This window comes from Hydra vulgaris, chromosome 03 (assembly GCF_038396675.1).
Source record: "Hydra vulgaris chromosome 03, alternate assembly HydraT2T_AEP".
Lineage (NCBI taxonomy): Eukaryota > Metazoa > Cnidaria > Hydrozoa > Anthoathecata > Hydridae > Hydra > Hydra vulgaris.
This window is the reverse complement of record NC_088922.1, coordinates 44,528,577-44,600,665: the sequence shown is the minus strand read 5'-3', so window position 1 is coordinate 44,600,665 and position 72,089 is coordinate 44,528,577. Positions and strand designations below refer to the sequence as shown.

The 72,089-nt window shown below is 29.4% G+C and overlaps 2 protein-coding genes, 1 long non-coding RNA gene and 1 other non-coding gene across 5 annotated transcripts; 2 read left to right on the top strand and 2 right to left on the bottom strand.

The window, feature by feature from the left end:
• Positions 1–1,492: 1,492 nt before the first annotated feature.
• Positions 1,493–2,809, bottom strand: LOC100200448 (glucoside xylosyltransferase 2). The gene has a single exon (XM_065793352.1). The coding sequence runs from the start codon at positions 2,780–2,782 to the stop codon at positions 1,508–1,510; it is 1,275 nt and encodes a 424-aa protein (XP_065649424.1). The 5' UTR covers positions 2,783–2,809; the 3' UTR covers positions 1,493–1,507.
• Positions 2,810–21,771: 18,962 nt separating this feature from the next.
• Positions 21,772–22,686, top strand: LOC136078706 (uncharacterized). The gene has a single exon (XM_065794494.1). The coding sequence runs from the start codon at positions 21,772–21,774 to the stop codon at positions 22,684–22,686; it is 915 nt and encodes a 304-aa protein (XP_065650566.1).
• Positions 22,687–51,234: 28,548 nt separating this feature from the next.
• Positions 51,235–59,072, bottom strand: LOC136078187 (uncharacterized). Of its 2 annotated transcripts, XR_010637596.1 has the most exons (3): positions 56,057–59,072; positions 55,544–55,628; positions 51,235–51,898 (listed from the first exon to the last, which is right to left on the bottom strand). It is a non-coding gene; the product is annotated as an uncharacterized LOC136078187 (long non-coding RNA). The 2 variants fall into 2 exon arrangements; XR_010637595.1 differs by having other exon boundaries at positions 55,544–59,072.
• Positions 59,073–65,398: 6,326 nt separating this feature from the next.
• On the top strand, positions 65,399–65,471 carry trnav-aac (transfer RNA valine (anticodon AAC)). Its single transcript has one exon. It is a non-coding gene; the product is annotated as a tRNA-Val (tRNA).
• The last annotated feature ends 6,618 nt before the right edge of the window (positions 65,472–72,089 follow it).

Here is a 72,089-nt window from a genome sequence, read left to right as displayed (position 1 = left end):
TTTATTAAATACTGGCATATATTTATATATTTTTAAACTCTAATTTACCTCCAACAAGATTGCAAGTAACCAAAATTAAGTTATGAGTCACTTTAAAATAGAGGATATGTTAAAATACAAGGAAACAGTTAACTGAAGGCTTGAAATACCTTTTTGAAATAGACTTGTCTAACAAAATTTGTTGGACAATAAAACCCATTTATGGGTTTTGTTGTCTAACTAATTTTGTTAGACAACAAAACCCATAAATGGGTTTTGTTGTCTAACAAAAATTGTGGATTTTAAGTCCAGAATTTGAATCCACAAGCCACTGCAAGCTATAGGCTGTTACAGAAGAGAGATCAGAATAAAAACAGGCTGCTTGTTCTATGCAATCAAAAAGTTAAAAATTTTTTGTCAAGACAAGAGTATAAAGTTGAGTCATCGGCAAATAGAGCCACTTTAAATGTAAAATTTTCATGAAAATCATTATTGTAGATAAGAAACAATACAGGAGCAAAGATAGAACCTTGTGGTACCTTAAAATTTCTTGAAATAAAGAAGAGTGTAAGCCTTCAAGAATAATATAAATACTTCAGTTAGAAATAAATAATTTAATAATCTTAAAAATTTTATATTAATCTCAATAATAATCTCAAAAATTTTATGCATATATATACAAAATATAACATGAATTTTGAATAAAAAATATTTACTTTACTATGTATAAATGTTTGTGACCGGGGTTTGCTTACTATTAGGAAATAGGCTGCTGTCGGGGGCATTAGTATATACATCAACTATCTTATAGCCTGCTGCAGCAAATGAGTATCCATACATCAACTGAGGTTTTGGGATTGAACAGCAATCTTTTCTTTTACTATTTTTTGTTTTTTTTTTCTTTTTCTGAAAAAACTGTATGCTATAAAGATAAGCTAAACTAGTAAGCAATAGCTGATATATATATATATATATATATATATATATATATATATATATATATATATATATATATATATATATATATATAATATATATATATATATATGTATATATATATATATATATGTATATATATATATATATATGTATATATATATATATATATATATATATATATATATATATATATATATATATATATATATATATATATATATATTATATATATATATATATGGAGAGAGAGAGAAATATATACATATAAGGTTTAAAAAAAGCAAGAAGAAAAAAAATAAAATAATAACCTGCCCAAACCAAAACCCTCAGTCAATGTATACACTGAGGCAGATGGATTAATGTAAAAGCAATAAAACTATAGATATATTTAAATTTTGAAAAACTACACATCTAATATAATTTAGTAACATCAAATAAGAACAATAAATATATATATAAAAAAGTACAAATAATAAATATACAATATATATATATATATATATATATATATATATATATATATATATATATATATATATATATATATATATATATATATATATAACTTTATAAAACAAATTTATACTACTTAATTAGAACAACTAAGTTGATTGATAGTTGTATTATACAACATTTCTGCACAAACACTATAGTAACTCTTTGATTTTAATTTCTGGATAATAATTTCAACCACATCATGCTGAAAATCCCCTTGAGTAATTCTAAATTTCTTAAATGATTCAAATACTACAAAAAACTCATGCTGGATATGTTGTTTAAGAAATGTATCTCTGCTTCCATGAAGGAGAGAAACTCCATTAAAAAATGCATCTAAGCATACATTACCATATAAACAGTGATCTGGCCGATAGTTCCATGAACAAGACAACAAATATACTTGATTTGGATGTTTTTCAAAATATATGTTTAATATATCTTGATCACCATATGTTAAGTTAGACTTGCTTATTTTATAAATATCTACAATAGCTTTTTCCCAATTCAAACTTCTCATTCTAGTTAAATTCATAAGCATAACTCCAGAATTTAGACCATGAGGCTTAAAATATGTATTTCTAGAATATTTATTATACCAGCAGTTTGATTTAGTTTCACACTCTTGAGCTAGTCCAATTATTTGGTTTGAGTTCATTTGACTGATCATCTTCCACAATTTTTCTATAGGTTTAAACATTAAAACATCTGTATCAATATAAATAACTGAATCAATACCAGCTAAAATACTAGATAGAAATAACCGCTGAGTTGCACAAACTTTAAAAGTTTTTTTCCATTGTGATTTTTTAACAGAAGATGGATAGTAAATATTATACATAGAATAGATCATCCATCGATTGGACCATGCAGGCCATGTTTTTAACTGGTTTTCAAAGGGTTTAGAATTATCACTGAAAATATGGAAATAAAGATTATAATCAGTAGTTAGTGTAATTGACACCAAGGCTACCAATGCCTCCTGAACTTTATCATTTCCACAAGCAACTGTTGCTACATGAATAGATTCCTGGTACTTAGGTAGCTTTAATTGAGTAAAACATTTTGACTTATTTTTATAAATAACAAAGTTAAGATTTTGAGTTTCATCTTCTCTGCCACGTCGTTTTTTAACTTCACCATCACCAAACATATTACGAAGTTTTTGTAATGGTTCAGGCAGTTCAAAACTGTGATTTAATAATTTATAATAGATAAACAGCCAAATGGTTGTAGCAATAAACAAGATAAGTAGCATATAGAGACGCCTTCTGCGATCATACCAAAAACGTGATTTTTTTTTACCATTGTTTATATCTAGAAAATGCTCTGTGACACATTGAACATCAAGATTCATTTTTCTTTTCATTTCATTTTGTTTTAAACTTAATTAGCTAAATATTTTAAAATATATAAGTGATATATCAATGTATAACAACTATCTAATATAATAAATCTATTACACATTTTTTTTCCATTCTAATTATAAATTAGGATAAAATCCAACAATGATTGATCTAATAAGGCCATGTTGTCTATCCTAACAATTAAACAACAGTATTAAAAACTAGGCTTGTTATAACATTGAGTTACAAATTAATGGTTTTAAATATGCAGTAAAAATATATCAATTAGGTTTAAAACTTGGTTTACGCAGACTACGAATACGGCATGCCGTATTGATACAATCTGTTGTAACGACTTGTATTCGACTGTCGACTAATATATCTTCGAAAGTCAACTAATGCTTTTTTGAACTTGACGCATTTTTGAAGTTGACAAGAAGTCGATTTAGTGGAAATATGGAAATAATTTATTTATTTTAATAAAGTTTGGTAAAAATAATTAAATAATTTATATTTGCGTTCTATTTTTCATTATCATATCATTTAAATAATAATGAAGCAAAACAGTATCAGAGAAGGCCGGCCCCGACAACGGGATAATTTATTCCAAGACCCCAATGGTTTACGGACCACCTTAAATACTTGCTATATATCAAAATGTCTATACAATCATATTTACAATGTGAATGTATAACATTCACATTGTAACATTGCTTTTAATTGTTAAAACAAAGAAAAATAAAAAATCACACACAGAAATGGAAATACCCAACTTTAAAAATATTTTTCTCATCAAGATATGGTATGATGATAAAAATATCGAGAACAATTGTAATTTTCATTTACCAAACTATAAAGTGATTCACCAAATTAGGACCTTGTGCAAGGTAGCAGGGGTTGTGTAATTTTTATTAAAAACTCATTATTCCATAAAGTAAAGTCAGATTTAAGTTTAAACTCTAATGATTATGAACCTTTGTGCATTGAACTCGTTAATAAAACCACATAAAACAGTAATGCTTCATGCAAACCACCTTCATGTTCAATTAAAGTGTTTGAAGACCATGATAAAAGTGTTATTAAATACTAGGAAATTCATGGGCGCCCGTGGCGCCTGTTTTTAGCAACCTTTTACACTTGTAAGTTATATTTATTTTGAGAAGTGAAGTGAAGCCGATGGAGGTAAATAAATCTTATATATATTATGCATACCTAATGAGGGTTTTCAAGTGAAAAAGAATTAAAATTAAAATTACTGAAAATAAATGCTAAAAATAAATAATTCTAAGTTTCATTTAAGAATTGTTTCGCAACACAAAAAAATTTCATTAAAGAATTTCTTTATAAACTATATTAAGAGCCTAACGATAACGCCTTTCTTTAAAAGCAAGACACGTTACACGCATTTATTTATAAACTGAATTACTTAACTATTTATTAAACGCAGTGTCTTTTATTATATTAATATTTATTATTAATAATATATTAGCAACTATTAGTTAATTAATAAAAAATTTAAAAAAAAAAACGAAAAATGACTCTAAAGGATTTGATTAACCACTGCACCACACAATATTGCAGAGTTGTTAATAAGGCCAAAAGTAGCAAGGCCAAGGTCACACGTTACAAGGCCGAGCCAAGACCAAGGTCAAAAGTTACAAGGCCAAGACCAAGGCCAAGAGTTTTAAGGTCAAGACCAAGATTAGGAGTTTCAAGGCGAATGCCTACGCAAACATTTTCAAGACCAAAGACTTGAATTTTTGCCTTACGTTAAGGCCAGTTATTAACAAAACTGTAAGAAGCTAGTGCTGTGACAGTAAAACCATATTTTGTAAAAATAGACCAAGGTTATGTGCAAAACTCAGCAAAATCAATAAGAAAATATGCATTTTTTTAAAGGTCAAACAATCAAGGCCAAGGCCAAAATTTTCAAGGCCAAGTCCAACAGTTTTGAGGCGAACAAGGCCAAGGCCTCAATTTTTGGCCTTAAGGCAAGGCCAAGGCTAAGTCCAAGGCCAAGGACTAAGAACTCTGCAATATTGTAACTCAATAAGTTAATGAATTTTAAATAAAATGAATTTGTTTTGACGCATGATATTTTTTAAGTAATTAACGCGCATTAAAATAGAATAACTTTTGTATGATTAATATGTCAGCGTTACACTATCAGGGAATCAGTGACCTGGTTAAATATATATTAGCTAATTCAATTAAAAAAAAAAGACTGTTTATCTGCTAGGTGACTTTAAGGTCGGCGTGATGGGGGTGTAACCCCCCTCCCCCTATCAATGATTATTTTGTTCATTTAATCGGCAAACGTAAACCATTTAGTCAAGTCAGTCGGCAAATTTAGAGATTCAACTCGTCAGCCGAGAACCAAGAGGTCGTACGTTCATATTTTGTGTTTTTTCTGTTTATTATCAATAAATATTTAACAATCAATTGAGTATGTGTCCAATAAATCTAGTCTCAAGAAGGATACAACTTTTAAAAATATTTAAAAAATTAGTCAGGCATTCTGGCAGAAAGTTGGCAAAATTGTAATGGCACACCCTTTCCCACGTGACACCTACTCGCACCGGCCCTGGGTAGCTTGAACCACAATATTTTGGATTATGACACAAATAAAAACATCTAACAATTTTGTAATGTCATTTTTAAAAATAGTTGCATTCCTATGACACAGGTCAACAAAAAAAAATTTTTTTCTGGTGCCGAGCAAACAATTTGTTTTTTGTATAGCATTTCTCATTTTGATTTCAAATATGCAACTCTTTTTTTACCATCAGGTCAAGTTATAAAGATATTTAGGTTCAAATCTTAAGTATTTAGGGTAAAGTCCCTAATATTGTCGAAAAAAAAGTTATTCAAAAGTATGTCAACCTGGGTCTCAAAAGAAGCGTATTTTCATAGAGATTTTAAAAATGTTATTCATTTGTAATAAAAATAAGTATTTTGTGTATTTTTGGTGAATAACATTCTGTTGACTTTTTTTTAAGAGTCTTTAGCATTTTTTCACATAATTTTTTTTTCAATAAATTTTAAGGAAAAATATTTATGTCAAATTAATTAATTCAAATTATCACCAATGACTTCATCGATATAAAGATAAAAACGGAAAAATTTAAAACAGGTATTTCTAATTAAACTTATATTGCGCAAAATATAGTAAATCTTATAAAGATGTATTCCAAAAAACATAAAAAATAACAACAAGAATAATAAACAACGCTTCAAACAAATATTTTCATAACCTTTTATCCAGTGTTAACTTGGATGGCCTATTACTAAATTGCTGAAATTAAATGCGTGTTAGAATATCATAAATATTATAATGAGGCATTTCGTGAAGCTTCAAAATTGGTTAAATCAAAAACGCTATTAAACCCTTGGGTAACAAAAAGCATTCTTAAATCTTCTAAAAAAAATAACAAATGGTCCTCAAAGTTTATGGCATATAATTAAGGAAATCATTTGTAGAAATTCAGAAAGAAATCCTTATTTATAATTTTTTAACTTCAATAAAAGTTATGTACTAAAAAAAACAATTAGTTGCAAAATTACTTAATATTTTTGTCCTACTTTAGCATCGAATTTTCTCGCAATCGAATTCTCTTAAATCAATTTTGATACACATTTAGTTCTTAATTATACGAGTATTATGTCTAATGATAAATTAGCCAAAAAAAAATTATTAGGCACAGTTTCTTTGATTAAACTAAAAAAAAGTACTGGGGTTGACAATATAAGTGGTAACATAAACAATAAAAACTATAACAATACCGCTTTTGTATAACTTTAACTTAAAAAGTTGCTAAAATAATTCCAAATTTTCAAATCAGGTAATCCTTATGACATTTATTATTATAGGCCCACCTCTGTTTTTAAATTTTATTTTAAAATTGCAAAACGAATTATGTATTTTTTTCGATTCTATTCCTTCTTAACCAAACGACTCTATTCTTTCTTAACCAAAAAAAATATTTTCTATAATAAAAAAATTGATTTTAAATCTGGTCATTCTACTTGATCGCGCATTCTTAGATTTTCTTCATTGATCTAAGCAAAGCCTTTGATACAGTTGATTATATAAATCTTTTGTCCCAATGTGTAAAACATCAAATTAAAACTTTTTTATTTTTGCTTTCATGTTTATGTTGTGAAGATAAATAACTTGTAGTTCTCGAACTCCTGGCTTATTCTTTTCTACAATTATTGTAAAAATAACTGTTACCAAAAACCTGCTGGGTTAGATCAAGGATCAATTTTTATATTGCAAGAAAACCTTATTTTAATTAATTAATTAGAATAATTCAATTTATTTATTTCGATTTATTATAAACGCACGTTATGATAATGTTATAAACTGTGTGAAACAGCAATAAAACAGCACAAAGTTGTTTTATATTAACACAAGGTCATTAAAGTTGTTTTATATTAACACAAGGTCATTAAAGTTGTTTTATATTAACACAAGGTCATTAAAGTTGTTTTATATTAACACAAGGTCATTAAAGTTGTTTTATATTAACACAAGGTCATTAAAGTTGTTTTATATTAACACAAGGTCATTAAAGTTGTTTTATATTAACACAAGGTCATTAAAGTTGTTTTATATTAACACAAGGTCATTAAAGTTGTTTTATATTAACACAAGGTCATTAAAGAAACTTAGTCACTGAAATACTCTTATAACCATTACAGGATTTAAAGTTTCAGTATATGTCTTTTTTTTCCTTTTTTTTTAAAGAAAACCCTTTTTCTGATTATACTTCTATTTGTTTAGTTTCAACTTATTTGAGTTATATAATTTGAATTATGTATCAAAGCGTGGATGTATACCAGAGTCACTTGAAAAATCATAAGTTCTATTTTTGGAAAAGATTTTGCATTTTTATCAGGAAGTAATTTTAAAATATTTATGAAATGCAAAAATGAGGGCTTGGCGATAAGACTATTTTGTTTCTTCTTGCCCCCACCAATTTTATATTTTATAAATACGAAAGTTGTAATTATCTAAAACGGCAAATTTATAATAACAAAAAAAAAGCTTCTTAAACATACTTCGTGGTAAAACGCAAAATATTTCCTTAAAATAGAATTTATATTTTTTCAAGTGATTAGGGTATAAATCAACCACACTTTTATAAAACGATAAATAATTTTGAAGTTAAATTGCTAAACAAATACAAATATTAGCATTGAAAGAGTTTTATTATTTTTAAAAAATTGCTTTGAATTAAAATGAAAAAAAAAATACATTTATTTCAATAACATTTTTAACTATATTACAGAAAAGACAAATCCAGCGTCATTTGCAGTGAATAAAAAGCTCAGTCTCAGGGGAACTATCACAAAGTTACAGTGTAATAATTAATACTTTTTTATAAAATATGTATTGAAAAATCAAAAAAAAAAAATGCAATATAAAAAAAATGTTTTTCAATTTTCTAGCATTTCATTACTATAAAACAAAATGCTACATACAAATGGTATTACTGTTGTATTTTTATAGAATACAACATCAAAAAATTCGAAAGTTCTCTGAAAATAACATCTTTTTTTTGTGTCTCGAACATTGAATATCTAATCCAAGCACAGTTTTTTGATTACCATATCGCTATTACATAATAAAAGTATAATAACATAAAAAAAATATATACATAAAATATAATTAAAATAAAATATAAGTAAAAACATAATTTTATACTAGTTATACATAATTTTATATTATTTCAATATGTTAATAAGACAGGTCTGCGACATAAAAATTGTTTCAAATTTAATAAGCGATTTTTACGATATTTTCAACGCTGATTTCGGGAAAAATAGTGAAATAATTTCATCACGTACAGTTATTTCACAAACTGCTTGTCTAGTTTTAGCTTTTTTGATTTTTTTTTATAAATAGTTCCGTACTCTGGTAAGTTTGAATTTTGGTTTTTAAGATCTCCACAAACTGTTATTTAGCCTAAAGTACAAGTTATTTTATGGACAATGACTACCAAAGGATGTATAAACTCACCAGATTGCTTCTGCTACATTTGTGGTAACCATACCATTAAAATGCGACAAAGAAACATCTCCGATTTTGTTGTAAAGGTATATTTTGCCTATTTTGGTATAAAGTTAGGCAATCAAGATAAGTCTTGGGCTCCACACAAAGTTTGTTCAATATGTGTTGAAGAATTGAGGCAATGGTTTCAAGGTAAAAAGCAGTCCTTACGTTATAGAATACCAATGGTTTGGAGGGAGCCCAAAAATCACAGTGGTGACTATTATTTTTGTTCTTGCAACGTACAAGGTTTCAATTTGAAAAACAAAAAGGATAACTCTTACCCTAACATTCAATCAGCCATTCGCCCTATTCCTCATGGACCTGGAGTACCAAACCTTCTCCTACAGATTCTTTGGATGATATTTTAGATGATCACGAGACATTGGCTCAGCAAGGTGATAGTGAAGAAGACAATGATTGCTACGATCCTGGCACAACCAATCCCATTCCATTCTCACAATCTGAACTGAACGATTTAGTTAGAGATCTAGGTCTTCCTAATGATGCGGCAGAAGTTTTAGGATCTAGATTGAAAGATAAAAATATGTTGGCTCCGAGTACATCCTTTTCTTGGTATCAATCAAGGGAAAAGGAATTTGTATCTTTCTTCTCTCAAGAAGGTGACCTGGTAATTTGCAGTAATGTTCCTGGACTTATGGCATGTTTTAAAATAGAATATGCTCCTGATGAGTGGAGACTTTTTATCGATTCATCAAAAAGAAGCCTTAAAGCAGTACTTCTGCACAATGGCAATAAGTATGCTTCTATGCCAGTTGGAAAGTCGGTGCACTTAAAAGAATATTACGAAAACCTTGAACTGGTTTTAAACAAACTCAGCTACTCAGACCACAAATGAACACTGTGCGGGGGTTTAAAAGTTATTTCAATGCTGCTTGGTCAACAAAGTGGCTATACAAAGTTCCCTTGCTTTCTCTGTGAATGGGACAGTCGAGACAGAAATACGCACTACGTAAAAAAAGTTTGGCCCTTGAGAAAAACCTTAGAAGTAGAGGTTAAAAATGTTGAGAGAAAAAGCCTTGTGGATCTCAAAAAGGTGTTACTTCCACCACTTCACATTAAGTTGGGCTGATGAAATAATTTGTTAAGGCATTGCCAAAAGAAGGGGAGACTTTCAAATATCTTTGTGGGCAGTTTCCTGGTTTATCCGAGGCAAAGCTAAAGGAAGGAATGTTTGTCGGACCAGACATTAGAAAACTTATGAGAGATCCTAATTTTGTGGACAAAATGGAAACAAAAGAAAAGGCAGCATGGACATCCTTTAAATTAGTTGTTACTGGTTTCCTAGGAAACAATAAAGATCCAAACTACAAGACCATTGTCACAGACATGCTCGACAACTTTAAGAAGCTGGGCTGTAACATGAGCATTAAAATTCATTTTCTCCATTCACATCTTGATTACTTCCCTGCAAACCTTGGTGATGTAAGTGATGAGCAAGGCAAAAGATTTCACCCAGACATCAAGCAAATGGAAACAAGATATCAGGGAAGATGGAACGTCAACATGATAGCGGACTACTGCTGGATGTTGAAGAGAGATGATCCTGAACGAGTCCACAGCCGGAAAAGCAATAAAAGAAGCTTCGAAAGAAAGCAAAAACGTTATTATAAGGACTTATAATCTGAAAGAGAAATGTAAGTTTTCTTGAAATACGGTTTAGAAGATGATTTATAAATAAAATAAAATTCTATAACGTTTGAAAAATGTGAAAAATTGGTCGAATTTTGTTATTTTACCCAAAAAATAATCACATTTTTGCGAGAAAACCTGACGTGATAAAAAAAAATGGATTGCATTTTCGAAATCAGCGCTGAGAAATACATAAAAAAACACTTATCAAATTTTAAACAACTTTTTAAAAATATATTTTGCAGACCAGTGTAATACAAGCAAAAGATTTTTTTTCATTGTTCCAAAAGAGTTCTAATTCCTGCTAGATCTTGCCCACAAGCAGTTAGCATTAGCGTTAATCTTACAGTGTTAGCATCTGTTGTGTACCGATTGCTTATACATCGAGATAAAATATGTAAAGCATTACCTTGAAGTGTTATTTTCCTCCAGTCTCCTGGAATAACTTTACCAGAATTTGTTTCTAAATCAACAAATCCAGATGGTACATAGTTAATACCGTCATTGATCCTTAAATAATTATGTAAACAAACTGCAGCTTTTATAATGTTTTCAATATTTTCTGGGGTTTCTTTTATTGGACGTCTAAATACTCTCTATATTGCTGTTGTAATTCCAAATGTATTTTCAATTGTTCGTTTAGCTCTAGATAAGCGATAGTTAAAAATGCGTTCTTTTACTTGAAAAAGGCTTCATTAAGCATGATTTCAATATCATTACCAACTAGTACCGGTGGTATTTGTGTGCCATTGATGGCTGTCAGTTTTTAGAAAAATTGAATAAGTTGTTCTTGAAAGCTTTACCCATTTTACTTTCATTGAATATATACCCAGCCAACATTGACATACGGGTACCGCACGGGGCCCATACGTGTCGTCAACTGGGTCCCGTATGGGAAGACCAATGGTATCCCGCCGGATCTGGGTATCCTGTATGGGTCCCACTCAAATCCCGTACTTTAAAACCGTAAGGTGCCCATTTGGGTTTGTAACTGGGACCCATATGGGAAACCCATCGGGAACCCGCTGGATCTTGGCCGCGGTTTTCCTCTGGGACCCATATGGGTTTGCCCGCCAGGTATCCCGTAAGGGTCCCACGAGGTTTACCCACTGCAAATCTTGAAATAACTACGTTTAAATGTTAAAAATTTACAGAAAAAGCAAATTTATATATAACTTGATTGGTTTATTTCGAAAAAAATAATTAAAATTACAGTCGAAATTAAGCAAACTTTTAAACGATTCTTTATTCGTGTATCGAATGCTTTCACGGTTATCTAGCGAATTGAAAGCCTTTCCATTGTTGTTTAAACAATTTCTTTGAAAATCTCTTTCCACAATACCTCGATTCAATATGACCTGTAAAAAAATTAAAGTTAACTGTTAGTCTTAAATTTTATAGATAACATAAATTATTTTTAATATGTTATAAAACTCTTACGATTTCTCCTAAAACTCTTCAAATAAAAAATGTAGTTTTCACCATCGAAGGTAGAAAAATATAATCTTTAATTTTATAATCGACATTTATTTAAACGTTTTAAAATGTACTTGTAATAAATAAGCACATGTTTGTGATTCATATAATAAATTGATAACGTTCCTTTAGTTACTGATAAATAAATTATATAAATATAATTTTATATTTACATTGAATATAATTTGATATATACTGTTTATAACTATATATATATATATATATATATATATATATATATATATATATATATATATATATATATATATATATATATATATATATATATATATATATATATATATATATATATATATATATATATATATATATATATATATATATATATATATATGTATATATATATATATATATATATATATATATATATATATATATATATATATATATATATATATATATATATATATATATATATATATATATATATATATATATATATATTAGCCCCTGGCAGCAGGCTATTTAAGTATGACGTCACACTGCTCACCTAAATCAGCAGTATAAGATATATATATATATATATATATCTTATACTGCTGATTTAGGTGAGCAGTGTGACGTCATACTTAAATAGCCTGCTGCCGGGGGCTAATAATTTTAAAATCTTATCTTTAAAATAGAGCGAAATTTTTTTCATTTCACACTAAGGTTTCATCAAGACTCATCAGAAACCTTATACAACAGTGCCGTGGCTACTAGATCCAAGCAACCTCCTCCTTTAAAAGGGCCCCAAAATTCTTAAAAATTTTTCCAATAGATAATACTAAATAAAAAAACAACAACCTTGCATTTGTAAAAGGGCCCTTAAATTTGCAAATGAGCCCCCTAGGCACAGCTCTGCTTTTATATATATATATATATATATATATATATATATATATATATATATATATATATATATATATATATATATATATATATATATATATATATATATATATATACATATATATATATATACATATATATATATATATATATATATATATATATATATATATATATATATATATATATATATATATATATATATATCAGGATGTAAATTAGCCCTGTGGAGTCCCATCCAATGTGGTTTACCAAAATGCTAATAAAATTAAAAAAAAAAAAGTCCTTTAGAAAAAGTGGTGGTGTTGTTGGCCCTGCTTATTAAGTCTTACTGCAAAGTCTATTTCAAGTAGTACATATGCTTTGTCAAATAAGTTTCTTCAAAATATTGAGAAGCTGTTTGCGTCAGATACTTACAAAATTTTGATCAATGTATTAGGGAAAGTTTTTTAGTTGTTTTCTTTTTTTGTTTGATAGTTTATATCAACTGAATTAGGCGATCACATCGACTATTATCTTTTTTTACTTATCGGCATCAACTAAAATCTTTTTTTAATTATCTACTATTTTTTCTCGACTTTTTAAAAAAAACGCTGCTGAAATATAAGTTGAATACAAAAAATGCTTTATGATTATAATAAACAGGTACTAGAAATTTATTTAACAAAGAAAATAGATTCTTTTACTTTACTGCTTGCTTGTATTAAGAGAAATCCATGTACATGAATGTCCACTAGTGAAAAAGAAATATATATTTAAAGGAATACTTTTAAATTGAAAGCAGCAATGATATATTTGGGTTAAAATAAAATCAAATATATAATTCTTTATAATAATTAATATATACTGATTAAAATTATATAAAAATATATAATTCCTAATAATCAAAGTTTAATTTGCTGTGTCCTTATAAAGCCAATTTAATTTTATGTTGATTTCGTATTCATTTTAGATAAATGGTACAGTATTTTTTATTTGGAGTAGAAAAGGAAAGTAGAAAATAAAGACCCCACAAATCCATTATTATCTTTGTTGGTTTGGGTGGGGGGGGGGGAGGAAGGAGTGGTGAGATTAGGAAATATTTTGACAAATTCCCAATTTTTTCAAAATTCTGAATCCAATTTATTCCTGGTTTACACCCTGTATGTATATATATATATATATATATATATATATATATATATATATATATATATATTATATATATATATATATATATATATATATATGTATATATATATATATGTATATATATATATATATATATATATGTATATATATATATATATATGTATATATATATATATATATGTATATATATATGTATATATATATATAAATATATATGTATATATATATGTATATATATATGTATATATATATATATATATATATGTATATATATATATGTATATATATATATGTATATATATATATGTATATATATATATATATATATATGTATATATATATATATATATATATATATATATATATATATATATATATATATATATAATATATATATATATATATATATATATATATATATACAGGGTGACTGGAAAGTTCTGTCAGTACTTCACAATCAATTTATTTTTAATGTAATATACATAAACTACTGAAATTACAGTAACAGATCAAGTAACATATGTATTGTAAGTATACCAAGAATTATTCAAATCGGTCTCCTTTTCGGTCCACTCTCAATGATAATCGATGACGCCATGATTGTATGGCAGCACGAATGGTTTTCATCTGAAATTTTTCCCATTCGCGGATCATCATTCGTTTCATGGAGGCCAAGTTGGGATGTTGTTTAGCATCGACCTTGGACTCCAAAATACCCCACATGCAAAAATCAAGTGGATTCAGGTCGGGAGAGGATGGAGGCCACTCATCCTTAGCAATAAACTCAAGGCAATTCTGTTAGAGCCATTCTTGTGTTGTTTTAGCTTTATGAGCTGGTGCTGAATCCTGTTGAAAACACCAGTCTCCATTGGGATTTAATAAATTGGCTTCTGGTTGCAAAATTGCCTTCAGGACACTCTCTTGATAAGATACTGCATTAATTTTGGTGCCACGTTCGATAAAGACCAATGGCAATTTTCCTTTGCTACACACTACTGCCCATACCATCACCGAACTTCGATTCTGATATCGATAAACTGTTCCTGAAGACTGAAGTATGTCCTTTAATGATGTTGACCACACGACATTGTTTTTAGCATTAAAACTTTGTTCCATCACGAATAACTTTTCATCAGAAAAGATAATGTTCTGTACCGCACAATGACCATACTGACGTAACAACATTTTGCATCTTTGCAACCTGGCCAACTTTTGATTTGCAGTCAATCCATGAACTTTATGCTTGCGATAAGGTTTCAATCCAAGGTCTAATTTCAATAATTCACTCATCGACTTCCTGGGTACTCCTTCCTCCTGAGCCAATTTTCTCCTTCCTCCGAATTTTCTCGCGTATTCGTTTAATACGGTTTGGGGTTCGAACTGTTTGTGGACGACCCGACCTTTCACGGTCTTCAACACCACCAGTTTCACGCAACCGTTGGATAGTTTGATAAACACGTCTCTCAGTAATTCCATGCACCTTTACTAATTTGAATATTTCAGCACCTGTAAGTCCTTCCTCATAATGTCATTGAATCAACAAACGATTAACATTCATAATGACTACAATAGAAAGAACAAACCCAGTTACTATTGACAAATTTAGTTACCATTGTACTAAACTGATACAAAACTGATAAAAAATTTAATGATAAACACTTGTAAATAATGAAATATGGGAGACCAGAAAGTATGCACATAGATTACTGACAGAACTTTCCGGTCACCCTGTGTGTGTGTGTATATATATATATATATATATATATATATATATATATATATATATAATATATATATATATATATATATATATATATATATGTATATATATATATATATATGCATATATATATATAAATGTATAGATATATATATATGTGTATATATATATATATATATATATATATATATATATATATATATATATATATATATATATATATATATATATATATATATATATATATATATATATATATATATATATATATATATATATATATATATATAGTGGGTTGCATAAATATAGATTCAGTTGATTTTTAATACGATTATTTTTTATGTTTTTTGAAAATTTAAAGCAAACAAAAAAGTTAATAATTTAAGTTGTTTCAAATTTTATTAACAGTGGTTTTATAAACAAATAAGAAAAAAGATTTTTTCAAAAAAAAAAATTTAAGATTTTTTATTAGAACCTGTCTAGGCATAGATTCAACTAGTCGGATGCATAATTCTCTTGGAAATTCTTTCCAAAGCTTTTCTAATGCCTGCTGTAATTGCACAACACTGGCTATGCTCTCTTTGAACAATCTCTTGTCTATCCAAGCCCAAATGTTCTCAATGGGATTGAGATCTGGAGAACAAGCTGGTCAAAGCATGACCATAATGTTTTTCCAATCAAGTCACTCTATAACCGAGATTACAGTGTGAGCTGTAGTGCCATCGTGCTGAAAAATACATTGTTGAAGTCTTCTGTAAAAAGTTTACTTTTGAGGGTGTCTTTGTAGTTATACTGGTTAATTCTGCCATTATAGATGTTGTATGACTCTGTTCCTTTATGGGAGAAGCATCCCCATATGCCAACTGATCCTCCTCCGCCTTGTATCCTTGGTACACAAAAACACTCCTTCACCAGCCAGCCTCCTGATGATTAATCTTGACTTGCAATTTATCACCTCAAAAACGGATTGGTCGCTGAAAATAACTTTAGCCCAGTCTTCTACAGACCAGCGAAGTCTTTCTCTACACCACTTTAATCTTTTTAGGCGATCTGAGACACACAAAAGTGGTTTTCGAGCAGCAACATAGTAATCTAAGCCTTTCTTATTTAGGCATCTTCATACAGTCCATCTACTAACACTAACATTACCAGGCGTATTTTGTGAAGCCTTCAGCAAGTTCACAGAAAAAAATTTTAGGGTCTTCTCTAACCTTTCGATAGAGATAACTTTGGTCTCTTGAAGTTAGCTTTAAAGGCCTACCAAGCCTTGGTAAATCTTTGACATCATTATGTAGCTCGTGGTTTTTCAACGTTGTTTGTAAACATTTAAGCGAAACATTGCACATTTAAGCTATTTCTTGTTGGCTTTTTGTTTAATCTTTTAGCAGATCTGCAATTTGCCATTGTACCTTGTCTGAAACAGCTTTTCTGCCCATTTTTGTCTTTTTACTTTACCAAATAATTACCAATGTGAATAACTAAGATATAAAAATAATTTTATTTTATTTTTGCGAGAACATTTATATAGTTTATTTATGTATCAAATTAATTAATACTCAAGAATGGTTAACCTAACAAGTTCCAATTATGTACCATTCGATAGAGAATCAATTAATTAAGACATTTAATACGCTTTTAATCGTATTAATTGGTTGGTTTCAAAGATAACTGTGAAAAAACAAAAATTTCACACAAATAAAGTAGTGACTCTAATTTATGCAACCCACTGTATATACTGTATATATATGTATGTATATATATATATATATATTTATATATACATATATGTGTATATATATATATATATATATATATATATATATATATATATATATATATATATATATATATATATATATATGTATATATATATAAATATATATATTTAAAACAACTAAAAAGCTGCAAATTCCTCAAACATAACCTATTCGTCACAGGATTCATCTGTTTTTAAAACCTTTTTAACTAAACCATTTTTTGTAATTTTAAAACAATTATCACCTTCATTAGCTGAAGCAAAACATTCTAGACCTTGATAATTTTAAATTGCAAACAGTGTCTCAATGCAATGGTTACTGATCCATCAAAATTAGGATTACTAAACTTCTTTTTATATCCTTGTATGTGTTTATTTGAGCAAACTTTTTAAATTGACCTGAAAAAGTTTTGTATTTGAACAAGGGACATCTATCAAGTACTTAAAATTTAACTGTATCAATTCCTATATATATTAAAAAATGTCCATTCTAAACTAGTTGATCCTTACTGTAAAGTTCACCCAATAACTGTTCAACAAAATAAAACATTATAAAATTTGAACTGCAACTGAAAGTACTAAAAAGTTTGAATAGATTTTTGGCTAAATCATCCCCTTTAAACAAGTGGCCTAGCGTATACTAAAAAAAGTCTAAGTTCAGTAGCTTTCCATTTTTTAAAATTTAATTAAAACCTTTCTTTTCTAGAAAATTTTCTTGGAATGTAAAGACATATCTGGATCAATCCACCAGACAAAGTATTGACTGTAATCTGAGACAATTTACAACATTTGGGCCATTTAACCATAAGTTAATTAGTCTTTGCATACCCCTAAGCATACTAGATGCATTAAGTCTAAGGGAAACTTTGTCACCATGTCAAAATTTAATTCCATCTAACACACCACTACGATGCTCAGAATGTTTTTAATGACAAAAATCTGAATCAGTGCTTAAAATTGATGAAATATGGGGGAGTATTATCTTTCCACACCACTCTCCTTTCTGAACACAACACTTATACCAGTTATAACCACTGTGCCCCTAATACACTTAACAAATGCTCTAGCTAGTGCATCAAATATGACAACAGCAAGATTGATTTCATACTCAATATTTTAATAGACAAAACCATCTTTTGGAAGAACTTTGAACTCTACCAAAAATTATGTAGATAATCAAAAATGGAATAAGGTTTTTTGGCACCACTTTTTAAACAAATCTCTAAAAATCCAATTTGAGTCCTAGGCCTAGGCTCTGACAGCAACATTTATAAACAGCAAAAACTTTTGGCAAATTTTGTTTACAATTTTTTACATGTATGTTTAAATTTGTCACTAATTTAGATTTTCATTGAATAATTTCATGTTTTTTTAAATATAAAATATTGATGGAGTATTATTCTTCTTTACTATCAGCTATCACACTGACTAAACTGACTCATCAGCTGCAACCCCTACTTTATAGACAACATAGTTAATGTGATGTATATACTTTATCATAATACATGTGTTTTTTTTTATACTTGAGTACTTATTTTTTTATTTTATAATACATGTTATTTTTTAATTTTTTTTATATAATATTTAATTCTTACGAAAATATTGAATTTTGCGGAATGTTCTTTTGATAAAGATAATATTTTCTTACATTACTCTAATCTTGGTAATAAACAAAGGTATTTACTTCAATCATTATATTTGTCCCCCAAAGTTCATGCAATTCTATCATACATAAGTCTCTCACTAATTATAATAAATAAAAATTATTACCATTATTATTATAATTATATTTACTAACCTGTCATTACTAATATTTATTAAAAATACATTTTGGTTGTTGAAGTCACTTTTACTCATATCAGTATGCAAATATTGTTAACAGTCAGAGTGCACCAAGCAGAAATATTCTTAAACATGCTGCAAAATACAAGATATATATATAAGATACATATCCTATAAGACCTATGACCTGGAACTTAATACTTTTATCCCAACATTTTAAAATTAAGTTATAGAAAACAAACACAGTGTTGAACTTACTATAACTCAGTTATAATTAATAAGCATATGGTCATGATCTATATAATAACTTTTTTTAGTTATTATTATTTATGTTAAAGTTATCAAGTTAAATTAAAGTTTTTTATTTAAAGTTTGAATGCAAAAGTTCATATCAATAAAATTTTTATCAGTATTGTAAACATAAGTTAAGTATTATAAGTATTTACAAGTATAAGTATTGTAAGTATAAGTTATTATTAATAATAATAACTTATATATAAATTAATATATAATTATATATATATATATATATATATATATATATATATATATATATATATATATATATATATATATATATATATATATTATATATAATAATTGTATTATATAATATATTAATTATATTATTTATAATAATATATAATTATACATAAATAACTTATATATAAATAGTTTATAACTTATACTAATAACATTACATATATTATGATATTATTGTTAATATTACAAGCGTACAATTTAAATCAAAGTCAAAAAATAATAATGACTAAAAATGAGGTAGATGCATAACAATAAAGCCATTTTTTGCATTTATATGTAAACACCTAATATTTATATCTCACGGTGGGTAAACTTCGTTAACATCAGTCATTTTGCTTCCATAAAATATCGAAAAATCAATGGAAAAGAGTTGATCTGCAAAAACGATTTAAAAGCTTTAAATTTCCTAAATATAATCTATCCATCACAACATTCGCCTGTTTGCTCTTTATAAATGTTTTTGATTAAACCAAGTTTTGATTAAACTCAAAGCACTTATTATAATAAGTTTTGTTTCTGCTAGTGATGGTAATATTACCATCACTAAAAGAAACAAAACTTTATATTTTGATCATTTTAAAAATGCAAACAGTACCTCAATGGAATAGTTACTTCATGTTTAAAAGTTACTGGGGCATATGTTAAACATATGTGTTAAATTTTGTAAATTTATTTTTAAAAAATATAAAAATATTCTTTTATAATGGTAATAAATGAAATTTTAAAACAACGTCTTTTTAATGGAGTCTCGCAGTGAAAAAATACATCGAAACAAAGAATGTCTCTTTAACTACAATCTTAATATAATGCATACAAAAAATATGATGCATAAAAGTTAAATTTTTAAATTTATTTCACGCACTAAACAAATTAATGGCAACCGTCGAGTAAGTTTTGTTATGATTTTTTTCATTATCAGTTTAAATCTTTTGGGAACCTTTTGGTAAACCCGTCAAATCCCCAGGGAGCATATTCACCTAACTTTTTTTTTGCGTAAGTTTGGCGTTAGTTTGGCGTAAGTTTAAAACTGTTAAAGTCGTATTAGCAAGTTTCATATGACGCGGTTTAACTAAGCGAATATTGCCTGTAGGGACAAAATTCTAGCCAATCAGATTTTTCTAGATTAAGCGATAATCAGTTTCAAAATTCTAGCCAATCAATTTTTCTAGATTAAGCGATAATCAGTTTTTTTCTCGATTAAACTACTAAAAATAGGGTAGTACTTAATATCGAGTCAAAAATGTATATAAAAATCAAAACAAATATTTTTTTTAATATGCTAAATAAAATAAGTTAGCGATATGTAACTATTATTTATTTTAATAAAAAGATATAAAACATTATTAGATATCAAATTATATTGATTGTATCAATTAAAAGAAATGGTTAACTGGTTTTGTGGTGCAGCATTATGTTTTAACAACTTTAGAACCAAAACTACTAACGGAGAACGTATAAAGTTTTACAGGCTTCCCAAAGATGTTTCTATTCAGAAAGAATATATCCGAGTTTTAAATACAAAAGGAATGAATTTCAGAAATGGGCATATTTGTTGTGAACATTTTTCATCTGGAATAAGAGAGTTATGCACTGATATTCCAAACATTGCTGCACCACCAAGCCAAATTGCTATAATGGAACGAAAATATGAAAATGCTCTGGCCAAAATAACTAAATCAGGAAAAACAACTGAAGCTGATAAAAAACATTTGAAAGGGTTAAAACGTAAGCTTAGTATGATGATATCCTTGTCTAAACCTTATCCTATTCGTAAAAAACCAACAAACCGACCTTCTTATGTTACAAAATCTCCTTTATCATTACTTAAACCAACAAAACAACAGTTATTTTCTAAATTAAAAAAAGAAGCAGATGCTAACAAAATTCTATCAGAAAAAATAAACAATGCAAACAATTATATAACACAGCTTAAAAAAGGAAAAAAAGAAACAAAGTAAAGAACGATATGTTACATAAAAAATATTTAATTATATCTGTAAAAAATCAAATTTTAAAAAAATAACTAGACAAATTTGAAAAAGGAATGTTTAAATATTCTAAACTTAAAGACAAACCAAAGCAGTTTAAATATTTATGTGGTTTAACTGTCCTGCAATTTGAACTCCTTTATAATTGTGTAGCACCATACTGCCACCTAATTGAATATCCGGATTGCAAAGGTACAGGAACCAGATTCCTTAAAAAGAAAACCGAATTGTTTTCAGTTTTAACATTGTGCAGACATGCACTTCATCTTGGTGTTATTGGATTTATGGCTGGCGTTTCTAAAAGTACCATATATCGTGTTTTCACTGGATGGGTTGTATTTCTAGACACAATATTTTCAGAGATAAATTTAAAAGTCGAAAGCACTTATATTTCCCTGATGATGCCTTCTGTTTTTAAAAAAACTGGCCACGGTAAAACCGATATTGTTGTGGATGCTACAGAATTTAAGTTTCAACAACCAACCAATTATGACCTTAACACTTTAATGTTTTCAAGTTATAAAAACTGTACAACAGGGAAAGCTTTAATTGGAATCTCTCCACATGGGTCAGGTTTGCTTTTTGGAGACATATACCCTGGTTCAGTTACAGATAATGAATTAACAGAACAATCTTATATTTTAGAACTAGTTGAGAAGGAACACGAAGTTATGGCAGATAGAGGGTTTTCAATTCAAGATTTATGCGCTTCAAAAGGAATATATCTGAATCGACCATCTCAAAAATCAAGCCATCAGTTCCCACAAGCTGATGTAGCTGGTAATTTTGATATAGCTTCAACCCGTATTCATGTAGAGAGATTCATAGGATGCGTACGTGATTGGTCAATTCTTAATGCGGTGTGGCCAGTACAAAGAATGGACTTACTTTCTTCAACATGGAAAATGTTATGTCATGTTGTAAACCTTACAATGCGCCCCATTGGGCCAAAGCCAGAATCTTGTAATTAATAGTATTTTATGAATATATATATAACTATTTAAAAACATATTTTCTTGTTTTATCATAATTTTAAACATTTATACCAATTTTAATAGAAATGTTGATGTTTTTACAAGTTCTCTAATATACGATCTAAGTGGTTTTAGTTCTTTAAAATCAGGAATTTTCCCAACAACATTATTTCCAAGAGTAGTGAGCAAAGAATGTTCATGATGTTGCCAATCTTTTATTGGATTTGAATGCAAAATGCTATCTGATATTTCCTTGATAACTGACATCAGTAAATTATTTAGTTGAATAATAAAGAAATTTGAGTTTAATGTTTCAGGATGATAAGATTGTAAAATGCAGTATTTAGATTTTGTACATAGTAGTGCAAGCTGAGCCTGCACGTAATACTGAGGTTGGTTTTTTAAATGGGTCAATGGACTGTCACTGTTTTTTGCTCGTGTTTTAATTTCCAAAATTTGATGTGACAAGGCAATCTGGACTTGCCCCATAATTTAAATCATCTGGGTGATAGAAAAATCCACACATTTCAGGAGAACATTTTGAAATCTTTGCAAAGTGCTGAAGTGCAATAAATTCATATTTATGACCACGCTCAAAATTTTTTATGTTTTGTGTGTTATAAATATCATTTTCATTTAATCTTTCCTTAACTATCTTCCAATAATTTGTAAATTTTTCCTGTCCATATATTCCTAGCAATGCTGGTAATCGACTCCCCGTTATTTTCCCTTTTCTTGTGTCCATCCACTCCTGGGTATTTTGTTTGACATTAATATGATTTGTGTATTGTCCTTGTGATGGTATCAGATTTGTCAAATCAATGTGAATAACAGGATCCTCATTTAAAAGTTGTTTATTAATTTTTTCTAAAACAATAACTTGTTCCGGCGAAACTATGGTTACCTCGATGTTTTCTTTATTTTGATTTATTATTTGCAATATTGTTGGTATTTTACTATAATTATTTTGGAATTTTTGTGGGTTTACTGCTTGTTCATTTAAAGTACGACTTTTTGCATTTATAAAACTTAACTTATTGAGTTGGGATTTAAAACTTTCAGGGTCATATCTAAATCTTAAGTGCCCCATTAGTGCAGATTCATATCCAAGATCTATTGAACAAAGAGTATCATATACATGTCTTTCAAAATTGGGTTCCTTTTTCAGCCCTTCCTTAATTTTTCGCTTCATTTTTAAAACATCTCTTTTAAAAGATGAACTTTCTGGATCTGCTGGTGTGATTTTTAAGTTTTCAATTGTACTTTTGTTTCTTGCTGATTTTACTTTAATATGAGATAGTGGGACCATTGGAATAGAACCTTTTTTTGATCTTTTATGCCATTTCTGTATCACTTGTGTGCACGTTAATTCTAAAATTGTTGTCTTTGTGTCCTCGTAATGCTTTAAGTAAAGAAGGATAGCTAAAACATGACAGCAAAGCCCACTAAGACCAACGGGGCATTCACAATAACCTTTACGAGGTGTCCCTCCTACAAAAAGTAAATAAGCAGGGCGTGCATCGTGGCTATAAGATTTTCTTATGAAAGCTCTAACATATACTATTTTGTTATCTGAATGTATTTTAACTAATATAATTTTTCTGCTTGTTAACATTTGGTATGCTTTTTGCTGTTGTCCAAATGTACCCTCTCTTTTATTGAGTATGTATTCTTTAAAAAGTTCAGAGTTTACACAAGGGTAAAGGTTTTCATTTCCAGTCCAATTTTGAGACATGTGTGGTATCTCGTCTACATGTAAACTTGTTTTGAATAAGTAGTTTTTTTTGCTTTTAGATAAAGTTTCTTAACTAGTTTTGGATATGGTAAGAACTTCAAAATTCTGCCTTGCAACTCTATAACAGAGCCTGTGACACCCAGTCCGTGGTTAACAAGCCATTCAACACAAATCTTTCTTGATGCAGTTGAATTGTTAACTGCATTAATATTTAATTCCATTTATAACAGTAATAGTAAATTAGTTATTAACTTGATGACTGTATTTTGCTTCACTTTAAACTGCTATAAATGTAAACAAACGCAATAAAATTTTTTGTCCCTACAGCTCAATTATTATTACCCAGACCTTCCCGTATGAAACTTGCTAATTCACCAAACTTGCGCAGCTGCGCTAAAAAAAAACTTTCGTAAGTTTTTGCTTAAGTTCAACCTTAACTATCCGGTATTCACCCAACTCAAACGGTATTCACCAAACTTTTTTGAAACTTGCTCAGCACAATTTACGCAAGAAAAGTTACGCTTGCTATGAGCTGCCTTAATTTTGGCGTAATTTAAAAATCAATAGATAAGAACAGCGTTATATTTTTTATGATATATATGAAGTTCTATTGTCAGATTGATATGTTATTAGGGCTCTTAACATATGTAAATTATATATATTATATCAAGGCTTAACAATAATCACAGATATTAACAAAAAAAATCAAATAAAGCAAGTGTTACTGTTAATTCTAATTCAAAAATTATAAAACTGTTATAACAGTATAATATATTGGTAATAGCAGTTTTTTAGTACCTTTTAAGTACTTTTTAAAATCATAAAAAACCTAATTATTAGATTTTAAATAGTATATGATATTATTACTAGTAACAACTTATTAATAAAATACTTTTCGAAAATTATTTTATTATTATCTAAGAAAACAATTTAAGTATTTTACCTTTATTTTATAAATCAATTTCTATTATTTTAAAACTTTTAACTGCTAATAACTAATTAATTTATGAGAGTTAAGAACTTGATAACTGCTTGTTATTTGATCAGTTTACGCTTCCTTACCTAATAATTTTATTTTTTTGTTACAGAAGTTATGTGAATTCATCTTCAGAAAAATATGTTTTGATAAAGGAAATTACGAAAACTTGGTTCATTAAAAAAAAATCAACTCGGTTCTTTTTTTTGCGTAAGTTTTTGCGTAAGTTCAGCGCAACTTATGCGCAACCCTAACTTTACGGAAATGCTGCGAAACATCGGTGAATACCAAATAGTAACATGAACCTACGATTTCCGTAACCTTAGTTGAGCTGCGCAAAAGTTACGAAAGTTTGGTGAATAAACACCCTGGTTTTTATTGTCATTACGCATTATAGTGTTCATTCGCAAACATCGTTGTTTTAAAGTCATTAGTTCAAAATCATTAACTTCCTCATTCTATTATTAATTACGATGATTTTGCAATTAAAATAACGCATGCACAAAATATGCAATGTTTTAATTATACCAAAATTAGTTTGTTTTAATAAATAAACTTAATATAAGTTCTTATAAACTACTAAAATAATTTTGTGCATTGATTTATGATTTTCTTGTTTTTTATTAAATATAATATCAATAGCAGTTTCATGAAACAATTTTTTTCTTATCAAACTCGATAGATATCAACAACTTGTTTCCAAAAATGAAAAAAACTGTGTTTTTTAAATCTTTGCGCCCACATGAACTCTGCCAAGTAATCAGGAATCATTTCTCGATTAGAATAACCGAACATTGCTTTAAACTTTGATTTACTTCTCTGCCACATTGCCTCAATTCTATTTGTTGTTACTCCAGTAATAGGGTCCACAAAGTGATACGTATGGTTGACTGTTCCATGTTGATAGCCGTGTGCTGCCAAATTTCCATACGCAGCCCACATATCGCTCCATATCACAGTACCAGGTCTTATCCATTGTCTAATGATTGGTATAAGAGTGGCAGCGTCTCGACGCTCAACAGGTATAAGAAATCCTTCTTTTGTGGTGACATCATAACCGCCAAAAATCCATTGTTCTTCAACAATTCTTCCGCGATTGTATTTCCTTCTTGTAAATAAAGACTCGTCAATTTCAACAATTCTGCTGGGACCACCAAATTGAACTGGGTTGTTCAAGAAATAGTTAACAGCTATGTCTCAACAAAACTGATTCCAATCTACGACCGATTGACTAAAAATTTCTAACTCTTTTCTAATATCTTCCGACGACATTCCTCTACTTTTTCCAGCACTACGTGTCCACAACAAGGTAATTCCAATTATTTGCCACAGTTCTAAATGAAATCGTTCAAAGAAACTATCAACCCGTATACTATTAGTTTTTCTACAATGTTTAAACGGACACCTCCAAGTTATTTTGTCAACAGATCGATTGTATTATTCTTCATTACATTGCAAGTTGCAACGAGGACAAGTAACATTTTGAGAAAGCAGACCAAACTCTCTACACCATCTAACGCACTCTTCTTTGTTCGTTTTAAATCGAACTCCAATATTTACTAAAGAAATACTATCGAACTCAGCTTGTGTAGGATTCGCCATTGTAATATAAAAATTTAGATAATATTAAATGAATTTAGAAAAATGTTAAGCTACATACATTTAAATTATATTTCTTACTTTTAAATTGGATTTTATTACAAAGGCAAAATTAAAAGCATTTAGGCTGATAGGAACCAGTCTTTTTCAAAGTAGAGTTTTTAAGGCTATTAAAATTTTAAAAACGAAGACTTTAAACAGAAAATATCTTATCTTGCGAAAAAAGCTGGCAAATACTAGCGTTTTTGTGTGTATTTTTTGAAAACTTCGAGATCGAGTTAAAGCCCTTTACTTTGATGAAATTTGTTATTGAATACCATTTTTTTTCGTTTTAAACGACGATCTTTCAGAATCTTCAATTAAAATCTGTAAATTCGGAGGAGGTGCGAAAGTGTATTAGCGCCCAAACTTCTGCACATATATTTCTTCTTATTGTGCCCTCAACAAAACGACTTAAAAGATCTTTATTAGTAACCATTTTGCTATTGTTATTAGTAAACTTATCCAATAAAGTTTCATAAAACATATTTACAAGATCATCAATTTACGAAATCCTCAAACAAGATCGTCGGTTTTTAATCTTTTTAGAACATCTTCAATTAAGTTATATGCCATGCTTGGACATAAAATTCAAAAACTCTGTATCACGATTTAAATATTTTGTTGATAGAAGTATATTTGCAACCAATCAAATAACTGCTGCAAATGCTGCAAAGTATAGTTTACAATACAATTTTTAAAAAAGTTTTATTTTTAAACGAATCAGATTGCTACTTTTAATAGCGTAAATCTTATCCGATTTTCTCATATCCTGCAAAGTATAATTTACATTAGCTATTTTTATAAAACAACTTTTGCAACCTCTGCAAAGCATAGTTTTCACTGTGAACTTTTTCCTAATTGTAATTTCTAACAAAGTATAACAAAAATATAAAGATGGGCAATTAGTTTTAAGCGGGTGTTAGACGTCACAGTACCAATATTTATATTTATTTTTTTACCCCGTCACTTGCCGGGGTTTAAATCCGCCACTGGCGCTGCGTTTCAAAATTTGCTCGAGAAGAACTTTATTTATTTTCTTCTTTTCTTAGTAGCGTTCGTTTTTATGACGCCAAATTGTTTGTTTTTGTGATTATTAATCTCACAACCATAGTTTTTAAGAAATTTTTTAAGAAACTCTATTGTTTCTGTGCAATGTTTGCCCGAATATTAATCTCGCAATGCCTTACGCTACTTAAAAAAGACCTATTTTTAAAACACAAACTTTAAGCTATTTGCAACAGTAATTTTTATTATATCGTTAATGAGTTTCCTGTTATTAGCGTTTTAAATTCAAAGTTATATCATAATTTATATATTTAAATAGTGATGAAGAAATATCAATTAAATAAAATAACGCAAAACTAATTATGAAAAAAATTACCTGTTTCTTCTCGGTGGACTCCCCTGTTCAGAAAAAAATCAAATTAAATACAAAAGAAACAGAAGAAATCAAAATTACAACGTCGGATTTACCTTCTGCTGACAGTTACACCAATTATAGCTAGCCAAGTTGCTGGACTTTAGAGCAAAAAACAGAGTTTTGTTCCAAAAACGAATGGCTTTGTTTTCGACAAAAAAAACTCGGTTGCACTATCTGTCAAAAAGTGAAAACACTTGGCTTAGAAGCTAATGGGAATGAAAATATCTAAAGAATGGTGCAATTATGAAGTTTCTTATTATGGTGAAGATAGAAAGCAACAGTTAAGTTCGTTACGTAAGAAAATATTTGACCACAAAGAATCTGCTGGACATCAAGCTGCATTAAAGATGGTAGAAGAAGCTAAAAAAGAGACTCTATCAAACAATATTGTAAAATCTTTAACGCGTGAGAAAATTGTAACAGTAAACATTTTTCGACCTGCATACAAAATTGTAAGAGGAAACCAGTCTTTTAATAACTTTGAAATGAAAATTGATTTTCAAGAAATTAATGGAATTGACATGGGTCGTATTCTTCATTCTACAAACGCATGCATTAATATTGTCAATCATATAGACAACGAAATGAGGAAAAAAATTATTGCAGAAGTTATAAAGTCAAAAAGTAAGATTTTGATAATAATTGATGAATCAACCACTATAAGCCAAAAATCGACACTGATAATGTAGATTCGATGCTGTGTAAAAGACAGCGGAATGAATTCACCAATCAATTAATTTTTGTATTTAGTGGAGCTTGGAGGTGTTACGGCTAAAGGACTATTTGCTGCTTTACTTGAGTGTCTTCATTCTTATGGGATGAAAGATGAACATTTGAAAAATTATTTACATTCTGTACCATGTAATGGCGCAGCAGTGATGTTAGGATGCAAATGTGGCGTTTTCAAATTAATCACTGAAAAGTCTGCCAAACTATAACTCTGTTATAGTTTGGCATTGTGCTAATGATAGACTGGAATTATCAGTAAGCGATACTATTAGGGAGATCTCAAGTATTAACAGATTCAAATCATTTCTTGATAAGCTTTACGTCGTGTATCGTGCTTCCCAAAAAAAAGCAGAGAGTTACGTTAATGCGCAGAATTACTTAATATTCAGCTGCTGAAAATTGGTCGAACTTTGAATACACGTTGGGTGTCATCTAGTTTCCGTTCAGTTTTTGCAGTATGGGAAAATTATGAAGCGCTTGTGTTACATTTTGAGGAAGCGATGGTTGATCCTACAAGAGACAAAAATGAAAAATCCACTTATGTAGGTTTAAAAAAAAATTACATCTTCAGAGTTTTAAATGGATCTAGGATTAATGTTTGATGTTCTCCAAGAATTATCGGAATTGAGTTTGGACCGACAAAAGCGCAATATTGATCTATACAAAGCAAATCAAAAGATTAAAGTTATTGTTCAAGTATTTGAAGAAAGAAGAAATAATGGTGGTCCCTATTACAAGTTTGCTTTAGTTTCAACACAGAATCTCCGTTTTCATGGAGTTTCACTACACAATAAAAATTCCAAAAATGATTCAGCTATTGATCCAAACACCTTTTACATGAAACTAAAAGAGTCAATTGAGAAAAGGTTGCTTGCTGACAAAGATGTTGAATTAGCTCAATGGGCTCGTATCTTTGACCAAAATCATTGGCTTAAAAACATTAACACTTAGGTGACATTTGGAAAAACTGAAATCAGAAAATTGTCATTAAGACTACAGTTAAATAAAAGAGAAATGGTTCGTGGATTCCGTGAATACCTGGCAGAAAAAACATATCCTGAAAATTTAGTTCATTTGGTACACGCTCTACAAACTATCCCCATTTCCTCAAGTGAATGCGAACGAGGGTTTTCACTGATGAATTTGATCATCACACCAACAAGGGCTTCATTAATGGCAAAAATAGTTTCAACGTTGTTATTCATTAAATTAGTGGGACCACCGCTAACAAGCTTCGATCCTTCATAGTACGTTGGTTCGTGGTTATTTAGCGGAAAGCCTTCAGCAGTATAATCTAAGAGCAAGGAAAGGAGACGAGAGGATATGTCCAACGAAAATTTGAAAAAACTATGGGATTTGTTATAGATGCTTATAATTTTGTAAAGTTTGTATTTTATATACAGTCACGTAACCCCTCATCCCACTCACCCCCTACCCAAAAAAAGCTGTCATTATTTGATTAAAAAAAAGTTTCTTTTATTGTAAAACGATTTCTTTTATTGGTTCCCGCCTTTATGGGTATATCCACGGGAGCCTACCAACGGCTATACATATTAAATTTATTTACAAACTAAACTACTAATTTCTGCTTAAGTTTTGAAATATAAAGAAAAATACAGGTGGGTTTCGGCGCCTTTTTTTTAGAAAAAAAGCACTGATTATAACCATTATTACTTTAATCATTTTTATTAGGTGTTTACGTAATATTAGTAATATTACTATTTGTAAACAACTTTAAAATGTAACCACCAACTATTTCAGAAATATATTGATTATATATTAAGGGTGCATTGATGCCTACTTTTGGCAATTGCTGATTGGTACATGATGAATTGGCATTAGCCCTAAATTTGAGTTTGTACTCTTTTCTTTTTTTTATAAATAGGTAAAGGAGTCCCTTATGATAAAAAATTGTTCAAAAAATATTTCTATGGATTTTCATCTATTGAATATATATATATATATATATATATATATATATATATATATATATATATATATATATATATATATATATATATATATATATATATATATATATATATATAAGTATTCAGTTTATAGTAGTATTAGTTTTAGTAGTATTAAGTATTTATTTATAGGAATAACAGTATTCGATTGTTATGTCAACAAATGGAGAAATGGAGAAAAATTATTAAAGCAGCTATTTATAAACTGAATCAGGAAGTACAATAGAAACAAATGTAGAACAAATAAATGTTAAATGAAATAGAAACAAATGTAGAACAAATAAATGTTTCAGCTAATGTAGTTGTTTTGAAAACATTTTTTTAATCAATAATACTTACTAATTTTGTTAAGAAAACCATTTTAACCGATTTTTAGTTTAAAAAGAAAAATGTTAATGTTGTCTTTTAACATGTTTAAGGCTGATTACAAACAGACTTCAATCAAAGTTCAATTTGGTTGGTTTAAAGGGAAAATTAATAGATATTACGTATGGAAGGATAAACATTTACAAATCTGTAATTGGTAGGATATTAATTTGATTTTAAGTGTTAAAGTTTAATTTTAAGTGTTTATTTTTCTTTAATGGCTGCCTGTTGAAAATAAATGAACTCAGTTCAATTCACGAAAAATAGGTGTAAAATTTTCCTTGAACAAATCAGAAAATAAAATAAATCAGTTAACATGAAAATTGTAAACTTCAAGTATACACACGAAATAATCTAATTGAAAATTTTCTTTTCTCCTTTCTCAATTCTACAGTTTTATTTGCTTGACTAAATTTGAATACTTTTGCATTTATTTTCTAGAATCGATTAAGCGCTATTATGCAAAAGCAACAGACAAAAAAACTCGTATATAATTAGCTTCCTGCTTGAAGTATGCACCTCATCGTTTAAATTGAAGTAAACGGAAATCACACAAGTCCAAAAAAAAGATGAAGAACTTAATAAAAGAAGGTGGTAAAGAAAACTAGAAAGATGATACCTGTGAAGTAGAAGGTGACGTTGAGTTAAACGGAAACGAAGGTAGTTTCGGTAATGAAAAGAAATTACCCTCTTACCCCAATTTGTTAAACTTTTTAAAAAATACAATTTAGTAAATAATTTAAAAGTGTTATCTTTTGAAAATGTTTAAAAAACATAACATAAGTTCAACGTTATTTTTTTAATGTTGACATTTTAACGCCGTTTTCTTGTTTCCAAATCAATGCTTAAATCAACGTTTTTAAATCAACGTCAGTTCAACATTAATTTATTGACGTTGAATCAATATTGATATTTCAACGTAAATTTCTTGTTTCCAAATCAACGCCTAAACCAACGTCCTTAAATCAACACGTTTTCAACGTTGAACCGACGTCAAAATGCTTGCTGGGAACAACACGATTTATATCATTAAGGGCCTTTGTCAAACTATCTCCAAAGTTGGAATAAACACTGTTATTTTCAAGTACAGTGATAGCATGCATTGCTTCGTTCAAATTTGGTTTTGTAGCATTTTCAGAAATGTCAACGCGCTTTTCATCGGGTTCCTCTTCAGTTTTAATAGTAATATATCCAGAAACATTTGCAATTATGTCCTTATCTAATTATTTGTTGGCAATACAAACATCGAAATCTATGTCTACTAACTCGCCTGCCGTGAGGTTAAAACCTGAACCAAATTTTTTTTTTAACAATTCAAGATCATCTTTTAACTTTTTCATTACAGCCTCCTCTACATCTAAAAAAAGATTGTTACTAACACTCGTATGCTTTTCTACTGCTTCCAGGGCCGCCGTGAGGGGGGGGGGTCTACTGGGTTGTTTTGTCCCGGGCGCCAGGTCGACAGGGGCGCACGAAGCCGAATATAAATAATTTTTTTTTCATGTTTATTTAAAAAAAAGATGAAGTACTGGGAAGCAGCGTGGAAAATAAGAAATCAAAAGCAGCCGGTCAATTTGACCAGCTAAAACATATAATAGACGGTCAATTGCTTTTTTTGGCCGGTCAATTTTTTTTAGTTTAAATTTTCAACTTTGTAATGAAGTGTTTCATAATTAGACTTTTTAAATAAAAAAGTAATTAATGCTTTAAAACTAAGAAATTAGCATTACTTTCAAAACATTAGTTTTAAATATATCGATTCTTTTTATATAGCGGAAACTCGCAAATAAAGTGAATACTAATGATTAATTTAACAACCCGCTGAATTAAATGTTTAAAATAACTTTAGTGCACCGAGATTTTCATTCAATTAAAAACGGAGATTTTTTACTTTATTAAAAAAAGAGATTAGATTAAATCCAAGTAGTTTGATATTGATATAAAATATTAAAACAATTTTATTAAATTTATTTCTTTAATTTTTAAAATCTCTCAAATTTGAAACAATTTTGAAACACGTGATATCGATGTGATAGTCTGATAGACCCAATCAAGAAGAAATTCAAACAGTTCTTTGCTTATGAGCGGATGCTGTTTCAAAAAGAATTAAAACATGTCTGGTTTTAAAAAGAAATATTCTGGTTGTCAAGTAAGAAAGAATGCTGCTCAAAGAACTGCGAATGAGGAAAAGAACAAACGCACTCTTCAAGACTGTGGTATTACAGTTACAAAAAAAGGAGAAGATGAAAGTCCTACTGCTTCAAACTCTTTCCTGCCAAGTCAATCGATTCAAGTAGTAAATAGTTTTCCCCGTGAAAGGATATTTTCCCATTTGATTAATTCAATGTTATGTAAATTTTTAACTTATTTTTATAGGTTGGAACTGAAAACGATGTCACTGACATTTCTGAAAGCTCGGGAGAGCTCCTATCAAAAATCGGAATGGTAGCTGTGAATGAAGAGAATATTTTGGTAAGTTCTACCTCTTTAAAAGAAATGATGTTAATAAACTTTTAAGCTAATAAAGTAAGATTTTTTTAAATTTATTCTCAGGTGTTGCCAACAGAAGAACCCATCGCTACCATTCCTTCCAATGATCCTGCTTTGTGGGCAGCACATCTTTCCGCTTTTTATACTTTGGTACTGACAAAAGATGGACCGTGAAGGAGCGCTTTCTGAGGGTCGAGAATCTTGAAAAAAAGATAGGTGCTGACATTGCCAAGCTTATTATGGACGTCTTAGAACAAAATGGAATCGATCTCAAAAACTGCAGAGGTCAAGGATATGACAATGGAGCGAACATGTCCGGTATATACAAAGGAGTACAGGCGATTATACTGCAAAAAAATCCTCAAGCTCTCTATATGCCATGCAGCGCTCATAGTCTCAACCTTGCTGGTGTTCATTCTGCTGAATCTTCGGTTGAAGTCAAGAACTACTTTGGCCGAGTCCAGTCACTTTACAATCTTTTCAGTGGAAGCCCTAGTCGGTGGAAAGTCTTGATTGAAACCACTGGTTTGTCCCTTCATCAAACGTCGCAAACCAGATGGAGTGCGCAAATCGAGGCCGTGAAGCCGTTAGTCAAGCGATCCAGGGAAATCCTCGAATCTTTGAAAAAGCTCCGCGATTTTGATCTAACAGCTGATCAATTGAATGAAGTAAAATCTCTGGAGAAGTGGGTTCATTCATTCGAGTTCATCGTAATGACAACCTTTTGGTATAAAACTCTTCAATCAATCAACTACGTGAGCCTTGCACTCCAATCAGAAAATATCTCCTTGGACGACGACTTGCTCTAGTTAAGACAGCTTTAAGGTCTACAATGAGCCAAGAACGACTCACGAATCTTCAGGTTATTTCCATTGAGCATGATCTTGCCAAAAAGTTGTGCTACGGTGAAGTGATTTCCAAATTCGCCATGAGTAGATCAATTTCCTCTGAAGTTGAAACAACAATAGCTGTTGTATTCTAGACAAATTTTTGCTCTTAACATCCAATAGTGTTTAATGATTGTCTTTGGTCTGTTTCTACCATGTTCTTGTGTCGACTTTATCATTTTATGTATGAGTGTATAACTAAGTCAAAAGACCATTGCAATTATCTAGAAATAAACTGTTCAAATGTTCATTAATTAAAATTAAAAAATTCTATATTCTTTTATCCTCTTTGATTTGTTATCAAATGGCTTATTATATGTATTGAATTATGGATCATTAGATCAGCTTTCACTTTCAGTAGGGCGCTTGGGAAATTTTGACCCTGGGCGCCGCAAAGGCTCACGGTGGGCCTGACTGCTTCTAATAATATTCCTGATTTTTTGAAACAATTTATAAAGGTCTGGTCTGGAATGAAATTCCTTCCTTTTGTCTGCATAAACATAACAGTTAAAATAGAAACCTTAAGTGTCCAGTTCTCTTTATTCAAAGCAGCAATTTGCTTTTTCACTGCAAGTGAGCGATATTTTTTTTTAGGATATCAGAGATCATTCCTTAATCTTTAGGTTGGGTAATCGAGGTTGTATTTGATGGAAGAAAGATAAGCTCCACCCAATCAAGTTTCTACACGTAAGGATGGGCAGAACAATTATCTATAATTAAAGCAAGTTTTCTTTTCTGAAAACTAAACTTTAGGTCAATTTCTTTACCCCACTCCTCGAATAATTCTACCCACATCCAACTTTTAATTGGGACCAATAGGAAAAATAATATTTTTGTTAGGCAAACATATGTTGAAAAGTCTGATTTCAACTACATTAAAAATATTTTCAAACTGGTATCGAGAGTGAATTGTAGGCAGTGTGGATTCGAGTCATGGAGCGATCATTTGCTCATTAGCCGTCTTTGCATCTCCAGAAATGGTTTTGAAAGATATACCATACCTACAAAAAAAAGTTATAATTAGTTAGACGTAACTTGTTCATATGTTTGAATATAACTTTGACGTCTTTGCAAGTATCCGGAATGTCCAATTCTGAAAAATATTTAGTTTATTTTCTTAAAACAATTAAAGCAAAAAAGCTGTAAATTAATCATATATTGTAAAGTCGTAAGTTTTAAAAATTGGATAAAGTAAGATAAGAAGTTAATTTACTTTTTCTTAAAATTTGTCTAGCCATCCATTTGAAACTTAAAATTTTTTGAAGCTTAACTCTTTCGCAAAACATAACGTTTTTTCTTTTACTTTTTTAAAAAGCGTTAATGATTTAATCTCTATTCTTTTTCCAGGTTGACAGAGTGTTTGGTGAAATATCAAAAATTTTCAAAACCTCTTTGCTTGTTTTTCCTTTCTCTTTTCTTTTTTGATGCCATGATTTTTTTTAACAGAAGAAAATAAGAGAAAGCATACCTGTTTCAAAAAAAATCGAAAAATATAATTATTTGAACACGGGCTTCAAAACGGGTTCAAAAAACTCATCGAAAGTTTTTTTTGACAATTATTTTGAAAAGGAAAAAAAGGAACAAAATCGAAACAATTACTAAAAAGGAAAAGAGAAATAATGCCGAAAATGCGCATCAGGAATTATGCCGAAATGCGCAATAGAAATAATGCCGAAAATGCGCATCTGGAATTATGCAGCAACGGCATAATTTCGAAAACCTAACTAATCAAAATCAAAACAATTTAAGTTTGATTTGTTCAATATGTCGGAAAGCATGTTTTATGGTCTCGGTTTTCATGAAATTGAAGGAGAAAGAAAAAAATCGTGCATTATTTGGTGTGGAGATTATGGCTATACCCGTTTTCTTTATAACAGGTTCAATCTGACTTCGAAATAATTCCTGAAATTAGATTTCAAAATAATTATTTTTCTTTCATTTCAAAATAGTTCCTCTAATGATATTTCGAAATAATTCCAAACTGCAATTATCAAAACAGTTCTTAGATTTTTGGCAACAATATATATTTCAATTAGAAATTTCAAAATATGTCCCAAAAAAGAGATTTCGAAAAAATTCTCTTTTTATTTACAAAGCCAAGATGCCACCACGTTCAATCGAGGACATCTTTGATAATCTGAAGTGTGATATAAATACCTTTGAAGATAATTTTCTAAAGAATATTGATGAAATATGCTCGCATCCGAAAGATGTAATTATACTAAATATGAATCTATTATCGGAAAATCTAATTCGAACTCTTCGAGAACGGCTATTTGCTGAAATAGTGGATGCATTTTGTACCGATGAGTTTAACAAGATAAATGTAACACTAGACCCAGTAAACCCAGTCGAAAAAAACCTTCGTAAAAGGTATAAAACGAATTTATGTCTTGACGATATTTATATATTCTCAATCACGTTATGTGAAAAACAGTTTCACAAAGAAATTATTAAAGTTGTCATCTCAACAAAAAATACCGACCAACCTTCACACGATAAATTTCTAATCTTATCATTAAAAGAGCTGATTCATATTTCAAAGGAAATACAGAAAGAAAACAAAGAAAGAAAAGAAGAGTTTAAAGAAATAAAAGAGGAACTCCAACTATTAAAAGAAAAAATAATATTTCAAAATAAGCTTATTGAAAAATTAAAGATAACAAACAAACATTTGGAATTAGACCCCGTTATCCTTCAGCCGAGTCAAACGCCGAAACTAAAACTCGATTGTTTTGCGCATAGTGAAAATAAAAAAATTATTCCAGATGTTACAAATAGTATAATTCAGCAAACTTTGGATAAAACATTTTCACACGATAAAAATCAACCACAATTATTAAAAACGTATGCAAATGTCGTTGCTCAAATAAAATCAACCGCAAGCACCAATGAAAAAACAAAAAATTTAAATTCGGATATTATTCTAGCATCACCAAAAACAAACAATGATAAGTTTATTTTAGTTGGTAGAAAAAGTAAGTCAATTCAAAAAACGCAAAATTTGCCTATAATGAAAAAACATAGGGTTTCAGAGGCCGTTTTTGGCACAAAAATTTCGGAAAACAAAACAATTGCTGGCGAAAGAATTGTTCGTAAATTTGAAATTTTTGTTGGAGGCATTAGCAACCATATTAATGAAGAGCTTTTTAAAATCTATATGGAGACAGAAATAGGAATTACCCCGTTTTCGGTATGTTTAAATAAAGAAAACGAGTATAACAGATCGTATATAGTTACCATAAATAACACAGAAAAAAATAAAGTATTTAACCCTTCTCTATGGGATAACAATATAATAGTCAAACCATTTCGAAAAAAGCGCTTAAGTTCTAACTTAGCACAAAATCTGGCAAACAACGGCAACCAGGAAAATTTCTATAAACCAAAATGGCTTCCGACAGCGTATTAAAGAAAAATAAATTTCCCATAAAATTATGCACTTTTAATTGTCATGGGCTTAAATCAAACATTGAATACACTGAATCCTTGATAACTTCCCATGATATTACTTTTATATGCGAACATTGGATATCAAAACTTGAACATTCAATAATCAAAAGTATTTGCAAAAACACCCACTCTTCGTACTTCCACCAGGCAAATAAACGCGAACAAGGTCGGCCGTTTGGCGGAAATGCGTTTCTGGTTCGGAAACATATGTTTCAAAATGTCATTATTTTATATGAAGATGATCATATTCTTGCTATAAATCTTGTTAAAAATAATACTAGCATTGTTATAATTGGTATTTATCTAACTTCATCGCGGAATAATCGAACATCATTAGATGAATACACAAATCAATTAGATATAATTAAAGGCCTTGTTAATAATTATGAGGGTGTCGGCGAAGTAATTGTATTTGGTGATTTTCAATCTTTTCCTCTCGAAATCTACGATTTACTAGAAAGATCAAGTCCCACAAAAAATAATTACTCCGCGGCTCTATCAGAATTTATAAAATCGAGTGAATTTGAACTAGTGGACGTAATTAAAGGTTCAGGCCCTAAGATAACATATCAACATAATACACTACCAAATGCATCATATATTGATCACATAGCTATCTCAAAAAACACTTCTCTTAGGTATTACAACTGTTTTGTTGCCCCCTTTTCACCTCAGAATATGAGTGATCATTTGCCAGTATCAATTGTAATTGAACTCATCGGAAGATCTCTCAAAGAGAATATTCACAAAATGACAGACAAAATTAGCATTCCAAATTATGCTTGGAATAATCAACGTTTTATACAATTATATAATGATTTCGTAAATAATAATATTAAAAGTCTTAGCCTTACAAATAACAATTACGATAAAGAACTTATCAAAATCTATAATTTGATTACAAAAAGTGCATCTGAAGCTCTTCGCCAACACTTATCTGAGAAAAAACAATCATTATATTCGAAATCTTGGTGGACTCCCGAGTTAAATAGGAGTAAAAAAGTTCTTACATTTCATTTTAAGAAATGGCGTGACACGGGTTTCGTAAAAGATTTAAGTTCGCACATTTTTAACCAATACCTAATTGCACGAAAAAATTTCCGAAACGCTGTTAAGAAAGCTCAAAACTATAACCTTTACAAAAAATACATAAAAATCGAGATGTTAAAAAATACCAATCCAAAAAACTTCTGGAATACTTTTAGAAATATACAGACTGATGCAAACTCAAAATTATTTACAATAAATAATAAAAAGGACAAGGAGTCAATCACAAGAGAATTCGCCGATAGTTTTGAAAAACGGTTAAACACTAAATCTATAACGCATACCGCGAAGAGTTTTCAAGTTCCACCTTGTACAAAATTTGACTTTGTAATAATATCAGATGAAATTATAAGAACGGCTATCTCTTGCCTAAAATTAAACAAAACCAAAGATGCTTTTGGAATCTCTGCAGAACATTTAAAATATTTGCGTTGTGAAGCCCTAATAGAATGGCTAAAAAAATTCTTCACATTTTCTCTTAATCATGGTCAAACGCCAAAGTCGATGTCTACATCACCTATAATACCACTTGCTAAATCTTATAAAAAATCATTAACTGATCCAAATAACTACCGTGGTATCAGCATCATTCCAATCTTCACAAAACTAATCGAATATATAATCCTAATAATCTGTCCAGATCTAAAAGAAGCTCATCCTCTTCAATTCGGTTTCACCAAAAATAGCTCAACCCTACACGCCGAATTTGTTATTAGTGAAACAATTAAACACTACAACAACAACAACTCACCTGTTTATCTCTGTTCCCTTGATGCTGAAAAAGCTTTTGACAGCTGCAACTGGGACATTCTTTTTGAGAAACTGTACAATAATAAAAAATTACCACTGTATATTGTTAATACAATATCGTCATTATATGCTTCTGTGTCTTATCTAGGTTGCAAATCAACTCCATTCTATCTAACACAAGGAGTAAGACAGGGATCGATTCTCTCGCCTCATTTGTACAATCTTTACACTCAAAACCTACTAGAAACCTTACAAAATGAAAGTGTCGTAGGAACATCAATAAATGGAAACTACACGGGTGTTGTAGCATATGCTGATGACATTATACTTCTTAGTTCCACCCTCTCTGGCCTACAAAAGCTAATTAATATCTGTAACATTTACACAAAAGAAAATTGCATAAAATTGAATGCTGACAAAACCGAGTTTTTGGTCACCGGAACACATCAAATTAAAAAATGCACGATAACACTCAACCACCAAAAAATAAAACTAGACAATAAACTTACTTATCTAGGATTTATATGGGACACAAAATATTCACCAATTGCCTCACTTAATCGTTTAAACATTGATAACCGAATATCCCATTTCCGGGCAGTAATACAGTCTTTAATTCAAGCTGGAATTCGTTTTGTTCACCCAAACTCTATTGTCCAGTTATATAAAACTTTAGCTGTTCCAACACTAACGTATGGTCTTGAGCTTTGCGACCATAAAGAAATTTTATTGTAAAAGCTTGATATAGTAGGAAGAATTGCACTGAAGTCACTACTAAACGTTTCAAAACATGGTAAAAATTATATACATCCCCTATTTTGTATTGAAGATATATCTATAATTACGCAACAAAATAAGATAAACTTATTTATTCGCCTGTTGAAAAATAAAATGACATTTGATATTCTTAAGTCGCAGTTGAACAACGAATCAGGTCCACGACCTTTTGTAGATAGCGTCGAGGCTCTGTGCAATAGTCATAAATTAAATATAGAGAAACTAATGCAACACAAAGAAAAAATAAAAATTACTGGTTTAAAAAATATAATTCCTGAAACGGATCTTAAAATCTTAAAATGTGCAGTTGAGTTCTGGAACTCAAAAGAACAAAGAACAATCTTTAAGGATGTTCTTGAAAATAAAATTCCTAGATCCTAGAGATTTTTTTTGAAACTTTTTATTTACCTTACTTGTAATATAGAGTGGGTGTTTAACAAATATATAAATAAAAAAAAAAAATTCCTATTTTTTGGCATTATTCCACTTTTTGTATTTCAGGATAATTCTTTTCTTCAATTTCGAAACAGGTAGTGCTTCCCAAAAATAATTCGCACTAATTCCTTTTCAAAAACTCAAAACATTCGAAATTTGAAAAAAGAGTTCGACGCACAGTGACTCAGGACGATCAAAAAACGGCAAAAACTCAATAAAAAATGATGTAATTTGCAAAAAAAAAACATGTTATATGTTAAAATAATAATTTTTGGGTAAAAAAAATTAACTTTCTTTAGGCGCAGCTTCAACGCGTACAATACACGCTTACGCGTTTATGCTCGCTAAAGTTGATTATACGCGTACAAAATAATTTTTAGAAAAAAAGTTTCAGAATCTTTACCACAAACGCATTATCTTGATACATTACTCTACTTGATCTTTTTATAAAATTATTTACATAAAGAAAAAAATTGTATTTATTACATTTATTTTATCATTTATATTACAATTAATTTAATAATTTCATCTTGTAACGGTTTTCCTCAATAACTCTAATGTTTTCTAAAAGATATGCTTGATACTTTTGGATCTGATCTTACTAGAAGGATTCTAGAATTTCTTATCTGTTTATTTAAATTCTCCAGTGCATCTTCCGAGTATACCCCAATAGGTAAAGGTAGTCTATGTGATATAGAAGAACTATGCAGATAACTCTGCAAAGATATGGTGATGAGAATATTATGTAATCTTTTAATTAAATCACAATCAACTTTAGTAAATTTAGGAAAAACTTCATTATTTTTAAATGCTCTTCTGGCAGTATTGCCATCATTGGTATTGCCGAAACCAGCATGTCAACATATAGGCTTAACCGTTCTCTGAAGAGTACCTGAATCTTTTTCTTTCTCAAGTTTACAGATATTTTCTCCTAAATTGTTTTTGGCTTCAGAAAAATGTATATTTTTAGAATAGGATTTCAATTTTTTAACTAAAATATTGTGCAAGGTAGGATAAATATGTATATTGTACAAGAGATAAGTTTCTGATCATTTGATATTGTTTATTGCTGAGATCAGTGTTCATTTTTAATGTAAGAGTTTCCTCTACACTCATATTAATATATATATATATATATATATATATATATATATATATATATATATATATATATATATATATATATATATATATATATATATATATATATATATATATATATATATATATATATATATATATATATATATATATATATATATATAGTGGCAATTGCTTGGGCTATTAAACAGTGTTCTGAGTACTATCTATACTTTGAGTCAAGTTCTTCAACAAATTTAAAAATAAATAAAGTACCAAAAACTATAAAACACAAAAAACCATCATCATCACCAAGTTCTCTAAACCTATTATTCACTAATATTCGTGGCCTTCGAAGTAACCTTTCTTCTGTTGAGTCTTATCTCTTGCAAAGTTCACCAGACCTATTTGTTCTTTGTGAGACTAATTTGAGTTCAACTGTCTCATCTTGCGATCTTAGTGTTGATGGTTATCTTACTTTGATTCGTAAAGAATCCAATAGCCACATGCTTGGCCTAGGCATTTATATTTGTAAAAACTCACCCATTTGTCGTGAAACTAGGTTTGAAACCACAGATTATTCTTTCATGTGTTTTCGTTTAGTACCACTTCATTCTATCGCCTTTCTCTTTGTTTTATATAGCTCTCCTTCATCTCAAGACTGCACTCTTTTTGATATTATTTTTGATTATATTGACCAAGCCCTCTCTCTTTATCCATCAGCTAATATTGTTATTGTTGGTGACTTTAATGTTCATCACACTAAATGGCTTGACTCTAGAGTCAGTAATTCTGCAGGCATTAAAGCCCACAACTTTTGCCTTTCTCAATCCCTAACTCAAATAGTCAACTTTCCAAATCATTTTCCATACAAGCCGAATCAGTTACCTTCTCTACTTGACTTATGTCTTGTTTCTGATCCTAGTCAGTACTCAGTTTCTTCACATTCACCCTCAGGTGCTTCTGATCACAGTTTGATCTCTCTAAAACTAATATCTCATTCTTTTTCGTCACCTGAATCCCGCACCTCTCACAACTACCTCAAAGCTGACTGGGACTCTTTCCGTGATTTTCTTCGTAATGGCACTTGGGTAGACATCTTTCGTCTTCCTGTCAACAAATGCGCTTCTTACATAATTTTGTGGATTCAGGCTGGCATAGAATCTTTAGTTCCCTCTCGAATTTTCTTTTCTCATTTCTCTACAGTTTTATTTGGTTGACCAAATTTGAATATTTTTGCATTTATTTTCTAGAATCGATTAAACGCTGTTTTGCAAAAGCAACAGACAAAGAAACTCGGACATTTTTAGTCTCCTGCTTGAAGTATGCACCTTATCGTTTTAAATGGAGGTAAACAAAAATATTACAACCTCGAAAAAGAAGATGAAGAAGTTAATAAAAGAAGGTGATAACCAAGATGATGATGACTGTGAAGTAGAATGTGACGTTTGAGTCTAATGAGAGTAAAGGTGTTTCCAAAAATAGAAATTAAATTACCCCCTTACCCCCACTTGTAAAACTTTTAAAAAAATACATTTTAGTAAGTTTTTTAAAGTGTTATCTTTCGAAAACGTAACATCAGTTCAAAGTTGTTTTTTTGATGTTGTATCGATGTTGATATTTCAACGCCGGTTTCTTGTTTCCAAATCAACGCTTAAGTCAACGTTTGTAAATCGACATCAATTTAATTTAATAAAATCTTAAATATAAAGCGTGTACACGAAATAAATGTGAAAGTAGAAAAACAACTAAAAAAAAGTACTCTCAATTTTTTTTCGAACCAAGTAATAATTTTAAAACAATATAAGAAGATCAAACATTAAAAAAAAAATCAATTATTCCTGTGGGAATTTAATAAAACTTCGAGCTTTTGCTTTAGTGGTACGTATAAGCTTGCACACAGAATAAAAATCAAAACTATTTAATGCTTTTTTAAATGATATTTTAATATCCTTAATGTTTCTGCAAAGCTTTTTTGTTTTTTTCGTTTTTCTTTTAATAATAGCCCAATACTTTTCAATAACTCTCAATTCTAGGCAGTTTGAAGGGTTTTCTGCTTTAGGCACAAATTTCACATTATTATTTTTATACCATTCCATAGCTAGTTTACAATAATGAATTGAAGCTAAATCAGGCCAGAACACAGGTCTGTTATTGTGTGATTTAATGAGAGGTAAAAGGCGTTTTTGTAAACATTCTTTAACATATATTTGACCAGAAAGTATGGACTGAGAAATATAAGGTGCTGATTTTTTGCCACAACTGCGAGTAGCTTGCCAAATCAAAGCTTTTTTAGCGAACTTGTCATGTTTTGTGTATTTAAATTTCTTATCTGCTTTTCCTCTATATTTTGCAATATAATAAACAGCACCAGGAATTTGTTGATGATCGCACTTGATATAAGTTTCATCGTTTTCAATAATACAGAAGTTTTTAGAAATAAAATTGTCATACAACTTTCTGCCGCGGGTTCTAGCACTTTTTTGTTGAGTTTCAGAACAGTTGGGCACTTTTTGTACTTTGAAAGAATGAAAACCATGTTTGTTTCTAACTTTTGCAACAAAACTATGAGAAAATCCATATACTTTTGCGCGTTCCCTTAGTGATAGGCTTGGGTTATTTTTAAAACTGTTAACCAGTTTTCTAACTAGTTTTATATCTTTAAAACCTTCCTTTCTTCCATTTGCGTTTTATCGATTTTGTTTGAGAAAAACGTTGAATAACACGACTAACGGTGTTAGGATGTATTTGCAACTAGGGCTGTAAATCCTGGCTCGTGTTCGTGAACGGCTCGGTGATCGGCTTGACAAGAGCTCGTTCATGTTCGGCTCGAATGGTAAAGAGCCGGGCTTGAACAAAAAATTAGGCTTGTTTATTAAATCAGCCGAGCTTGAACATCATAGGCTCGTTCATATAGGCTCGACTTGTATTTGTGAAAATGTAATTTGAACTATTAGAGTGCAGTGTTTAATAGGAATTATTATGCTTGTGAGAGTTTACATTATGTTTGAACTTTGAACATTAAGTTTGAACATTGAACTATTAGATTTAACTTTTATTTTGAACTATAAGATTTGTGGGATCTTATTTCATTATGTTGTTTATTTGCATGTTTAATAGACTGTAGGATTGTTTATGTTGTTTGTTGATTTAGACTTGCATTATTTACAGACGAGCCTTTAACGAACATTTTTTTTTTACTAAACGAGCTTTAAACTAACAGGTTTCAATAATTATTTTGAGTTTTAAACCAGTCGAGCTCGAGCAACATGTAAAACGAGCCGAGCCCAAACAATATTATTCCTAAACGAGCCGAGTTCGAACAAAGAATCTCATGCTCGAAACAAGCTCGAGCCGAGCCTGAACACTCTTAATATGTAAACGAGCCAAGCCGAGCCCTGGCATGCTTGGCTCGTTCGGCTCGATTTACAGGCCTATTTGCAACGATTTTGCTATCGAATTGTAGCTACTATTAGAATTTTGTAAATATTTGTGCATAATTTTTCTCTTACGCCTTCTTCGTTTTTCATTTTTAAAACTAATTTCAAGTTAAATCCAAAAACTAACATATTTTCTTGAAACCACAATACGTTGTAAACAAAATACAAAACAATTAAAAAGATTTTAATACAACCACTCAAAAAAAATGACGTGCTTATTCTTTCACATTTACTTTATACATTTTTTTACTTTAAACTATTTAAAATTTTATATATGCTTTAACAATTATCACATTAGAGTTCCTGTTAAAATATTATATTATTAAGTTAATTTTATATTACCGGAAATACTAAAACTGTTGAGCTTTTTCAAACATGTTGTACTTATCAAATAAATAATCTCGAATAAATCATTCTTTAATATTGACAATAAACATTTTAACAAAGTTCTAAATAGTATATGATGTCAAAACCATGATTTTAAAACTATATTTAATATTTATGATTTAAAAACAATATTAAAACAAGTTCTACAAGTAAAAAACTCGGGGAAAATAAGGTTTTTATGAGTTCATTAACATTTGTATTTCTTTAACATTTTCTAATACCACAGGAGACCGCAGTAATCCTTTTATATTCTAAAAGTAGAAATATTAATTAACTGGAAAAAATATGTATATTCGTGGAATTCGAAACATTTTTTTAGCTGATATATAAACCAAAAAAATACAATTATTTGCTACTTTTTTTAGAGAAATCTTTAAATTTAAACAAAAAATCTCAACTTTTTTTTAGTTTTTTTTAGTATATTTAAAATATGTAGAGTCAAAAGATTATCTTAAAAATAAATATACACTTTTATTTCAATTTCAAATTTTCTATTTTAGTTAAATAAAAGTCTCATATTTTTCAGATTTCTTTAAAAATAATATCAATTTTTTTTCACTTCTTTTAAACTTTAAAATAAAAGTTTTATGAAAAAATCATTTTTTTTATTGAAATAAAAAATCGTTGTAATTTAATATTATACTTAATTTATAAAAAGGTTGTGGGGGTTTATTGCCATTTTGTTGTTGTTTTGAGTCACTGTGCGACGGTTTAACGAGCTTTTTACACGTCATTTTTTTATTTTTTACAAAAAATAAAAAAATTGGATTTACGGAGAGAATCTTACTGATGGGTCGGAAAAATTCACTTGAATTGTGGAGGTTTTCGAATTATAGAGATTCGAATTGCTGGAAGTTAAAACGTAAGAGTTTCGTAAGCGCATTTCGTGGTGACTTTGTATCTAATCGAATTATGGAGGTTTTCGAATTAAGGAGATTCGAATTAGAGAGACTAAACCGAATATTTTTCTTTTATTATCATACTTTTATAATTATACTTTTTTATTTTTTTTCAGTGATTTAATCATGTGTCAGGCAAATAAAACATGCCCGTAATAAAACTACAGCGCGTATAAGTTTAAGAATATGGAAAGTTCAACCTTTTAATACTTTATTTATTCATAGTTTATAGACTTAACTGGTTTGGAAACTCCGTAAAATCTATTGTTTAACCTTTTGACACAAAAATAGAGCGTAAGTGAAGCGTGACCATGCACACATACTTTTAACGGTATTAATTACTAAGTAATATCGTAAACAGATCAATCATTTATTTCACAGATTATCTGTAGTGATTGTTTATAAGTGAATTTTTTTGTTTATCAAAACATTGATCAATGTTTATAAAAATAATATTGCCAGGAGATAATTGCATTATAACGAACTGTGGAACATCAAGAACATATGGTTTTTGAAGTGCTATTAAGCCAGAAAAGCTACCATTCACAGATCGTGCTGCTTATTTTCATGTTTTTATCTTCAAGTATGCATACCTGTTACCTAATATTATTATTGTAAAAGGTATTAAATATTATTATTTTAATATTTAATATACTTTTCATTAAAATTAATCACATTTACCTCACAAGATTTCAAATTGCAATTTTGAACAATCTAAGATGTACTATTTAGCTACCAAATTTTCTATCGCTTTCAGAGGTCCTTAATTATAAACACTTTATTAATCAACGAACTGAAAAACTGTTCTCTTTCTTTATTTAAACAAAAACTTATTAATAATGGTAACGAATTAAATTCTTTTTAGGTTGTTTTTTTTGCTTTTTACTTTTATGAATATTATTTTTATTTTTCTATTTTTAACTACTATCTTATTAATTTATCTCTAAATTACCTTTAAGTTTTTCACATCAGACTCATGAAGGCTTGACAATGACATGTAACTCAATTGTGGAAGTTATAAAGTTTTTGTCAGCAGAGGGCATGTCTTATGTACTTACTAATAGATTTTGTCAAGACGCAATAGAGGAATATTTCAGTGCTCAAAGAAAAATAGGGCGCCATTCAGATAACCCTGATGCTAAACAGTTTGGATACAATGCTAATGCAACTCACAGCTTTCAAGAATAACCCTGAATATTCATCTATATCTTGATCATACAATGTTTTTTTTGTCAATGAATCTATGTCTATGGTTTTAGTTAATTCTGAATCTTCTGTATATAAACAAAATGCTTTTTCTGCTATAATTAACATTTGCTCAAACTAAATTGATATACCAATAAGTCCTCCACGGTTAAGAGCATTGATAAGCTTTTGGTCAGCAATATTTTTCGTTTCACACTGTCAGCTTTTTAATATTGACATTGTTGTATATCAGTGTTATTGCTTGTTCGAAATCATTGGATTTTTTTAATTTGTGGATAACGTAGCCTCCAAGATATTGTAATCCATACTTTTCACTTTCACATATGGTTTGACTATTTGATGTCTTTTTATCACTGACACTAGATATATTAGCCCTATAATAAGATGCAATGCTATCTACAAGTTTGCTTAATAATAATGTAGCAGCATCTTCATATTCAGCTTCACAATTAAAATTTGCTTACTATTGATTACTATTTTGCCAAAATAATCAGCATAAAACTCTTTCAAACTTTTTAGAGAAATATTACTGCAACTTTCAATTATTCTATCAAAGTGAATCTTGTCTTTTATCTGTTCAATCTGAAGTTTTTTAATAACTTCAATCATATTATCACCATAAATTGAGCTTACTGTAATCTTGCAAGACACTTTTTTTAGTAGTGAGAACAAAATCTCGGTGTTAATATTTTCATTATTAGCTGGCTCATTAACGATAACATTATTGGGGTGCTTTTTAGAGATATGCAATTAGCCCACTTTTAATTCTACAAATTTTGACTCATACATTACATGGGAAGGATCCAGGGCTGAGCTTAAAACAATTTTAAAAACAAAATCAATCAATCATCCAATCAATTATTTTCCAGTTCTATTCCAATCATTTATTTTTCACTTAATTTGATCACTTAGTAAGAAACGTTAAAACAAATGTTTGCTTATGTCATGTGAATGATTTTTATAAAGAAACATTGCTTTTCGTTTTAATCTTACTAGGAAAAGTACTCAGATCTTCGACAATAGCTTCAGCTTTATCTTCAAGTTCAGTATCTTTTTCAAAACTTTCCAATAGCATTATAAGGTCACTATTACAAAAATACTCATCGTCTTCTTTCTCTGAAGCTATTAAATTTTTGTGTTGTGCACGGTCAATGTCACGTGATCACAGCTTTCACCTTAGATTAATTTTTTTTACGCAAAACACCGAGTTTCCAAACCAGTTGAGTCTATAAACTATGATTTATTTAATATTTTAGATAAACGTCTTTTCTTATAAAAACCCTCATTGCAGTAACTTTAAATTTCTTTTATTTGCATACCGCTGCGAATGTGGGTCAACGTGAATCTTCCAATATTTTATTAGAGGCTTATTCTAAAAGCATATTTTATTAGAATGATAAATTATCATTTGTTAAACAAAGTCTTTTTAACTTTAATGCAATTATATGCTGTGATGAGAAAGCCAACTCTGACTATCTTTTCAAACTGATCAAAAAAAAATTGAAAACCTGACTTATTGTTCTAAAGAAAGCTACGACAGCTATATTGATTTCAACCGCCTAATTAATAATGATTTCAACCGCATAATTAATAATTAAGTTTAGATTATGAGAAGAGCAATGTATGAATGACACATGTGCGGTCGTTATCAAATCTCAAAATAGTTTGTGAACTTCACCTTTCTTTCCACTCATTAAACTGGCGCCATTATAGCCCTCGTTTCTTCTCTAAGTTTAAACCTTGCATAGTCAGCCAATTACTTACTCTTTCTGTTAATCCTACTGCAATTGAAGTTTTGACATCAAGAAATCCAAGAAAAGGTTTATTTATGTCGCAATTTTTAGAGTTTAAATCTACCCAAGGTATGACTATAGAAAAATGAACTCAGTTGAAATCAGTTATGATAGCATAGAATGGACAGTTCTTGATTTTTGCGATCAAATGACATTTTACTGCTTCAGATATATCGAAAATAGCTTCATTTTGAATTTTAAGGCAGATTTTGTGGATTGAGATCATAAACGTGTGACTCATTGGTTCGCAAAGTTTTCGCAACGGTCAACTTAATGTTAATGACTCACTCAAGAACAGTTTTTTCAAATATTCGACTGTACTTTCATTGCATTTTCATGATTCTTGTCTAAACGCCGTTCCAAAGAGATTTTACAGGATGGAAGAGGGGGGGGGGGGGGTAACGTATCTTTTTTTTGCTGACTCTTTTATATAAAAAGTTGTTGTGTTTTTACTCTAATAGATCCGATTTTGCCGACTCTAATGTCCAATACTGTCTAATTTAGTAGGGGGGCTATACACCCCCTATGGCCCTGTCTAAACGCCTCTGTCTAAATGGTTTCCATATTTCCATCTGGCATTGACAGATGTATGGATGTGTGACTTTTCATGCTCTCTATTTTTTCATCAATATTGTTCTTATTTACTCTCTATTTATAGTATTTACTCTCTCTTTATAGTATCAATGTTATTTCTTATTTACGCAGGTACCCAGTTAACCATTTCAACTGGGACCCAGGTGGGACCCAACTGGGGAAAATGCTGGGACCCATCTGGGTCCCATTGTGATTTTGTCAGTGGGATCCAACTGGGTCCCATCTGGGATTAGTCTGGGTTTTTGACGGGAAATCCCATATTGAACCCAGATATTTTTTCAATTACCTCGGGTTTTCTCAATTTTTTATAGTTTGTTTTACGCAGATTTTTTTATCTGGAAATGTGACAATATTTTGATAAAAAAGCGTCGCATTTTATATATTAAATTTGCCGTCAGGGCAATAAAATGTGTTAGGCAAAATTAATATTTGGTCTGACATAATTTTTACGAATCAATCAAAAAAACGGATTTGAATTTCATAGTATTTTTAAGCAACAAAAAATTATTATAATACAATGATTAGATGCCAAACTGTTCTATGATAGTAATATTCTGCCACAGTAGTTCTCTCATATCGCCACCATATTCGCATGACAAAATTCTGCTTTAAAGTTTATCGTTTCGTTTCTTTAGTGCTTTCATCCACTTTTACACTAATTTTAAAAATTAGAGATAAACATTTAAATAATATAATATTTATAGCATATATATTTACAAAGTTTAGATAAAAATATTTATTGATAATATTATTTAGAGTGTACAATGCAGCGTGCCATACCATGCCATATCTTGCAAATAACTAACAAACACTAGGCAAACAAAAACACACGTACAAATCACAAGCTCAACAGTATATAAATCGATATACGAGATATAACTAAGATACCCATAGCCAGATTGAAGTAGAGACCCAGGGCAGGACAATTAGTTATTCTCCTAGTTTGTTGTTACAAAAATAACATAAATAAAAAACAAAATAAACATAACATATATAATAAAATACAAAAATAAATATTGGAAAACTGAAGCCTCTATGACACCATGAATAACGGTGTTTCAACTTCTTCAGTTGCCATCATCTTGTTTTAAAGTTTGTTCAGTTTTTCTTTTAACCAGGCATCCTGCAGGGAATCTAAAACCAAGTTATTTTACGGTTAATGTTTGATGGTATTGGTATGATGGAATTAGGTATGACATAAATAGACTTGTAAACAACAATAATACAACATGACTACTATGTTACCATTTAAAATGTAAAAACTTGACTCGAGTTAACATAACGTCAAACCCTTAAATCAGTTGGTGAGGGTTTAATATCTTTTACAAAACTTAAAAAATGCAAAAGTAATCAATATCAATAACATTTTGATTATATCTAATTAAACAATAATCGTTTTAGGCAACATTATTACTTGAAAATAATTATTTTTTATAATTTAAACATATTGAAAAAAATTCAAAACAATTGTAGTTTGACCACAATAAATTTTGTATTAAAATCATTTTCACAATTAAAATTTACAATTATAAACAAGTGTTGAGTATTATATATTAATATATGTAATAGCTATATTCATGATTATTCAAACATAACGTACTTAAATTATCGTGAACAAAAATTCGTTGTTTAATTCCATGTTGTCTTTGAGTTACATTATGTGATTATATATTAAATTTATTTTACAGAAAATTCTAAAAAATATACAACACCCTAATAAATTGGTTTAAAAATCATTTTACAAAGATAACTTTTAAACTTTACTACATTGTGACAATGGCAGCATGTATTGATGACAATACATGCTGCCATTAAACTATTAAAAATTGACTACTGAAATAATATTGCATGAATAACATACACACTTTACCATGTATATATATATATTATTACTAGTAAATATTATTCTACTAATCAACAGATAAATGAAAATAAAAATAAAAACAAACTACCATTGAGTTACCAAATAAAGTTTATGTGAAAAATCCTTCAAATATTCCAAATCATGTCAAACTACTGTATATGTAGTTTTTAAAAAGTTTTTTATCATATATATTCATAAACTTTTAATGAAAATAATGTAAAACAAATTACTCTTGATCTAAAAGTATGTGCTATTATAATACCATTCACATTTCCTAGCAATTCACAGTCCATCTTCTAATCACAGAACTTATCTATTCACAGAAGCCCAGGTCAATAATAGGAAAAACCTGTATATCTTACAAATTCTATATATTTTTAATATACAGAAATAATTTAATTTTTTTATCAAACTCTGTAAACTAATAGTTTAAGATATTAAAGCTTGGGAAAAATAAATCTTTCCTGATCTTTCTGAAACAAAAATATTCAAAATAATGTTGTCAGATTAAGTGTAAACTTACTAGATTTAGATGAACTATTTCATGGGAGATTTTACATAACTTTCATGTGTAAAAAACTAACATTTCTTAATCATAAATCAACACAAACCAACTCTCAAAACAAAACATAGATACTATTGAACCTCTTAAAAAAATTTAATAAAGTTTTATACAATGATAACATTTAAAAAAATGTATTACCAAAAAAATTTGATATCTTTTTTATAACTTTGTAAATAAATATATTATATATGACTATATCATATAATAACACATTGAAAATTGACTTACTATAGCAAGTGCAAATACAAAAACATTCATGATTATTCAAACATCCAGTTTTTGCAATATTTAATATCAAAACTACATTTTCAATTTTATATTGCACTAAAGAAGCATTTTATGATTGTATATTTAATTTATTTCACAATATATTCTAAAAGACATTATAAAACATCTGTGATAATTAATTAAAAAACATATTAAAACCTAAAAACTCAACATTTAGACCTAATTGTTTCTTATCAAATGTCTGAATATTGCTATCAAAATAGAAAATAATTTATATCTTCTGGAAGCTGACATAAACTATATATATATATATATATATATATATATATATATATATATATATATATATATATATATATATATATATATATATATATATATATATATATACATACATATATATATATATATATATATGTATATATATGTATATGTAAATTATGTTAGTGTATTTTACAAATAGAGTGCTCAATGTTCTTAAAGAACAGAGCAATAATAAATTAGTAAAAAACACTTATCTAACTTTTATCTTCGACTTGAAGTTTCACCATTGCTGGATCATCAGGAACTCTTCCTGATGATCCAGCAATGGTGAAACTTCAAGTCGAAGATAAAAGTTAGATAAGTGTTTTTTACTAATTTATATATATATGTATATATATATGTATAAATATGTATATATATATATATATATATATATATATATATATATATATATATATATATATATATATATATATATATATATAAATGTATATATATATATGTATATATATATATATGTATATACATATATATATATATATATATATATATATATATATATATATATATATATATATATATATATAGATCTATAGTTTGTTGGCTGTTGGAAGAGCGGAAGGAAAAAAGTGATTCTTACGCCAACACATACGTCACTTTTAATTACTTTTGACTTTCGTCCAACATTTCCGTGTTGGACGAAAGTAAAAACCATTAATTTAATTACAAATTAATCGTTTTTTAAAAAAACCACAAAAACGCAAATTTAATTGACCAGAATGTTTTTAAAAACATTCTGAATGTTTTTATAACATTTTGAATGTTTTTAACAATATAAACAATGTTTTTATTTTTATTTTTTTTAATAAAATGTTTTCATTTTTATTTTTTTTAATAAAATGTTTTTATTTTTATTTTTTTTACTGTAAATCATGCGCGGAGTGTTGCTACATCGACTATCTTATAGCCTGACTCGCAAGGGAGTGCTGCTACATCGACTGACAAATAGCCTGACTCGCAAGGGAGTGCTGCTACATCGACTGACAAATAGCCTGACTCGCAAGGGAGTGCTGCTACATCGACTGACAAATAGCCTGACCCGCAAGGGAGTGCTGCTACATCGACTGAGGGTTTGGTTGGGGCAGGCAGTCTATCATTATTAAAAAAAAAAATTCCGGTCTTGCATTTTAATTTTTACTTTTTGTCAACAAAATATCGAAAAAACTTTCGGACAACATCTAAGGGTTCTATATATATATATATATATGTATATATATATATATATATATATATATATATATATATATACATATGTATTTGTTAATATCAACATTAACATCACTAATGCAAAAGATTCAATAAACTCTTCACTGCTATCAGAGTCAACTTTGCTTGTGTCGCTTTTATCACCTTTTAAAACATTTATTCTAAATATTTTATAAATTATTTAAAGAAATTAATAAATTATTTGAGTAGACACTGCTGCATATATAAACATATAGCCATATATACATATAAGTATAAATAATTGTATATATAAATATATCATATATATAAAACATATAGTATATATATATAAAGATATGGTAGTATGGTATTGCAGGTTCGTAAGTCTCTAAAGACAGGAATTACCAAAAAGAAGTAGTCTGTTAGGTTAGCAGGTTGACAAGACAACTATTAGTTACAAAAGAACTAACTTTTATTTGGACTACTACTATGTTCTCTCTTTTTAAAATCAAGGAGGCAGGATGGAAACTTTCTGCTTACTTCCTTATTTACTATTTCTAACTGCTATGTTCCTCAAGAATATTTAGTACAGTTTTTGTAGACTACACTAACAAAATATTATGGAACTCACCTTCTTCGTTTTTTGTTATTTTCAACTTCAAGGTTCGAAGTGTCTTTAGCCAATATTGCTTTCTGACAAGCCTCGGGAAGTGAATCTAAAACAACATTATTTTTTTATAATAATGTTTGTCTTGACTTGGAATGATTTTTATAGACTTGTTTCATCAGTTTTAATGTGAAATGACATGATTAAAATTTAAATACTAATAACTTAAAAAAATATTTATATCACAATACAACTTTATTTTTTAACCATATGTATAAGGCATGCAAAATAAAATTTATATAATTATAAAAAAAAAAAAACAGTGACCAGCAGTAGCCAAAATTCATGCAGTATAAGTAGGCCAATTTAACTCTGCCTCTAAACACCGACTTTTGGCCTTAGAAAAACTTCCTGGACTTTTTAGAGGCCAGTAAGACTTGACTAAATGTGCCTGGTACCTGTTTCAGACCTGGGGACCCGGTAATTCTGCAGTACCCGGCACCGGGTATCATGAAAGAAAATTTTAATAACAATTACCTTAAATACTGTAACTATATGTTTAAGTTGTACTTTAAATTGTGTTGAAATATTATTTACAGGATTTCTTTAAGTTTTAACTTTAACCAATAAACTTTTTGATATAAGTCTAAGAGTGTTATGGAGTCAATAACCATTTTTTTGTGTGATTTAATTTTAAAGCTCTTGATGATTTTCGCATTAACGAGGTAAGACGGCAAGTGATTCCAAACATTAACAACCTATTAATTATGCGGTAATGTAAATATGCGGTAATATAAATATGCGGTAATATAATATAATGTAATATAAATATGCGGTAGTGGTGTAGTGGTAAAGCGCTTGCTTCATAAGCGAGAGGTTCCGAGTTCGATCCCCACCACGTCCCTGGTAGTACCGCGCTCAACTTGTTTCTCCGCGCAGCGGCCTTGTTCGTCAAGGTTCGTGTTTCGGAGTTATAGAGTTGAGAGAGGGTTATAACCACTATTAAGTAACCTCCTCGTCTGTAGTGGCCTTCTCGGCCTTGAGGAGGTGAATAACAAACAAAAAACAAAAAAAAAAATTATTATTTAATATTAAGAAACTTGATTTATTAGGCAAACTTAATTAGCGCAAATTAATCTAAATTATTTTGTGAAAATAATGTAACCCTAGAGATTTTTAAAGATTTTATACCACTTTTTTAAATATGGACTCGTTGCTGGGTACCCGGACTCAAACCCAGTTATTTTCTTCTGGGTACCCGGAATGTAATGAAAAAAAAGGTACAGTAGAATGCAATAAATAAGAATATATAAAAAAAGCAATTAAAGAAATATCATAAAATTTTATTAAAGTTAATATAGATGCATCTGAGGAATAATTACAAATCCATTTTAAATGGTAATTTTACATATTTACAATCTAAATTTGTAATCAAGAATATTTTATTAAAACAGGATACCTTCTCTGCAAAAAAAATTGAAGGCAAGTCAGAGTTCATTGGATTTGTAAAAAATGGTTGTAAAAGTTCATATATTTTTGAAAAACAATGTAGGCTTCATTGCATTCGCTATTTGGAACTTGTAAAAAATTTCTTATAACACCAACTTTTATGTTTACTTTAAAACAATCATTAATCAAAGCAAAAAACTTAGCACTATTAAACTGTTTATATTGCAAACAGTGACGATATGGTATGGGAACTGACCTTAATTAGTGGGATTCAAATGCCCTTCAAAAATATTTCTCACAATTTGAAAGCACAAAAACTGAGGTCGTCGCACAAGCTTTTTTAATCTTCTACTTTTAACATAACCAAGATAATTTTCACAAAGTGATGGACTCAAAAGAGTACGTATAGCAACAGATAAATCCAAGAAGTTTAAATAAACATAATTTGGCAAGGTACCTTTTAAAATTACCGGACCAGTATATAACAGAAACTGGCATAATTCAGTAGCTTTCCAGCATTTAAATTCCAATATTGAGCGAGGTTTGCGTAAAAATTCTTTTGATAAATGATGTTTAAATAAAACTAGTTTTTCAGAAAAGGTTGTTAATGATGTTTTTGATAAACTTTGATTTTTTTTTACTCCCATGCACCCATTGATTAATCACTCTTTTAACTACTCCTAAGAATACTAAATTCATGTAATCAAGTGGAAAAGATAAAAACATTCCAAATGATAAATCTAAAAATCAATCTAAATATCAATTTATCAATGTGATGCTTTTTATCTGCTTGCATATGAAAACTTTTGTGAGTTCTAAGTGGAGCTGACAAATTAGGAAGAATAATTTTTCCAAACCATTGACCTTTTTGTAAACATCACTCACAGCTATGATATGCAGTATGAGATTTCATACCTTTAAAAATGCTCTTGCAGGGGCATCGCATATTACTGCATCTAGTTTTACGATAAAGTTATGACATTTATGATCCTCAAATGGTGACTTTTCTAGATATTTCCATTCTGCAACAAAGTCTTTCAAATAGTCAGTTATTGGATTAGGTTTACTGTTACTGCAAATATTTTCAAAGAAAACGTGATAAATATTTTATTAGTACAAACAAATAAAGTTAAACGGAAAAACACCTAATAATTTTTGTTATTACTTACTATTATTTACAAATAATTTACAATATAATTTAAACATTTTTTCATATAAAACCTTATATTATAACTTATAATATCAGTTACAGTATTTATAATATAAGTAATATATTATAAATTATATAGCTTAAAGAAAAACGTAAAACATTTATGTATTTGTAAGTATAACATGTAAAGTTTAGATATGACAGTGTTACTTAGTAAAACCTTACTATATTTTGTAAAGTGACATTGAGATTTGCTTGAAAAAGATAATTAAAAAGGAAACACACTAACATTAGTTTATTTTGTTTTCGTAACTTAGTGACTAAGCCATAACTGTAAGTCAACCATATAAACTAATTTGAAAAATTTTCAACATTTGTCTATCACATAAAAAAACATTTTACAAGTCTGTAAAAAAGTAAACGTTGACATACTCTTGAAATTATTCATGGCTATGAAATTTACAGCATTTAAGAAGTTTAAGAGTATGCCACGTTTTTTTTTTCTTCATATTTACACTTTTAATATAAATTTAAAACTGATATGTTACATATCAGTTTTAAATTTATTTACATATTATGTAAATATTTTTTTTTACAAAAATACAATAAAAAAACCAAATGAAGTTCCTGTGTATATTTACTCCAAATTCTTACTGCATATGACATTTTAAAAGAATCTTGTAATTTTATTTCAACAAAACTTTTTAATAAAAACGATGCCAAAAAAACAGTTTTGATCAGAAAATAAACGCTTCCATCAATTCAAACCAGCCGCAAACCATTTACGGAAGCCCATGCCGATCCCAGTAAAAACCCAGATTTTATTTGCGGCATTACTTTCACACCATATGGGACCCATCTGGCACCCAGAACAAATCCCAGCCCGAACCCAATCCCAGTAATCCCAGCTCAATCCCAGTCAATCCCAGCTGGGACCCAGTTGGGCTGGTTAACTGGGTATGATTGTATCAACATTTTCCTTTACAAATAGTGATTCAAAGTCAGAAAGAAAAACATTGTGTTAAGCTAATTGACTTTATTGATTAGGTGGATCTGGAGTTTGTGAGAAAAATTGGTCAAATCGTTTGCATTTTGCAATAGCGACTTTAGGTTTTTTTTTTTTTCCGTTTTGTAACGTCTGATGGATATAATTTTCTCATTTAAAATACAAAGAGGAAAAGTTCTTAAAGCATTTAAAAGAGAGTTTAATGAACGAGTACAACCACGGCTTATGCAATACAAACTTTACTAGATATAATTTACCACAAAGCATCATTCTGCCTAAATTATTAAATTAAATTATTTACTCAATGTAAATTCACTATCGAAACATTTTTTCCAATGAATTACTTTAAAAAAAAAAAAAAAATTTAAAGAATCAAAAAACAATTTGTTATTATATTTTACATGTAATGTACAATGTAATGAACTTTGTAAATAAAATTATTAAAAGTTTTTATGTTTTTATACACTAACTTTTTTAATAAACTGTTCATATTTTGAATAAAAGTTTTATTTAAAATTCGAACAGATTTGTTATAAAACAAGCAATGCAATTGCAATTGTAATTAAATCAATTCATTTTTGGTTTTGTTTATTTGTTAAAGCTCCTCCGTAAGTGTTTTGTCAGGTCAAGTAAAATTTTCCCTTTAAAATATCTAGGGGCCCCTGGCATTTGTCTAACCTGTCCATATGGTTATTACGCTACTGCTTGCGACCCCAATATTTCGTTAAACGATGCCAAATTTGGGGTCGCGATCCGTAGTTTAAGAGCCTTTGATCTAATCTATTTTACAAATTTACAAATACATTAATAAGTTATTAATGATATATTAGTTATATAATTTATCATATATATTAATTAGTTGTAACTAATTAATAGTATAATTATGCACATTCTAACATCCAGTGCATTATCTATCCGCTTTCTTTATACTGTCTTTCTAACTCAACTTTTTCTGTTTTTCGCTTTATAATACTTTGTTCTTCTTAAACTTACTCTTGGTCCGTCAAAGCTGGGTATGATTCTCTTTAGTAAGCTGAACGCATCTTCACGGGCCTTGGAATGTGGTCTCTATATAGCAATTAGCCGGAGGACCTCAATACCATCTAAACTATTTTTAGTGAAGTTAAAATAAATGCAAGTATACAAAATACGTAGTTTGCAATAAGAAAAAATCCATCATAAAAAATTTAGAAAGTTTTTATTACAAATTATCATTAAAAAATAAAAAGTTTGTCGAATAACGAATTAAAGTTTCATTGTTGGGGAATTATAGTTTGTTTGAAGTGAAGTAAGTAAAGTTCTTCATAATTTTGTTATTGTTGACAAATACAATATGTACTACACGTTAATATAAAAACAATAATATTATAAATCAAATACATTCATTAGAATAAAATAGAAAATAAAAGTTTGCTTCACGACAACAATCAGTTTAATAAAAACGATTCAAAATCAAGATAAAACCAAATCGATAAAAAGAAAAAAAATATTTTTGAGGCAACTTAAAAATTCTTAACATAACTTTATAAAAATTTTATATTTACCTTGTAAATATGATTACAGCGGGTGAATTATAAAAGGCTAAATAAAATACAATAACAAAAACTAAATTACCAGTGCAAGTAAAATTTTATTCGAAATAAAAATATCTTACGGATTACCGTCTTAACGAATGTCCAAAAATTGTCAAACCTTAACCTAAAAATTATCAAACCGTAAACTAAATATAAATAATTATTATAGTCTGTTATTTATTTAATGCCAAACAATCTCATAACATTTAAAAATAAACTGTATGAAACTTTCATTTAAAAAAAAAAAATTATAGAGTAAAACCGGGTCAAACCGCACACTTATCAATAAAAATTAAATAACTTTTTTTTTTAATTTCTTTTTCATTTTTTTTTTTTTTTGTTATTAGATAGGTAATAAAAAACTACATAAGATAATATAGATATATATTAAAAAGATTATAATGAAGTTATTGGAAATATTAAATTTAAAAAAAAAAAATTGTGCGGTTTTAGGCGACATTCTGATAAAACCGCACACTTGAGAAAACACTGAATTTTTTAAATTTTGACTTTTTTTTATTACTTTTTTTTAACACAATTTATATTTAAGAAACTATATTAAAGTTTTTACATTTTTTGCAACAAAAAAATTTAGTTCCAACAACATTTTCTTTGGTAAACATGTTTCTTTGCACAACCGTTCCCGACACATCGAATTCTCGCATTGCAACATTTCTGTGTGTACTGTACTGTAACTGTACTGTACTGTTCTGTAACTGTACGCTACACTTTTTACATTTTGCAACTTTTAATCGTTTGGCTCCTTTTACTTGTACTTCATTATTGTTTTGCTGAGGTTACTCAACATTTTTATGCTCAGGCATTTGAGTACTTGGCATAGAGAGTCTACGCTTTGCGTTAAATTTAGCAACTTTCACGGCTTTCTTTGCTGCTTTTTTTTTGGTAATATATTTTCCGCCAAGTTTTGATATGTTACACTGCTTCGGTTTCTTAACATGCGATTGATTTCTGGCTTGAAAAAACTGCTTCAACTCTATCTTGATACTGTTTTTGCAACGCTCAACAGTTTATCTAAATTTTTACATTTTGAGTTACTTTGTAAGAATTTCTTTCCAAGCTTGTTTGATATGAAAAAAGACACCTCCATCCAATGGTTGTAGAATATGTGAAGAATGCTCTGGTAGACAAATAAAGATTATATTGTGTTTTTTGCACAGCAATACCGCTTCCAAAGTTATGTGAGTTGTATGCCTATATGATACTAAAATATGATTACCACCAATTTTCTCAGTTTTGGGTATAAATACTTCTTTTAGTCATTCAATATTGAATATTTGGTGCCAGCTGGACCATCTCTTGCCTAGTCAGGACGAATTTTCTTTTGGCTTTGTATATCACAAATGGTGGTGCAAAATGTCCATTAGCGTTGCAGCAATTGTTTACAGTAAAATGAATTTTTTACATTGTGTTTGCAATATGCCGCCTTTGTGGTCAAACATTGTTTTAAATCTTTCGATGTTCCTTTTTGTCTTAATTTTAGCAATTCTATTACTTCCAGGGACTCTCTGGTGCCCATAATTATTTTCAGTGCATTGAGTAATGGCATAGATGGTGTTAATTGAAATTTTTTTAGCAAGAAAGTGATCAACTGTTACTTTTCCCTTAAGATCGATTTTTCGAATAGAAGCTATACAAACGTTTTGAACGGGCTTTTTGTTTTTCTTTCTAACAAAAAATGATTTAAATTAAAATAAAACAAGTTTTGTAGAAAGTTAAAAATGCTACAAACTACGTAAGATTGCAACCATAATTATTAAAAAGTATGTTATATAACTTTGTCTTCGAAGTCATTACCGTTTTTTAGTTATAACTCGTTGTATTTTAATAAGTTCTTACAATAAGATTAGACTTTTTTAATTATATATAACATTTGTGGTTTGATTTATATTTTCAATTTATGTCACAATTTATTGTAATTTTTTAGTCTTGTTTATGTATTGATGTAAAAAACTCCTGATGATAAAATCATTATGATCTTCTTTCAGAAGCCTTGTTTGTTTGTTTTTGTAAACAACAACAAAAATGATATATATATATATATATATATATATATATATATATATATATATATATATATATATATATATATATATATATATATATATATATATATATATATATATATTTATATTATAAATAGCGCCGCAATCCCTGTGACCAACAAGCTACTGGCTGGCTAAGTTGCTTTAAGGTTAACTTACATGATTCTGGTATGAGGTACGAAATATATATGGGTAATTACTAATTTACTCTAATTATGACTAATATATGAGTAATATAATTTTTGGAAAATGATATTATATCATATTCCAAATCAAGTATATTTCAGTTCAAAATAGTTTAATATTAAATACAAATATACATTGACATAAGTCTTATTGGTTTTATATGATCACAGAAAGCATTCTTGAATCATCATTTTTTCCTCACTAAGGACATTGTTCACATCTACTTTACACCCTTTTGTGGTATTTCAAGTTTTCCTCATGTTTTCCAATGTTCCACATTGCAAAAGTCTTTTTTTACTGGCTTTTTTATTTTTATTGGATGCGTTTTTATTATAAGTCTAAAGTAAATTTCATGGGTATTTATTTACAATAATATCTGGCTTGCCCTACAACTTTTTCCCAATTTAGGTTTTTTACAATGGTGAACCCATGTAGAATACATACTAGGTCATTGGCATCACTTCTGGAACAATTGCTGTAGTGGAAAAAAGCTCGTTCTAGTGGATTGTGATAATAACATTCTTTTAAAATATATATCTATTTTTTAAAAGAGTTTGTTAACCACTTTCAATAAGAATAGGCTGAGATTCATTTAAAATATTCCTTTACAATTTTCCTAGTTCCTTTTTCTTTTACAAGAGTAACAGACATACCAAAATTAATGGGATTAGATTAGTCCAGATTACTTGGCTTTTTAAATTTTTATTTTTAAGGGGACACCAAAAGAAACAAATATACTTTGTTCCCTATAGTTTGAAGATCAGAAAACTAATGGCGATAGTTGTGATTTCTAGAACCATGAAGTCCAAATTTACCCTCTACATATACAAAATGTAAATGTAGAGTGTAAATTTTAAATTTTTTTTTGAAAAAACCCGGATATATCAAGCAGAGACTCAACAGTATCTTTGATAACACTGTTCATGGGAGATGAAGTTTTTTTGATTGTGTAGCTCCCTCCTCTATTATATCAATTATGGATGATGATGATGGTGCTGCTGCAGGTGGATTCGCAGTCAGTTTTATCCCAAATTCCTTTCTTCAAGTTTCCAAATTGAACACAAGTTTCCAATTTGACTACACATTTTTGTTTATTTATCCAATTCAACTACAAGTTTATTTTGTTTCAACTTTGAAGATTTTTGTATATGTCTTTCAACTTGCTTCAAAATTTTCTTGATGTTTTCTTTTTTATCTTTTAAAGTTAGATTATATCTCAATTTAATTGTTTTTAAGAATTAGCTTTGATTTTTCTAATGAACTTAATTCGATGTTCAAAGTTAGTAAAGATACCTGAAATTCTCCTTTTTTTGTCAATAACATTTTGACACAAGTTATCAAAGGTATTCTTGGATTGTCAGCAAAAAGTGAATTTATAATCACGCAACCTCGAATATCAACACGTACGAACAATTTAAGTTCGAATTTAAATTACTCAATTTCCGGGGATAACCGGACTGTGGAATTTTTATACATAAAAATAGAAATTTTATATTATATGAAACAATAGAGTTTGTTTGTGGCCTCCTGCGGCCTTTTTTTCCCTTCACTTTGTTTTTAATCAAAAAATATATTTTCACATAATTTAGAATTTTTTTAGGTCCAAACAAACATACACAAAATATATGTTTAAACTTCAATTTTTATTTAATTAATTCACAATTTCAATATCATTTTCAGATCAGGGCAGAAAACTTTTTTTAAATTCATGGGGTAGTTTTTATTATACACCACTTCAAAGTTGTTGTTAAAAAACAGTATCGGTGCAATTTTAAGATAAATATTTCACTTTTTTCTTTAATTTCAAACTGTTAAAACAACAGAATGGTTCGATGAATTTCAAAAAATTTTTTTGCAATAAACTACATATTTTCTACACAATATAAATTTACTACTTAAAGTTAAAAAATAAAATGTCCAAAAAACGAATTTTTTCATGCTCTAGGCACACTGTGCGTCGGTGAAAAGTCATTACCTTTAAAAAAAATGCGATTTTGGGGTTTTAATGCTTTTGAACTGTTATTTATCACATGCATCTTCTGTTAAAACCTTGTAAATCAAATATTAATAGAAATAATTTTCGACACAAAATTCGCAAATCAAATTTATGAAGGCTGTATTCTCATTATCGTTTATCTCATTATCTTCATTATCTCACATGCATTATATCTTTATGTATATGAGATAATGTATATGAGATAAAAATTTAGTTAATTTAAATTTTGTTTGAAAAAGGGTAAAAATAGTAATGCGAGAATCTCCTTTTCTTCTCTTTCTTCTTTCCAAATTAAACCTTTTGTTTTTGTTGTAGTTATACCTTTATCTTTACATATTTATAAAAGTTTTTTTTACTTTTCCGTAAATTATATTACAATATTGTTACACATACCCCATATGAATTTATTTAAAATAAATTATAATATATATTATAATATCTGCGATAACTGACACAGTTCCATAGTGTAGTGGTTATCACGTTCGCCTAACACGCGAAAGGTCCCCGGTTCAAGCCCGGGTGGAACTAATTTTATTTATCACTATAACTATTTTGTTTATTATTATAAATACACTTCTAATTACTATCATTATTATTATTATTATTATTATTATTATTATTATTATTGTTATTATTATTATTATAACTATTATTACAGTAAAGTAGTAAAAATTTTAAAATTAAATTTGGAAGCTAAATGATGCAAAAATAAAAAAATAAAAACGATTGAGAAATGTTCATGCGAAAGTCCCTAATCTAAAAACCCTAATTAAGGATATTATTCTTGGTTAATTTTTCTCAAATTTTTTTTGTTTATTTAAAATATTTATAGAATATTTGAATATTTACTATTTTAATTTATGGTAAAACTTTAAGTTTAAAAAATATGATTAATTATATACAGAGCCGGAACCAGCTTTTTTTGGTCTTTGAGATAGTCTTCCAGACATGGAGCAAACGCTAAACATTTATATGTTTATACTTATGTCGAATATGGATGCTTTGCAAAAAATTGCGATGATTGTAGGCTGGGAACAAGAAAGCCCCAAATTTTGTGCCTCTCCCATGCCCCAAACGTGAGCGCAACAAGTTGATGAAATATTTTTTGTACTGTTCTCAACTAGACTTATATTCATCGATAAATTTTAAGTTTCCATAGTATTATCTTTCAGCGATCAAAAATAATGACCATATAAAATTTATAACCCCTCAAATTGAGGGGGGTTTAAACTTTATAAGGTCATAATTTTTGAAAGCTAAAATATTTTACTATGAAATTTAAAATTTATCGATGAATATTAGTCTAATTAAAAACAGTACAAAAAATATTTCATCAACTTGTTGCTCTCACGTTTGGGGCAGGGGAGAGACATAAAATTTGGGGCTTTTTTGTTCCCAGCCTCCAATCATCGCAATTTTTTGCAAAGCATCCTTATTTGACATAAGTATAAACATATAAATGTTTGGAATTTTCTCCATGTCTGGAAGTTAGTTATCTCGAAGATTAAAAAAGCTGGTTCCGGCTCTGATATATAATATATACTTAAGATTTTTAGTTTAAAAAATACAACCTCGACCTAATCCATATGTTTTAAAAAACATATGAATCATCGTATGTTTATATTGTGTGTATGTTTATAAGCATGTCAAAATTTAGCAATAATAAGAAATAAATGACATAAATTCCGTATAAAAGTTATCTATACTTTATTATAAACAGTTTGGCGGTTAACTTACGCAAAAATGTTGTATAAAATTCAAATTTAAAAGTCAAAAAAAGTAAAGAAGTGATTAAGATAAATCTTTACATTATTTTACATTTTGTTGTTGTTTGAACAATTTTAAACACAACAGATTTTTATCATTTTTATTATCAATTCTTAACAACTTCTTGGTTTTTTTATATCCACTTCTTTGCATAATTTCTTAATGCTTTAATAAGCACTTCTTCACGTGGTACAATCTTTCTTAATGCTTTAATAACCACTTCTTCACGTAGTACAATCTTTCTTAATGCTTTAATAACCACTTCTTCACGTGGTACAATCTTTCTTAATGCTTTAATAACCACTTCTTCACGTGGTACAATCTTTCTTAACTCTTTTATGACCACTTTTTTACATGATACAATCTTTCTAGCTCTCATATAGCTAATCTTGCCACTTTCTCGCATGACCTCACTGAACAACAGCCTTTTGCAAATCAATTTTTAATTCCAAAAAAAAAGAAACTATGCAGTAATGCTGCATGACATAAATATTAGTACATATTTCTTCACTGGAATAAAAATTATATTTTTTTTGGCACGTCTTTATGTTTAAAATATTTATAGAATATTTGAATATTTACTATATTAAATTTATGGTAAAATTTTAAGTTTAAAAAACTCATGATTAAAAAATTCGTGTTTAAAATTCATGTTTAAAATTCATGATTAAAATTCATGTTTAAAAAATTCATGTTTAAAAAATTCATGTTTAAAAATTCATGTTTAAATGTTTAAAATATCATGTTTAAAATATGTTTAAAATATCATGTTTAAAAATTCATGTTTAAAAAATTCATGTTTAAAAAATTCATGTTTAAAAAATTCATGATTAAGTTTAAAAAATTCATGATAAATTCTTATAACATTTTTAATTATCAAAAGTTCTTTCAGGATTTTCTATTATTTTTCGCAATGTTATCACCAGATTCAACATGACTGCCGATCCGATTGTTTTTATTTGACGTCAGAGCGGCTTAATAGATACACGCATGTTCATTAATTTAAAAATATCTGCACCACAAGTACTTATGTACCTTTTTTTATGCCTTAAATTTGTATATATTATCTGTAGCACATTACGTGGTACTAAGTAACTAATGAAAGTTAATTAAAAAATTAATCTCGTAGAAACGTAAATTAAAAACGTAAATTAAAAACGGAAAAAAATACAAAAAACTAACAGTTCTATTTGTGTTAATAAGGTATGCACCACTAAGATAGGCATCAATCAAAATGGCGAAAAGTTATGCTGGTGCTCTTGGTTCCGTTATCACATCTGCTCATATCAATAGTAATCTTGGAATTTTCAACACTAAATTCGAAATCGACAATGCGAACGTTCTAATTTGTAGGTATGGGGATCTTAACGTTTCCGTTAGTGATTTTCTTGCTAGCTTGGCTGAAAAGAAGCTACTTAGTAATGTGTGGGGAGTCACTAGACATTATTCCAACAAGTTGTTCGAGTTTGCAGTTACAAACAACTCGTCTTTGACATCCTTTTTAGAAGCTGAAATTGAAATTAAAGGTATGGTTTTAAACTTCCAGCAAAAGTTCGTACGAAAAGTTCACGTCCTGGTTCAGAACATTCCAATAGGAACTCTTAGGAATGGCTGCCAAAGCGCCATTATCCTGCTTGGCAAACATCTAGCTGCTGGACGTGGAGAGTTTGACTCTTTCTACCTACAGAAATGCAAGGTCCTAGGAGAGGACATTTTCACTGGAAACGTCATAATAATTATCAAGAACTGGCACAACCCCACTCTAAATCCACTACCCCGCTACCAAAAAGTTGATGGTCTTAATTTACGTTATAAACATCCTGGCCAGCCCGAACCCAACCCTAAAGTAACAAACCAAACCGATCCACCCACCAATTCTTTACAACCAACTACACCGCAGATCGACAACGAATTTGTAGAAATTAAAGTAAACAACGCCAGTATCGAGAACGATGTAGATACTAATCCTGAAAAAGAAATCATCAAGGAAAAAGAAAATGGTGTTAAAACCAAAAAGGCACGTTCCACCCAACCAACGAGAAAACGTTTGGGGCAGTTGGAACGCGGCACCCCCAAAAAACTGATAAACAACGCGGAGTTAAAAGTGTCTCTAGAAGAAGTTTGTTTTTTAGAAGAAAATGAGAAAATGTCTTACGAAGATGATATTGACTTGCTAGTTATAGACGAACAATATGATAGCCAAACATGTGCGGAAAAGAAATCGTAAGTTTATTTCTCTCTCATATGTTTTCTTTTTATCTCACTTTTTAGTTTTTTTCTCAAATCAGACTATTATTTCGACTTTTTTTTGTTCTAAACTATTATTTCTTTTTCTTTCTACAAAAATTCTTTTTTTACGTTCTATTTTAAACTTCATTAATTATGCATGTCACGTTTTTAAAAAAGCGCTTAAGCTGTCGTAATTCGTATTGTTGTAGTTCGCGCTTTTTTGTGGAATGTTATGGTCCAGTGAATCCTATTGTTCGTATTACGTCAGTTCAAACGAAAACTCGTGCTATAAGGTTAAGGTTTTTATGTTTGTGTTTTTTATGTCAGGTTGTAAAATTATTATATTCATGTTTAAGGTACACGAGTTTTCAAATTAGGAAACCTGATCCTCTCCATCATGGCAATTAATATTTTAACGTGCAACATAAATGGTCTAAACGATCAAGAAAAACGCAATAATTTTTTTGGGTTTCTAAAAAAATCCACCTTCGATCTTATCCTCCTTCAGGAAACAAAATCCGGACCGTCCACTATTAAACAGTGGAGTGACGAATGGACTGGCGAGTCTATTTGGAACTCAGGTCCGAGTCATAACTGTTGTGGGGTGGCGATACTCTCCAAATCCAATGTGTCCTTGCACGAACTAAAATGGGACAACAACGGAAGAATATTAAATGTCATGATAAAAATTGATGAACACGAAATGCAGGTGCTGAATATTTACGCGCCCAATGTGCCGAGAGAAAGGCGCCTCTTTTTTGGCGACCTTGGAGATTTCTTGCAGGACACAGGACTACCCGTCCTGATGGCCGGGGATTTCAACATGGTCGAAAGCCTGCCTCTTGACACAGAGGGCACAAACAACGCTAAATATCACACCTACGGCATTGCTGAACTCGGGGTCCTCCAAGGTAAGTATAACCTCGTAGATGTTTATCGTTACAAATTTCCCAACTAAAGAGAATTCACATGGCGCAATCAGACGGTCAAATGTAGACTCGACAGATTCTACTGCCCTGATAAAGTCGCCAAAAAAACAACATACAACAAAATTCTCACCAACCCTTTTTCCGACCACGAGTTCGTGTCAACAACTGTCAATTTTAGTAAAACCAGGAGAGGACCAGGATACTGGAAATTAAACTGCTCCCTTTTGGAAATAGAGGTACATAGGCAAAAAATTGAGCTCTTAATTCGAGATTGGCAAACAAGAAAACGGTCCTATACGTCAATTTTAAAATGGTGGGACGACTGCAAACTTTTTGTTAGGGCTGAATTACAACACATATCGATACAGGAAAGTGCGAAAAACAAAAAAAATATCAAAAGGATTGAAAACGAAATCCAACGGGAGCGACAAAACGCTAACCCGAATTTAGATAGCATCAAAGAAAAACGCGATGCTCTTTTCTTGCTCCAGTTTCCCGGAGCGTTTATTCGCACGAAACAAAAACTAATCGAAGAAGGAGAAAAACCTTCAAAATTTTTGTATAATTTGGAAAAAGTTCAACAGCGGAACAAGTCAATTACCGAAATTCGCAAGAATGACGGCACATTGACGAGTGAACCTGGTGAAATACTAAACTCCCTAGTTTCATATTACAAAAACATTTACACCAAAACTAGTTTATGCAAAGACAGCCAAAACTATGTCTTGTCACACATCACTAAACGTTTAAGTGATGATGAAAATCAATTTTTAAACACCCGCCTGTCCGTCGCCGAACTAAAAGAAGCCCTTTTTAAGTTTGAAAACGGAAAATCTCCGGGCTTTGACGGACTTCCAGCTGAATTTTATAAAACCTTTTGGCACATTTTAGAAAAAGATTTTGAAGAACTTGCCTACGAAATACTTTTCGTAGAAAAAAACACCAGCCACTCTATGAAAAAATCTATTATTTCACTGATCCCCAAACAAAGAGATCTTACCGAATGCAAAAACTGGAGGCCCATATCCCTAATCGGCGCTGATTACAAAATAATCACAAAAGCGCTGGCCCTAAGACTTGCAAAAGTAATGGGGAAAATTATAGAACCAAATCAAACTTGCGGAATCCCAGGTAGAACAATATTCTCAAATTTACATTTAGTCCGTGATCTTATAGATTACGCGCAATTTAAAAATCTACCCAGTTTCATTTTGTCAATAGACCAAGAAAAGGCGTTTGATAAAGTCGATCGTGCGTTTCTGCTTCAGATTCTCCGAAAATTCAATCTCGGAGAAAATTTTGTATCTTTTGTTAACACCTTATATTCAGAAGTTTCGGCATCTGTTCTGAATTGCGGTTTCCTGTCAGCCTCCTTCCCTACGGAAAGGGGAGTTAGACAGGGCGATCCCCTCTCTCTCTTGCTGTATGTTTTTGTCGCCGAAGCTCTCGCTTTGGTGATCAGAGCAGATGGCAGAATAGAGGGTTTCCCGCTACCAGGTACACCTAAACCCCTTAAAATACAGCAGTACGCAGACGATTCGAACTTTTTTGCCAGGGACGTAAAATCAGTCCGTTGTTTCTTCGAAAAAGTAAAACTGTTTGAAAAAGCAAGTGGTTCAGTGATCAATGCCTCAAAAACCAAGGGTCTCGCCCTTGGGGGTTTTGATCCCAAAATGTACCCGGAATTGGACGGCATAGAGTGGAACAACAACACCGGTTTCAAAATTTTAGGTGTTACTTTTTACACCAGACTGAGCGATACTACCAATTTCAACTGGTTAGTAACTCTAAACAAAATAGAGAAAAAACTCAAGTTTCTGGGACTACGTACTTTGTCACTTAGGGGAAAGACTATGTTGATAAATACGTTAGCAATGTCAAAAGTATGGTTTCTGGCAAACGTGCTGCCCGTTCCCGAATGGGTAATAGAACGTCTGCACAGAGCCATTTTCGAAAATCTGTGGCAAAAGACCAATTACAATCCGGTCAAGAGAGAGACACTTTTCTTACCCGTCAAAAGCGGGGGTCTCGGAATTTTATCACCGAAGGAGCAAAGTCTTGCACTTCGCCTCAAAACACACTTTCAACTGAAAGAATGCGAAGAGGACAAAGCTCACGATTATTACTACTTTTCAAAGTATTGGTTGGCGAGTTCACTTATAAAATTTACGAACCAAAACCTAAGCTGGAACTTTTTAAAGCAGAACAATTTTCCAAAACA

Bases quoted from the DNA above. Each gene is read 5' to 3' on its own strand.
- LOC136078706 (XM_065794494.1), top strand. From the start codon at position 21,772: ATGTTTAAATATTCTAAACTTAAAGACAAACCAAAGCAGTTTAAATAT.
- LOC100200448 (XM_065793352.1), bottom strand. From the start codon at position 2,782: ATGAAAAGAAAAATGAATCTTGATGTTCAATGTGTCACAGAGCATTTT.